The sequence below is a fragment of the Hypanus sabinus genome (assembly GCF_030144855.1).
Source record: "Hypanus sabinus isolate sHypSab1 chromosome X1 unlocalized genomic scaffold, sHypSab1.hap1 SUPER_X1_unloc_13, whole genome shotgun sequence".
In the NCBI taxonomy this organism is placed as follows: domain Eukaryota; kingdom Metazoa; phylum Chordata; class Chondrichthyes; order Myliobatiformes; family Dasyatidae; genus Hypanus; species Hypanus sabinus.
The window spans coordinates 91,660-163,748 of record NW_026778961.1 but is presented as its reverse complement, the minus strand read 5'-3'; the positions used below and the strand labels follow the sequence as shown (position 1 = coordinate 163,748).

The 72,089-nt window shown below is 49.5% G+C and overlaps 2 protein-coding genes across 2 annotated transcripts in view; one reads left to right on the top strand and one right to left on the bottom strand.

Moving 5' to 3' along the window:
* mrpl45 (mitochondrial ribosomal protein L45) overlaps positions 1-27,063 on the bottom strand; it is a 101,665-nt gene extending 74,602 nt beyond the window's left edge. The window contains exons 1-3 of the mRNA XM_059957772.1: positions 26,950-27,063; positions 25,225-25,417; positions 10,189-10,306 (exon numbers count right to left, since the gene is read on the bottom strand). Coding sequence (XP_059813755.1) covers positions 10,189-10,306; positions 25,225-25,417; positions 26,950-27,024 — 386 coding nt within the window. The 5' untranslated portion in view covers positions 27,025-27,063. The remainder of the gene's footprint in view (positions 1-10,188; positions 10,307-25,224; positions 25,418-26,949) is intronic.
* A 26,951-nt stretch (positions 27,064-54,014) lies between these two features.
* On the top strand, positions 54,015-59,802 carry LOC132385594 (G-protein coupled receptor 39-like). Its single transcript, XM_059957770.1, has 2 exons — positions 54,015-54,810; positions 59,501-59,802. Exons 1-2 carry the CDS (start codon positions 54,015-54,017, stop codon positions 59,800-59,802), a joined length of 1,098 nt encoding a protein of 365 aa, XP_059813753.1.
* Positions 59,803-72,089: the final 12,287 nt, after the last annotated feature.

Genomic DNA, 72,089 nt, shown 5'->3' with positions numbered 1-72,089 from the left:
ACATCCTCTCCACATCCACTCTATCTGTGCCCTCTGGTCCTAACCTCTCCCACTATAGGAAACATCCCCTCCACATTCACTCCATCTGTGTCCTTTGGTCCTAGACTCCCCCACTACAGGAAACATCCCCTCCACATCCACTCCATCTGTGCCCTCTGGTGCTAGACTCCCCCACTACAGGAAACATCCTCTCCACATCCACTCTGTGTCCTCTGGTCCTAGCCTCCCACACGAGAGGAAACATCCTCTACACATACACTCTATCTGTGCCCTCTGGTCCGAGATTCCCCCACTATAAGAAACATCCCCGCCACATCCACTCCATCTGTGTCCTCTGGTCCTAGACTCCCCCACTACAGGAAACATCCTCTTCACATCCACTCTATGTGTGCCCTCTGCTCCGAGACTCCCCCCACTATAGGAAACATCCTCTCCACATCCACTCTATCTGTGCCCTCTGGTCCGAGATTCCCCCACTATAGGAAACATCCTCTCCACATACAATCTATCTGTGTCCTCTGGTCCTAGACTCCCCCACCATAGGAAACATACTCTCCACATCCACTCTATCTGTGCCCTCTGCTCCAAGATTCCCCCACTATAAGAAACATCCTCTCCACATCCACTCTATCTGTGTCCTCTGCTCCTAGACTACTCCACTATAGGAAACATCCTCTTCACATCCACTCTATGTGTGACCTCTGCTCCTAGACTCCCCCCACTACACGAAACATCCACTCTATCTGTGTCCTCTGATCCAAGACTCCCCCACTATAGGAAACATCCTCTCCACATCCACTCTGTCTGTGTCCTCTGGTCCGATACACCCCACTATAGGAATCATCCTCTCCACATCCAGTCTATCTGTGTCCTCTGATCCTAGACTCCCCCGCTATAGGAAACATCCTCTCCACATCCAATCTATCTGTGTCCTCTGGTCCTAGACTCCCCCACTATAGGAAACAGCCTCTAGACATCCACTCTATCTGTGTCCTCTGGTCCAATACTACCCCAGTATAGGAAACATTCTCTCCTCATCCACTCTATCTGTGCCCTCTGGATCTGGACTCCCCCACTATAGGAAACATCCACTCTATCTGTGTCCTCTGATCCTAGACTCCCCCACTATAGGAAACATCCTCTCCACATCCACTCTGTCTGTGTCCTCTGGTCCTAGACTCCCCCACCATAGGAAACATCCTCTCCACATCCACTCTATCTGTGCCCTCTGGTCCTAGATTCCCCCACTATAGGAAACATCCTCTCCACATCCACTCTATCTGTGCCCTCTGCTCCTAGACTCCTCCAGTATAGGAAAAATCCTCTTCACATCCACTCTATGTGTGACCTCTGCTGCTAGACTCCCCCACTATAGGAAACATCCCCGCCACATCCACTCCATCTGTGTCCTCTGGTCCTAGACTCCCCCACTACAGGAAACATCCCCTCCACATCCACTCCATCTGTGCCCTCTGGACCTAGACTACCCCACTACAGGAAACATCCTCTTCACATCCACTCTATGTGTGCCCTCTGCTCCTAGACTCCCCCACTATAGGAAACATCCTCTCCACATCCATTCTATCAGTGTCCTCTGGTCCTAGACGCCCCCACTACAGCAAACATCCTCTCCACATACACTCTCCCTGTGCCAACTGATCCTGGACTCACCCACTACAGGAAACATCCTCTCCACATCCACTCTATGTGTGCCGTCTACTCCTAGACACTCACACTATGGGAAACATCCTCTCCACATACACTCTGACTGTGTCCTCTGATCCTAGACTCCCCCACTATAGGAAACATCCTCTCCACATCCATTCTATCAGTGTCCTCTGGTCCGAGATTCCCCCACTATAGGAAACATCCTCTCCACATCCACTCTATCTGTGCCCACTGATCCAGGACTCACCCACTACAGGAAACATCCTCTCCACATCCACTCTATGTGTGCCGTCTACTCCTAGACACTCACACTATGGGAAACATCCTCTCCACATACACTCTGACTGTGTCCTCTGGTCCTTGACTCCCCAACCATAGGAAACATCCTCTCCACATCCACACTATCTGTGCCCTCTGGTCCGAGACTCCCCCACTATAGGAAACATCCTCTCCATATCCACTCTATCGGTGTCCTCTGGTCTGAGATTCCCCCACTACAGGAAACATCCTCTCCTCATCCACTCTATCTGTGTCCTCTGGTCCTAGACTCCCCCACTACAGGAAACATCCTCTCCATATCCACTCTAACGGTGTCCTCTGGTCCGAGATTCCCCCACTACAGGAAACATCCTCTCCTCATCCACTCTATCTGTGTCCTCTGGTCCTAGACTCCCCCACTACAGGAAACATCCTCTCCACATCCACTCTATCTGTGTCCTCTGATCCTAGACTCCCCGACTATAGGAAACATCCTCTTCACATCCACTCTATCTGTGTCCTCTGGTCCGATACTCCCCCACTATAGGAATCATCCACTCCACATCCAGTCTATCTGTGTCCTCTGGTCCTAGACTCCCCCACTACAGGAAACAGCCTCTAGACATCCACTCTATCTGTGTCCTCTGGTCCAATACTACCCCACTATAGGAAACATTCTCTCCTCATCCACTCTATCTGTGTCCTCTGGATCTAGACTCCCCCACTATAGGAAACATCCACTCTATCTGTGTCCTCTGGATCTAGACTCCCCCACTATAGGAAACATCCTCTCCACATCCACTCTGTCTGTGTCCTCTGGTCCTAGACTCCCCCACCATAGGAAACATACTCTCCACATCCACTCTATCTGTGTCCTCTGGTCCTAGATTCCCCCACTATAGGAAACATCCTCTCCACATCCACTCTATATGTGACCTCTGCTCCTAGACTCCCCCACTATAGGAAACATCCCCGCCACATCCACTCCATCTGTGTCTTCTGGTCCTAGACTCCCCCACTACAGGAAACATCCCCTCAACATCCACTCCATCTGTGCCCTCTGGACCTAGACTACCCCACTACAGGAAACATCCTCTTCACATCCACTCTATGTGTGCCCTCTGCTCCTAGACTCCCCCCACTATAGGAAACATCCTCTCCACATCCACTCTGTCTGTATCCTCTGGTCGTAGACTCCCCAACTATAGGAAACATCCTCTCCACATCCACTCTATCTGTGCCCTCTGGTCCTAACCTCTCCCACTATAGGAAACATCCCCTCCACATTCACTCCATCTGTGTCCTTTGGTCCTAGACTCCCCCACTACAGGAAACATCCCCTCCACATCCACTCCATCTGTGCCCTCTGGTGCTAGACTCCCCCACTACAGGAAACATCCTCTCCACATCCACTCTGTGTCCTCTGGTCCTAGCCTCCCACACGAGAGGAAACATCCTCTACACATACACTCTATCTGTGCCCTCTGGTCCGAGATTCCCCCACTATAAGAAACATCCCCGCCACATCCACTCCATCTGTGTCCTCTGGTCCTAGACTCCCCCACTACAGGAAACATCCTCTTCACATCCACTCTATGTGTGCCCTCTGCTCCGAGACTCCCCCCACTATAGGAAACATCCTCTCCACATCCACTCTATCTGTGCCCTCTGGTCCGAGATTCCCCCACTATAGGAAACATCCTCTCCACATCCACTCTATCTGTGTCCTCTGCTCCTAGACTGCTCCACAATAGGAAACATCCTCTTCACATCCATTCTATCTGTGTCCTCTGGTCCTAGACTCCCCCACTACAGGATACATCCTCTCCACATACACTCTATCCGTGCCCTCTGGTTCGCGATTCCCCCACTATAGGAAACATCCTCTCCACATACACTCCATCTGTGTCCTCTGGTCCTAGACTCCCCCACTATAGGATACATCCTCTCCACATCCACTCTATCTGTGCCCACTGATCCTAGACTCCCCCACTATAGGAAACATCCTCTCCTCATCCACTCTGTCTGTGTCCTCAAGTCCTAGACTCCCCCACTATAGGAAACATCCTCTCCACATCCACTCTATGTGTCCCCTCTGCTCCTAGACACCCCCACTACAGGAAACATCCTCTCCAAATACACTCTATCTGTGTTCTCTGGTCCTAGACTCACCCACTATAGGAAACATCCTCTCCACATCCAGTCTATCTGTGTCCTCTGATCCTAGACTCCCCCGCTATAGGAAACATCCTCTCCACATCCACTCTATCTGTGTCCTCTGCTCCTAGACTCCCCCACTACAGGAAACATCCACTCTATCTGTGTCCTCTGATCCTAGACTCCCCCAATATAGGAAACATCCTCTCCACATCCACTCTGTCTGTGTTCTCAGGTCCTAGACTCCCTCACCATAGGAAACATCCTCTCCACATCCACACTATCTGTGTCCTCTGGTCCGATACTCCCCCACTATAGCAATCATCCTCTCCACATCCAGTCTATCTGTGTCCTCTGATCCTAGACTCCCCCACTATAGGAAACATCCACTCCACATCCACTCTATCTGTGTCCTCTAGTCCGAGACTCCCCCACTATAGGACACATCCTCTCCACATCCACTCTATCTGTGCCCACTGATCCTGGACTCACCCACTACAGGAAACATCCTCTCCACATCCACTCTATCTGTGTCCTCTGATCCTAGACTCCCCCACTGTAGGAAACATCCTCTCCTTTCTTTCTTTCTAAATCTTTTTATTAATATTAGTAATATGGACAGAATACAGATGATATATTGATATAGAAATTACCAACATACACATTCCATTACATATGAAAAAAAACATACATAATAGTTACAATATAAATAAGTTTACCAAGACATAAGCCATAAGATATATGTATGGACATAGTAAATCTAAATATTTCATAATGTATAATATAAAAAAAACAGAAAAAAGAAAGAAAAAAAAACAAAAAAAAATATTTTTTATAATGCAAAACTAACTAATCTAATCTAATAACTATAACTAATAAGTAATATAAAAGAAAAAAAAACAAACAAAAGAGAAGAAGAAAAAAAAAAGTGGGCTGTTTATAATATCTCACAAAAATAAGTATTCGTCAATGCCGTCACTTCCGGTCCTCTCAAAATACATAAGCTAAAAGCGGGAAATCAAATGTACTTGGCACAGGGTCATATTACATCATATGAAAATGTTGAATAAATGGTCTCCATAACTTTTCAAATTTAATAGAAGTCTCAAAAGTACCACTTCTAATTTTTTCTAAATTTAAACATAACATAGTTTGAGAGACCAATTAAATACAGTGGGAGGATCAATTTCTTTCCAATTCAACAATATAGATCTTCTAGCCATCAGAGTTAGAAATGCAATCATTCGACGGGCTGAAGAAGATTAATGCAGTGAGTCTAACATTGGTAAACCAAAAATTGCGGTAATAGGATGAGGTTCTAAATCAATATTCAAAACCGCAGAAATAATATCAAAAATATCTTTCCAATATTTCTCCAAAAATGAACACGACCAAAACTTGTGAGTTAAAGATGCAATTTCAGAATGACATCTATCACAAATAGGACTTATATGAGAGTAAAAATGAGCTAATTTATCCTTGGACATATGAGCCCTATGTACAACCTTAAATTGTATTAGTGAATGTTTGGCACATAACGATGATGTATTAACTAATTGAAGAATTCTATCCCATTTCTCACTAGAAATACTAAAACTAAGCTCTCTTTCCCAATCCTGTTTAGTCTTATAAAGGGGCTCTGAACGTATCTTCATAATTATATTATAAAGTTTTGAAATAAGCCCTTTTTGAAAAGGGTCTAATTCAAATAAACTCTCCAAAGTATCTGAGGGCACAAAATTTGGAAACGTAATTTGGAAACTATTCCCCCACTATAGGAAACATCCTCTCCTCATCCACTCTATCTGTGTCCTCTGGTCCTAGACTCCCCCACTATAGGAAACATCCTCTCCACATCCACTCTATCTGTGTCCTCTGGTCCGAGACTCACCCACTATAGGGAACATCCTCTCCACATCCACTCTGTCTGTGTCCTCTGGTCCTAGACTACCCCACTATAGGATACATCCTCTCCACATCCACTCTATCTGTGTCCTCTGGTCCAAGACTCACCCACTATAGGAAACATCCTCTCCACATCCACTCCATCTGTGTCCTCTGGTCCTAGACTCCCCCACTATAGGATACATCCTCTCCACATCCACTCTATCTGTGTCCTCTGGTCCAAGACTCACCCACTATAGGAAACATCCTCTCCACATCCACTCCATCTGTGTCCTCTGGTCCTAGACTCCCCCACTGCAGTAAACATCCTCTCCACATCCACTCTATCTGTGCCCTCTGGTCCGAGATTCCCCCACTATAGGAAACATCCTCTCCACATACACTCTATCTGTGTCCTCTAGTCCTAAACTCCCCCACTTTAGGAAACATCCTCTCCACATCCACTCTATGTGTCCCCTCTGCTCCTAGACAACCCCACTACAGGAAACATCCTCTCCAAATACACTCTATCTGTGTCCTCTGGTCCTAGACTCCCCCACTATAGGAAACATCCCCTCCACATCCACTCCATCTGTGTCCTCTGGTCCTAGACTCCCCCACTGCAGTAAACATCCTCTCCACATCCACTCTATCTGTGCCCTCTGGTCCGAGATTCCCCCACTATAGGAAACATCCTCTCCACATCCACTCTATCTGTGCCCTCTGCTCCTAGACTCCTCCAGTATAGGAAAAATCTTCTTCACATCCACTCTATGTGTGACCTCTGCTCCTAGACTCCCCCACTATACGAAACATGCCACATCCACTCCATCTGTGTCCTCTGGTCCTAGACTCCCCCACTACAGGAAACATCCCCTCCACATCCACTCCATCTGTGCCCTCTGGACCTAGACTACCCCACTACAGGAAACATCCTCTTCACATCCACTCTATGTGTGCCCTCTGCTCCTAGACTCCCCCACTACAGGAAACATCCCCTCCACATCCACTCCATCTGTGTCCTCTAGTCCTAAACTCCCCCACTTTAGGAAACATCCTCTCCACATCCACTCTATGTGTCCCCTCTGCTCCTAGACAACCCCACTACAGGAAACATCCTCTCCAAATACACTCTATCTGTGCCCTCTGGTCCGAGATTCCCCCACTACAGGAAACATCCTCTCCACATCCACTCTATCTGTGTCCTCTGGTCCTAGACTCCCCCACTATAGGAAACATCCCCTCCACATCCACTCCATCTGTGTCCTCTGGTCCTAGACTCCCCCACTGCAGTAAACATCCTCTCCACATCCACTCTATCTGTGCCCTCTGGTCCGAGATTCCCCCACTATAGGAAACATCCTCTCCACATCCACTCTATCTGTGCCCTCTGCTCCTAGACTCCTCCAGTATAGGAAAAATCTTCTTCACATCCACTCTATGTGTGACCTCTGCTCCTAGACTCCCCCACTATACGAAACATGCCACATCCACTCCATCTGTGTCCTCTGGTCCTAGACTCCCCCACTACAGGAAACATCCCCTCCACATCCACTCCATCTGTGCCCTCTGGACCTAGACTACCCCACTACAGGAAACATCCTCTTCACATCCACTCTATGTGTGCCCTCTGCTCCTAGACTCCCCCACTACAGGAAACATCCCCTCCACATCCACTCCATCTGTGTCCTCTAGTCCTAAACTCCCCCACTTTAGGAAACATCCTCTCCACATCCACTCTATGTGTCCCCTCTGCTCCTAGACAACCCCACTACAGGAAACATCCTCTCCAAATACACTCTATCTGTGCCCTCTGGTCCGAGATTCCCCCACTACAGGAAACATCCTCTCCACATCCACTCTATCTGTGTCCTCTGGTCCTAGACTCCCCCACTATAGGAAACATCCCCTCCACATCCACTCCATCTGTGTCCTCTGGTCCTAGACTCCCCCACTGCAGTAAACATCCTCTCCACATCCACTCTATCTGTGCCCTCTGGTCCGAGATTCCCCCACTATAGGAAACATCCTCTCCACATCCACTCTATCTGTGCCCTCTGCTCCTAGACTCCTCCAGTATAGGAAAAATCTTCTTCACATCCACTCTATGTGTGACCTCTGCTCCTAGACTCCCCCACTATACGAAACATGCCACATCCACTCCATCTGTGTCCTCTGGTCCTAGACTCCCCCACTACAGGAAACATCCCCTCCACATCCACTCCATCTGTGCCCTCTGGTCCTAGACTACCCCACTACAGGAAACATCCTCTTCACATCCACTCTATGTGTGCCCTCTGCTCCGAGACTCCCCCCACTATAGGAAACATCCTCTCCACATCCACTCTATCTGTGCCCTCTGGTCCTAAACTCCCCCACTTTAGGAAACATCCTCTACACATCCACTCTATCTGTGTCCTCTGCTCCTAGACTCCCCCACTACAGGATACATCCTCTCCACATACACTCTATCTGTGCCCTCTGGTCTGCGATTCCCGCATTATAGGAAACATCCTCTCCACATCCACTCTATCTGTGCCCACTGATCCTAGACTCCCCCACTATAGGAAACATCCTCTCCTCATCCACTCTGTCTGTGTCCTCAAGTCCTAGACTCCCCCACTATAGGAAACATCCTCTCCACATCCACTCTATGTGTCCCCTCTGCTCGTAGACACCCCCACTACAGGAAACATCCTCTCCAAATACACTCTATCTGTGTCCTCTGGTCCTAGACTCACCCACTATAGGAAACATCCTCTCCACATCCAGTCTATCTGTGTCCTCTGGTCCTAGACTCCCCAACTATAGGAAACATCGTCTCCACATCCACTCTATCTGTGTCCTCTGGTCCTAGACTCCCCCACTACAGGAAATATCCTCTCCTCATCCACTCTATCTGTGACCTCTGGATCTAGACTCCCCCACTATAGGAAACATCCACTCTGTCTGCGTCCTCTGGTCCTAGACTCCCCCAGCATAGGAAACATACTCTCCACATCCACTCTGTGTCCTCTGGTCCTAGAATCCCCCACTACAGGAAACATCCTCTCCACATCCACTCTAACTGTGCCCTCTGGTCCTAGACTTCCCCACTATAGGAAACATCCTCTCCACATCCACTCTATCTGTGCCCTCTGGTCCTAGACTCTCCCACTATAGGAAACATCCCCTCCACATCCACTCCATCTGTGTCCTCTGGTCCTAGACTCCCCCACTACAGGAAACATCCCCTCCACATCCACTCCATCTGTGCCCTCTGGTCCTAGACTCCCCCACTACAGGAAACATCCTCTCCACATCCACTCTATCTGTGTCCTCTGATCCTAGACTCCCCCACTATAGGAAACATCCTCTCCTCATCCACTCTATCTGTGTCCTCTGGTACTAGACTCCCCCACTATAGGAAACATCCTCTCCACATCCACTCTGTCTGTGTCCTCTGGTCCTAGACTCCCCCACTATAGGATACATCCTCTCCACATCCACTCTGTCTGTGTCCTCTGGTCCTAGACTCACCCACTACAGGAAACATCTTCTCCACATCCACTCCATCTAGCCCCTTCAACATTCGATAGGTTTCAATGAGATCCCCCCCTCATTCTTCTAAACCCCTGTGAGTACAGGCCCAGAGCCATCAAATGCTCCTTTCATTCCTCGGATCATTCTCAGAAACCTCCCCTAGACCCTCTCTGAAGCCAGCACATCCATTCTTCAATAAGGGGCCCAAAACTCCTCAGAGTTCTCCAAGTGTAGTCTGACTTATAAAACAGGGCATCCTTGCTTTTATATTCTAGTTCTCTGGAAACGAATGCTAACACTGAATTTACCAACTGAACCAGCAGGTTAACCTTTAGGGAATCCTGCACGAGGACTCCTAAGTCCCTTTGCACATGATCCCAGCAGTTAACTCAACATTCATTAGTTAGTACAATGATTTGAGTCAAATATGATGTTCTCCTAAGGGGTTATCTATTGGTGGGTCCTCAGGTGGCTGTCGAGGCCAAACCGGGACAACGGTATTCTGGGCGTTCAGTACATTATGTCTAAACTAGTAACTGGTGATGATGGGGAACTGAACCAGGTTCATGAATGAAAGTCAGGTCCCCACCCTTCACTCCTCCAGAGGTCTCAACCTCTACAATAAGTAGGAATCAAACACAAGAAAACAGACTCTCTGAGCAAGGAAAAGCCATGATGGGCAAGGTTTGAGCAACTTACGCGAGCTGGGAGGCGGCAGTTTGTTTGGCCTGCTCCATGCGTTGCTTCAGTCCTGCCTTTGTGAGCGTGGACATGCGGGCATCGCCCTCCGGCGGAACATACGGATCAAATATCCCAGCTGCAGGGAAAGACGGAGTCAGCAACATAGTTAGCAGGCTCTCCCGCTGAGGGAAGAGTGAACATCGATTTCTACCACCCAACCCACCCCCCAAAATGCGTCCTGAATTTCCCAGGAATTCTTTTGGCTTCCTGGGAAAAAATAAAACAGAAAAATACGTACCAAGAGGTGAAAATATTTCCTTCTAGCTCTGCAGCTGATCCAAACCAGTCCAGAAAGTCAAAGCCAAGTTTACTGTCATATACAGAAGTACATGTATGCACACCTGGAAACATTCTTGCAGCAGCTTCACAGACAACATCGCACAGTAAAGATCAACTTTTAAAGATAGCTTAGCTTCAGCTTTCTGTCAGCTAAGCAACCATCACCCACCCCCCACCACCACAGGACATACCCTCTCTTTGCTACCATCAGGGAGGAGGTACAGGAGCCTGAAGACACACACTCAACGATTCAGGAACAGCTTCTTTCCCTCTGCCATCAAGGAGGAGGTACAGGAGCCTGAAGACACACACTCAACGATTCAGGAACAGCTTCTTTCCCTCTGCCATCAAGGAGGAGGTACAGGAGCCTGAAGACACACACTCGACGATTCAGGAACAGCTTCTTCCCCTCTGCCATCAGGGAGGAGGTACAGGAGCCTGAAGACACACACTCAGCGATTCAGGAACAGCTTCTTCCCCTTTGCCATCAGGGAGGAGGTACAGGAGCCTGAAGGCACACACTCAACGATTCAGGAACAGCTTCTTCCCCTCTGCCATCAGGGAGGAGGTACAGGAGCCTGAAGGCACACACTCAACGATTCAGGAACAGCTTCTTCCCCTCTGCCATCAGGGAGGAGGTACAGGAGCCTGAAGGCACACACTCAACGATTCAGGAACAGCTTCTTCCCCTCTGCCATCAGGGAGGAGGTACAGGAGCCTGAAGACAAACACTCGACGATTCAGGAACAGCTTCTTCCCCTCTGCCATCAGGGAGGAGGTACAGGAGCCTGAAGGCACACACTCGACGATTCAGGAACAGCTTCTTTCCCTCTGCCATCAAGGAGGAGGTACAGGAGCCTGAAGACACACACTCGACGATTCAGGAACTGCTTCTTTCCCTCTGCCATCAAGGAGGAGGTACAGGAGCCTGAAGACACACACTCGACGATTCAGGAACAGCTTCTTCCCCTCTGCCATCAGGGAGGAGGTACAGGAGCCTGAAGACACACACTCAGCGATTCAGGAACAGCTTCTTCCCCTCTGCCATCAGGGAGGAGGTACAGGAGCCTGAAGGCACACACTCAACGATTCAGGAACAGCTTCTTCCCCTCTGCCATCAGGGAGGAGGTACAGGAGCCTGAAGGCACACACTCAACGATTCAGGAACAGCTTCTTCCCCTCTGCCATCAGGGAGGAGGTACAGGAGCCTGAAGACAAACACTCGACGATTCAGGAACAGCTTCTTCCCCTCTGCCATCAGGGAGGAGGTACAGGAGCCTGAAGGCACACACTCGACGATTCAGGAACAGCTTCTTTCCCTCTGCCATCAAGGAGGAGGTACTGGAGCCTGAAGAGACACACTCGACGATTCAGGAACAGCTTCTTCCCCTCTGCCATCAGGGAGGAGGTACAGGAGCCTGAAGACACACACTCAGCGATTCAGGAACAGCTTCTTCCCCTCTGCCATCAGGGAGGAGGTACAGGAGCCTGAAGACACACACTCAACGATTCAGGAACAGCTTCTTCCCCTCTGCCATCAGGGAGGAGGTACAGGAGCCTGAAGACAAACACTCGACGATTCAGGAACAGCTTCTTCCCCTCTGCCATCAGGGAGGAGGTACAGGAGCCTGAAGGCACACACTCGACGATTCAGGAACAGCTTCTTTCCCTCTGCCGTCAGGGAGGAGGTACAGGAGCCTGAAGACACACTCAATGATTCAGGAACAGCTTCTTCCCCTCTGCCATCAGGGAGGAGGTACAGGAGCCTGAAGACACACACTCAACGATTCATGAACGGCTTCTTCCCCTCTGCCATCCGATTTCTGAATGGACATTGAACTCATGAACACAACCTCACTACTTTTTTTTTGCACTGCTTATTAAATTTAATTTTTTAAATATATATAGTTCTTAATGTAATTTACAGTTTTAATTCTGTATTGCAATGTACTGCTACTGCATAACAACAAATTTCACGACATAAGCCAGTGATATTAAACCTGATTCTGAAGTTTGTCATTCAAGCCAAATGAGATCTGGGGCCACAGTGCAAAACGTTTACCAACAGCACATATACTAGAAAAAGATACAGTTAGAGCCCAAGTCCCTGAGGGTCACGGCCTGTGGCTTCATGGTGCATGGATGTTGTCCTGTCCCCACGTTTCCGCAAGAGCAAGCCCGCAGCAGTGCCTCATCTCACACAAGCGCAGCCACAGAGAACACCATCCAGTTTGCTTTGCATTGAGCGAGCACTGGAGGGCAGCACTGACAGGAGCCCCCAACCCAGCCTGGACTCCAGCAGTACACAGCATTTCCTTCACTCACCGGTGGCTGCAATAGGCAACCCCTCACATGTACAGTTGCAAGACAAAGTTTGTGAACCCTTTGCAATTGCCTGGTTTTCTGCATTAATTACTCATGAAATGTGATCTGATCTTCTTCTATGTCACAATAATAGACAAGCAAAATCTGCCTAAGCTAATAACACACATACAATTGTACTTCTTCTCGTCAATACTGAGTACACCATTTAAACAATCACAGTCTGGCTTTAAAAAACTATGTGAACTAAAAGCTATTTGGACTCGGGTGTTCCAATCAATGAGATGAGATTGGAGGTGTGGGTTGTAGAGGTGCCCTGCACTATGAAAAAGACACACAAAGTCAGGTCACTGACAGAGCCTGGACAACTCAAGAGAGATCTGTTTATGTGCACCATGCCTCGATCAAAACAACATTCAAAGGCCCTTAGAAGAAGAATTATAGACAGGCATGAAACTGGAAAAGGCTACAAAAGTATTTCTAAAGACCTGAGTGTTGATCAGTTTACAGAAAGAGAAATTATCTATAAATGGAGGGAATTCCGTACTGTTGCCACTCTCCCTAAGAGTGGGTGTCCTGCAATGATCACACCAAGGGCACAATGTGCAATGCTGAAGGAAGGGAAAAAGAAGCCAGGGGTGACAGCAAAAGACCTGCAGGAATCTCTAGGACTTGCTAAAGTTCTGGCCGTGTGTTCACTAAGAAAATCACTTAATAAGAACAGTGTTCGTGGAAGGACACCACGGAGGAAACCCACTGCTCTCCAAAAAAAAACATTGCTGCACATCTCAAGTTTGCGAAAGACCACCTGGAAGTTCCACAATGCTTCTGGGATAATGTTCTGTGGACAGATGAAACAAAAGTTGGAACTTCTTGGCAGAAATTCACACCGCTATGTTTGGAGGGAAAAGGGGCACTCCACACCAACACCCATAACCTCATCCTAACTGAAGCACGGTGGAAGGAGCACCATGGTTTGGGGCTGCTTTGCTGCCTCAGGCCCTGGGCAACTTGTAATCGTTGGGGGAACAATGAATTCAAAATTGTATCAAGACATTTTGCAGGAGAATGTCAGGGTAGCAGTCTGTTACCTGAAGCTTAAAAAAAGTTGGATGATGCAACAAGACAATGAACCAAAACACAAGAGTAAATCAACAACAGAATGGTTTAAAAAGAAGAAAATTTGTGTTTTGGAATGGCCAAGTCTTAACCCAATTGAGATGCTGTGGCATGACCTGAAGAGGACTGTTGATGCAGGGTATTCCAGAAATATTGATGATCGTTTTGTATGGAGGAATAGTCTAAAATTCCTCCTCATTGTTGTGCAGGTCTGATCAGTAGCTACAGGAAACCTTTGACGGAGGTTATTGCTGCTAAAGGAGTTTCTACCAGTTATTAAATACAATGGTTCACATACTTCTTCCAGCCTGGACTGTGAATGATTAAACAGTGTGTTCAATAAAGACAAGAAAAGTACAATGGTTTGTGTGTTTCTGGTTTAGGCAGATTGTGTTTGTCTATTATTGTGACTTGGAGGAAGATCAGAACTCATTTTATGAGTAATTAATGCAGAAAACCAGGTAATCGCAATGGGTTCACAAACGTTTTCTTGCAACTGTATTATCAAAACACTGAAACATACAGTGAAATATATCGTTAATGTAAGAACCAAGAGAGTCCAAGCTGCAATGAAAAACTCACTTGCAGCAGCATTGCAGGCATATAGCATCAAAGATACAATGTTCTCTACAGTCACTGGCAGAGCAGTTGCCACACCATGCATGATCCATCCAGGTAGGATGCACTCCTGGGGCATTGATAACAATCTGGTCAAGGTTAACAGGGACATGCCAAAGTTCTTTAACCTCCTGAGGCAGTGTTGAGTTTCCTTGGCCATGGCTAGATCAGTCCAGGCTATTTGGTGATGTTCACACCTCTCAACCCTCCAACATAAACTGAATGTCCTCCTTTGTGGTTGAACCAGTCTACAATATCAGCACTTGGCTGAAAGTTGTGCCCTTTGACCACTGGTTTCTGCAGCAGTCTGACCTTCACCTCGACCAAACGTGTGTTTCTGGCACTAACCACTAGATGGAGTAAGAGCCCTGCAGCAGATTTGAACTTCCGTCCATGAGCATGGACTCACTGCGGGCCTCATTGCCAAGGCTAGATTTCCAATCTGCCCAAACTTTCCCCAAAGTGAGCATTAACCTCTGGGACAATGAAACAGAAAACTGTTGAAAATACAGTAGTTTTCTCTGAACAGCTTTTAGCAATAAAAATGTGGGCAATTTTGTGTGATGAACTACATATACCTGTCTGATTACGCCCTCTGCTGACTGCTCTTGTGGCTCCTCCCTCAGACCCCTGTATAAAGGCGATCGAGGCCTGAGCCCAGCCTCTCAGTCTCCAGGATGTAGTATGGTGGTCACTCCCTGCTTGTCCCTTCCTCCAGTCAATAAAATCCGATATCTCGCCTTACGTCTCAGAGTGAGTTATTGATGGTGCATCAGGTGTGGGGCCTGAGGCTCCTGTACCTCCTTCCTGATGGTTGAGGGGTAATAGCTGATCCTGAACCTGGTGGTGTGGGGCCTGAGGCTCCTGTACTTCCATCCTGATGGTCGAGGGGTAATACCTGTTGCTGAACCTGCTGGTAATGTGGTGAACTACATATACCTGTCTGGACACGCCCTCTGCTGACTGCTCCTGTGGCTCCTCCCTCAGACCCCTGTATAAAGGCGATCAAGGCCTGAGCCCAGCCTCTCAGTCTCCAGGGTGTAGTATGGTGGTCACTCACTGCTTGTTCCTTCCTCCAGTCAATAAAAGCCGATATCTCGACTTACGTCTCAGAGTGAGTTGTTGATGGTGCATCAGGTGTGGGGCCTGAGGCTCCTGTACCTCATTCCTGATGTTTGAGGGGTAATAACTGTTCCTCAGCCTGGTGGTGTGGGACCTGAGGCTCCTGAACCTCCTTCCTGTTGGTTGAGGGGTAATAACTGTTCCTCAGCCTGGCGGTGTGGGACCTGAGGCTCCTGAACCTCCTTCCTGATGTTTGAGGGGTAATAACTGTTCCTCAGCCTGGTGGTGTGGGGCCTGAGGCTCCTGTACCTCCTTCCTGATGGTTGAGGGGTAATAACTGTTCCTGAACCTGGTGGTGTGGGGCCTGAGGCTCCTGTACCTACTTCCTGATGGTTGAGGGGTAATAACTGTTCCAGAACCTGGTGGCGTGGGACCTGAGGCTTCTGTACCTCCTTCCTGATGGTTGAGGGGTAATAACTGTTCCAGAACCTGCTGGTGTGGGACATGAGGCTTCTGTACCTCCTTCCTGATGGTTGAGGGGTAATAACTGTTCCTGAACCTGGTGGTGTGGGGCCTGAGGCTCCTGTACCTACTTCCTGATGGTTGAGGGGTAATAACTGTTCCAGAACCTGGTGGCGTGGGACCTGAGGCTTCTGTACCTCCTTCCTGATGGTTGAGGGGTAATAACTGTTCCAGAACCTGCTGGTGTGGGACATGAGGCTTCTGTACCTCCTTCCTGATGGTTGAGGGGTAATAACTGTTCCTGAACCTGGTGGTGTGGGGCCTGAGGCTCCTGTACCTACTTCCTGATGGTTGAGGGGTAATAACTGTTCCAGAACCTGGTGGCGTGGGACCTGAGGCTTCTGTACCTCCTTCCTGATGGTTGAGGGGTAATAACTGTTCCAGAACCTGCTGGTGTGGGACATGAGGCTTCTGTACCTCCTTCCTGATGGTTGAGGGGTAATAACTGTTCCTGAACTTGGTACAGTGGGGCCTGAGGCTCCTGTACCTCCTTCCTGATGATTGGGGGTTAGTAACTGTTTCTGATGGTTGCAGTGAGAAGAGTCAAATGTGTCATCTAGCACCTCTCCTTTTTAATTGGCTGCAAGAAGGGAGGGAGGAGAGTTTTTTAATAACCAGTAATGGTCGAGAAATGCATGTACATGAAGCACAGCTACAAGACAGCAACATCCATTATCAAGGACCCTCAGCATCCAGCCCATGCTCTTTTCTGCCATCAGGATGGAGGTACAGGAGCCTCAGGCCCCACACCACCAGGTTCAGGAACAGTTATTACCCCTCAACCATCAGGAAGGAGGTACAGGAGCCTCAGGCCCCACACCACCAGGTTCAGGAACAGTTATTACCCCTCAACCATCAGGAAGGAGGTACAGGAGCCTCAGGCCCCACACCACCAGGTTCAGGAACAGTCATTACCCCTCAACCATCAGGAAGGAGGTACAGGAGCCTCATGTCCCACACCACCGGGTTCAGGAACAGTTATTACCCCTCAACCATCAGGAAGGAGGTACAGGAGCCTCAGGCCCCACACCACCAGGTTCAGGAACAGTTATTACCCCTCAACCATCAGGAAGGAGGTACAGGAACCTCAGGCCCCATACCACCAGGTTCAGGAACAGTTATTACCCCTCAACCATCAGGAAGGAGGTACAGGAACCTCAGGCCCCATACCACCAGGTTCAGGAACAGTTATTACCCCTCAACCATCAGGAAGGAGGTACAGGAGCCTCAGGCCCCACACCACCAGGTTCAGGAACAGTTATTACCCCTCAACCATCAGGAAGGAGGTACAGGAACCTCAGGCCCCATACCACCAGGTTCAGGAACAGTTATTACCCCTCAACCATCAGGAAGGAGGTACAGGAGCCTCAGGCCCCACACCACCAGGTTCAGGAACAGTTATTACCCCTCAACCATCAGGAAGGAGGTACAGGAGCCTCAGGCCCCACACCACCAGGTTCAGGAACAGTTATTACCCCTCAACCATCAGGAAGGAGGTACAGGAGCCTCAGGCCCCACACCACCAGGTTCAGGAACAGTTATTACCCCTCAACCATCAGGAAGGAGGTACAGGAGCCTCAGGTCCCACACCACCAGGTTCAGGAACAGTTATTACCCCTCAACCATCAGGAAGGAGGTACAGGAGCCTCAGGTCCCACACCACCAGGTTCAGGAACTGTTATTACCCCTCAACCATCAGGAAGGAGGTACAGGAGCCTCAAGTCCCACACCACCAGGTTCAGGAACTGTTATTACCCCTCAACCATCAGGAAGGAGGTATAGGAGCCTCAGGCCCCACACCACCAGGTTCAGGAACAGTTATTACCCCTCAACCATCAGGAAGGAGGTACAGGAGCCTCAAGTCCCACACCACCAGGTTCAGGAACTGTTATTACCCCTCAACCATCAGGAAGTAGGTACAGGAGCCTCAGGCCCCACACCACCAGGTTCAGGAACAGTTATTACCCCTCAACCATCAGGAAGTAGGTACAGGAGCCTCAGGTCCCACACCACCAGGTTCAGGAACAGATATTACCCCTCAACCATCAGGAAGTAGGTACAGGAGCCTCAGGCCCCACACCACCAGGTTCAGGATCAGTTATTACCCCTCAACCATCAGGAAGGAGGTACAGGAGCCTCAGGTCCCACACCACCAGGTTCAGGAACTGTTATTACTCCTCAACCATCAGGAAGTAGGTACAGGAGCCTCAGGCCCCACACAACCAGGTTCAGGAACAGTTATTACCCCTCAACCATCAGGAAGTAGGTACAGGAGCCTCAGGCCCCACACCACCAGGTTCAGGAACAGATATCACCCCTCAACCATCAGGAAGGAGGTACAGGAGCCTCAGGCCCCACACCACCAGGTTCAGGAACAGATATCACCCCCTCAACCATCATGATGGAAGTACAGGAGCCTCAGGCCCCACACCACCAGGTTCAGGAACAGTTATTACCCCTCAACCATCAGGAAGGAGGTACAGGAGCCTCAGGCCCCAGACCACCAGTTCAGGAACAATAATGAAACCTCAACCATCAGGAAGGAGGTACAGGAGCCTCAGGCCCCACACCACCAGGTTCAGGAACAGATATCACCCCTCAACCATCAGGCTCCTGAACCAACGTGGAGTTTGTCATCTTTTGCACACTGGTTGCTTGCTTGTTGTCGTGTGCAGTTTGATTTTCTTGTATTTATTTGCATCTACTGTGAATACCTGCAAGAAAATGTATCTCAGGGCTGTATATGGTGATATATAGATACTTGATAATAAATTTTCTTTGTACTTTGATCTTTGAAACAGGAAACCAAAATGAACAGAAATGTTCAATAAAGATATTGGTCATAAAGGAGGTGAGAATTGTATTTAAGATTCAATATTATTTGTCATTTCCAGTACACAAATGTAATGGTGATGAAATAATTGTAACTCTGGATTTGATGCAGCATAAAAATACACAATAAGATAAAGAACACAATTTTAAAACACAATAAATATAAATACATATGATAGCTTAGATACTGTGTCCATTGTGTTTGACTGTATCCACGTATGGTTTGAATAATGAACATAGAATAGTACAGCACATTACAGGCCCCTTGGCCCACAATGTTGTGCCGACCCTCAAACACTGCCTCCCAAATAACACCCCCCACCTTAAATTCCTCCATATACCTGTCCAGTAGTCTCTTAAACTTCACTAGTGTATCTGCCTCCACCACTGACTCAGGCAGTGCATTCCATGCACCAACCACTCTCTGAGTGAAAAACCTTCCTCTTATATCCCCCTTGAACTTCCCTCCCCTTACCTTAAAGCCATGTCCTCTTGTACTGAGCAGTGGTGCCCTGGGGAAGAGGCGCTGGCTGTCCACTCTGTCTATTCCTCTTAATATCTTGTACACCTCTATCATGTCTCCTCTCATCCTCCTTCTCTCCAAAGAGTAAAGCCCTAGCTCCCTTAATCTCTGATCATAATCCATACTCTCTAAACCAGGCAGCATCCTGGTAAATCTCCTCTGTACCCTTTCCAATGCTTCCACATCCTTCCTATAATGAGGCGACCAGAACTGGACACAGTACTCCAAGTGTGGCCTAACTAGAGTTTTATAGAGCTGCATCATTACATCGCGACTCTTAAACTCTATCCCTCGACTTATGAAAGTTAACACCCCATAAGCTTTCTTAACTACCCTATCTACCTGTGAGACAACTTTCAGGGATCTGTGGACATGTACCCCCAGATCCCTCTGCTCCTCCACACTACCAAGTATCCTGCCATTTACTTTGTACTCTGCCTTGGAGTTTGTCCTTCCAAAGTGTACCACCTAACACTTCTCTGGGTTGAACTCCATCTGCCATTTCTCTGCCCACTCCTGCATCCTATCAATGTCTCTCTGCAATCTTTGACAATCCTCTACACTACCCACAACACCACCAACCTTTGTGTCGTCTGCAAACTTGCCAACCCACCCTTCTACCCCCACATCCAGGTCGTTAATAAAAATCTCGAGAAGTAGAGGTTCCAGAACCGATCCTTGTGGGACACCACTAGTCACAACCCTCCAATCTGAATGTACTCCCTCCACCACGACCCTCTGCCTTCTGCAGACAAGCCAATTCTGAATCCACCTGGCCAAACGTCCCTGGATCCCATGCCTTCTGACTTTCTGAATAAGCCTACCATGTGGAACCTTGTCAAATGCCTTACTAAAATCCATGTAGATCACATCCACTGCACTACCCTCATCTATATGCCTGGTCACCTCCTCAAAGAACTCTATCAGGCTTGTTAGGCATGATCTGCCCTTCACAAAGCCATGCTGACTGTCCCTGATCAGACCATGATTCTCTAAATGCCCATAGATCCTATCTCTAAGAATCTTTTCCAACAGCTTTCCCACCATAGACATAAGGCTCACTGGTCTATAATTACCTGGACTATCCCTACTACCTTTTTAGAACAAGGGGACAACATTCGCCTTCCTCCAATCCTCCGGTACCATTCCCATGGACAACGAGGACATAAAGATCCTAGCCAGAGGTTCAGCAATCTCTTCCCTCACCTCGTAGGGCAGCTTGGGGAATATTCTGTCAGGCCCCGGGGATTTATCTGTCCTAATGTATTTTAACAACTCCAACACCTCCTCTCCCTTAATATCAACATGCTCCAGAACATCAACCTCACTCATATTGTCCTCACCGTCATCAAGTTCCCTCTCATTAGTGAATACTGAAAAGAAGTATTCATTGAGGACCTCGCTCACTTCCACAGCCTCCAGGCACATCTTCCCACTTTTCTCTCTAAACGGTCCTACCTTCACTCCTGTCATCCTTTTGTTCTTCACATAATTGAAGAATGCCTTGGGGTTCTCCTTTACCCTACTCACCAAGGCCTCCTCATGCCCCCTTCTTGCTCTTCTCAGCCCCTTCTTAAGCTCCTTTCTTGCTACCCTATATTCCTCAATTGACCCATCTGATCCTTGCTTCCTAAACCTCATGTATGCTGCCTTCTTCCACCTGACTAAATTTTCCACTTCACTTGTCACCCATGGTTCCTTCACCCTACCATTCTTTATCTTGCTCACTGGGACAAATTTATCCCTAACATCCTGCAAGAGATCCTTAAACATCGACCACATGTCCATAGTACATTTCCCTGCAAAAACATCATCTCAATTCACATCCACAAGTTCTAGCCTTAAAGCCTCACAATTTGCCCTTCCCCAATTAAAAATTTTCCTGTCCTCTATTCTATCCTTTTCTATAATACTAAAAGCCAGGGAGCGGTGATCACTGTCCCCCAGATGCTCACCCACTGAGAGATCTGTGACCTGACCCGGTTCGTTACCTAATACTAGATCTAGTATGGCATTCCCCCTCGTCGGCCTGTCAACGTACTGTGACAGGAATCCACCCTGGACACACTTAATAAACTCTGCCCCATCTAAACGCTTGGAACTAATCAGGTGCCAATCAATATTAGGGAAGTTAAAGTCACCCATGATAACACCCCTGTTATTTTAGCACCTTTCCAAAATCTGCCTCCCAATCTGCTCCTTGGTATCTCTGCTGCTACCAGGGGACCTATAGATTACCCCCAGTAGAGTAACTACTCCCTTCCTGTTCCTGACTTCCACCCATACTGACTCAAAAGAGGATCCTGCTACATTACCCACCCTTTCTGTAGCTGTAATAGTATCCCTGACCAGTAATGCCACCCCTCCTCCCCTTCCCCCCCTCTCTATCCCTTTTAAAGCACTGAAATCCAGGAATATTGAGAATCCATTCCTGCCCTGGTGCCAGCCAAGTCTCCGTAATGGCCACTACATCATAATTCCATGTATGTATCCATGCTCTCTGTTCATCACCTTTGTTCCTGATGCTTCTTGCATTGAAGTACACACACTTTAGCCCTTCTACCTTACTACCTTTACACCCTTTATTCTGCTGCTCTTTCCTTAAAGCCTCTCTATATGTTAGATCTGGCTTTACTCCATGCACTTCTTCCACTGCTCTATCGCTCTGGGTCCCAACCCCCTTGCAAATTAGTTTAAACCCTCCCGAGCTTGCTTTGATTATATACATAGGCTGATTATGTGTCCATAAAGTGACGCTGGGCCAGGAGTGTCTATACATAAGGTGACTCTGACAGGAAATGATAAAGTAGTGGTGATTGGGGGTGTGTTCGTGGGTGGAGGTCTTGATCAGCCTTACTACTTGGGGAAAGTAACTGTGTTTGAGTCTGGTGGTGCTGGTGTGGCTGCTACATAGCCTCCTCCCCAATGGGAGTGGGACAAGCAGTCCGTGAGCAGGGTGGAATCTTTCATGATGTTATTGACCCTTTTTCTGGCACCTTTCTGCATCTATGTCCTTGGTGTGGGGGGCAGGCTGGTGGCAGTGATGCCACGGGCAGTTTGATTACCTATTGCAGTGCCTTCCTGTCTACCTGAGTCCAGTTTCTGTACCAAGCAGTGATACAGCGTGTTTGGATACCCTCTACTGCGCACCTGTAGAAGGGCGCAAGACTGGAGAAGCCGCTGTGTCTCTGCATGCGCACTGCCACACTGAGAGAAACACCACCTCAAAGTCAACAGAGTACTTTTCAAAATGGACTGTCTGCTGTAGAGTAAGAAAGGTGCTGTCAATTTGTGCACAACAAACTCCCACTATGACAATGACCAAACAAATTGTTTCTTTTTCTTGTTAGTGATGTTGGTTGATGGATAAATACTGGCCAGAGTACCAGAAAGAATAAACCGAGGGCCATGTGGGAGGGAAGAGTGAAATTGATCTGGGTCAGTACAACATTGTGGGCCAAAGGGCCTTACTGTAGCAACATGTACAAAATGCTGAAGGAACTCAGCAAGTCAGGAGACACGGAGAGGAATAATCAACGTTTCAGGCTGAGACCCTTTTAACAGGACTGGAAAGGAAGGAGGAAGAAGCCAGAATGAGATGGTGGGGACAAGGAAGGAGTACAAGGTGCCAGATGAGAGATAAGAGCAGATGATTGGGGGAGAGGGGTCATAGGATAGGTAGAAGAAATAAAGAACTGGAGGGGGAGGAATCTGAGAGAACAGTGGATGGAGGAGAGAGGTGATGGGCAGGTGAGAAGAGGAGGGGTAACAGGCGAGACAGAATGGAGAATGGAGAAAGACCTGGTTTCACCTATCACCTGCCAGCTTGTACTTAGACCCTTCATTGGGACTAGAATACAAAGGTTTGGGAAGGGTGTAGAAGGTGGCAGGTGAGAGGCAAGATGGGTGGGGGAGGGAGAGATGACCAGAGAAGCTGGGAGGTGGAGCTATACTGAGATGGTCAATGTTCCATGTAATCAGCCCATAAGAGAGAGGTACAGAATTAGGCCATTCGGCCCACTAAGTTTGCTGTGATGGACCAGAATGCAAGCAGGGAAAAAGAATCAACAGAAACTTCCAATAAAGATAGCGGCCATAAAGAAGTTGAGACTTGCTCCACCACGCCATCGTGGCAGATTTATTATTCCTCTCAACCCCAGTCTCCAAAAATCTATCAACTTTCACTTTAAAGATACCCAATGACTTGGTCTCCACAGCTGCCTGTGGCAGTGAATTCCACAGATTCACCACCCTCTGGCTAAAGAAATTTCTCATTTGTGTTCTAAAGGGATGCTCTTTTATTATGAGGCTGTGACGTCTGGTCCTAGACCCCCCCCCCCCCCCCCACTTTGAAACAGTGCTGAGAGTTTCTTACATTGATCCTACATCCATCATCGTTATGTGCTGTGTTGTATGACGTGGGCGATCATGACCCCAGCCATTATCAGAGGTTGTCTGTCTAGCATCAGTGGTCGCATAACCAGGATGTGTGATCTGCACCGGCTGCTCGTACGACCATCCACCGCCAGCTCACATGGCTTCACGTGTCCCTGATCGGGGGGGGTCTAAGCAGGTACACCACCTTGTCCGAGGGTGACCTGCAGGCTAACACACCTCCTCCTTCAGCAAAAACGTGCAGTATCTCCACCACACCATCCATCATCCTAAATTACCTTATTGGAATGACAACAGCTCCCTAGGTGCTGGAATGTCTGCACCCGCCCCGGCACTCCTTCTCTGCCACTTGTCCCACACCCCTCCACCCTTGCCATTCCCAACATCCTTTGCTCCTACCCTATTTACAAACTTCTCTCCTCTCTATGTACAAAGGGCTCGGGAGCTCTAGCAAAATACACTGGAGACTTTTGCACAGGAAAATGTGTGGTTTGCATCAATGACCACCACAGTGCAAGGATTGTACTGGGGACAGCTCGTAAGTGTTGCCATGCTTCCAGCACCAGCATAGCATGCCCACAACTCTCTAAGCCTATCTTATACACCTTTGAAACGTGGGAGGAAACTTGAACACCCAGCGGAAATCCATGTTGTCATGGAGAGAACATACAAACTCCTGACAGAGAGCAGAGGAAATTGAACCGCCATCTAACAGCTGGCACAGTAAAGCATTAGACTGACCACTGTGCTACTGTGGCATTGAGATACAGAAGAAAAATCAGGCTATCATTACAACATTCTGTGAATTTTCAGTTACGTTAACAACTTCGGGTGGAGAAGCAAAACCTTATATTCCAACTGGGTAGCCTCCAACCTGATGGCATGAATATCAATTTCTCCCTCCAGTTAAAAAAATTTCCCTCCCTCTCTTCCCCACTCTGGCCTCTTAGCTCTTCTCATCAGTCTATCACTTCGCCAGTGTCCCTTCTTCTTCCCCTTCTCCTTTGGTCCACTCTCCGGTCCGGTCAGATTCCTTCCTCTCTAGCCCTTTACCTTTCACACCACCTGGCTTCACCAATCAGCTTCTAACTATCCTCCTGCCCCCTCCCCCACCTTTTTATTCTGTCATCTTTCCCCCTTCCTGAAGAAGTTTCTCGGCCCAAAACGTCAACTGTTTATTCATTTCCATAGATGCTGTCTGACCAGTATCGTGTGTGTTGCTTTGGATTTCCAGCATCTACAGAATGCCTCATGTTTCTAACTTCGCTTGCTCAAGCACTGCAAGCCTGACACTTGTGTTGGCAGGGACTGACCATCCATACCTGTACAGGATATGTTGATGGGTCTCTCCATGTACTGCTGCCGAACCACCAGGCCTGCAGCTTGCGCTCGTTTCTTGTGATCGACCGAGTCGTCCTGTTTACGGGGCGGAACATAATGCCTCTTCTTTGTTCGCACCAAAATCAGAGTGGCAGAAGCACACAGCTTAACAGGACTCAGCAGCGTTTGGACAACCTGTCAGACAAAGAAAGTTGTTCTCTGCATTAAAGCTCACATTAATTCATCTCTGTGGACATGTATGAAACATCAACACAAGAGATCTGCACATGCTGGGAACCCAGCATGTCAGGCAGCATCTAAAATAAACCCTATTATTGGTCTTGATGAAGGGCCTCAGCCCAAAATGTCAACTGTTTATTCCCCTTCATAGTTCCTCCAGCATTTCATGTGTGCTGCTCAGACACCCCACTAATTTCTCAGTTCCTGAGTCTCTTAGCGTTTCCGGGAATCCCTCCCATCTGTTCAACAGTCTCTTTGCGCCCCTACCATCAGGCAGGAGTTACCATACCGTTGTTAGAATGGGAGAGAGCTTCTTCCCCCAGTCTGTAAGACAACTGAATTCCCTGCCACCACCCAGGTCTCCTCAGCAGTCATGTTATACTGTTTACTTTTTAACTTGTATCATAAGTGCACTTAATTATTTGTTAATTTATTTGCTGTAATATTACTTTATATGTTTGGTCCGAAGAAATGTTATGTTTTGTTCTATACGTGTGTATGGTTGAATGATGATAAACCTGAACTTGATCAAGTCCATTCTCTTTAGACCAATATTTGAAAGAGCCTAGTTAAGTCTTTACCCAAATAATTGGTATAAAAATGAAAATCACTCAATGCATTCAAAATGGAATGGTGTGAATGGGGGGGGGGGGGGGGCAGCAGGAATTATCCGTCAGTCTTTATAGAGTCATATCTCTAGGACAAGGACAGAAACTGTGCCAGTATCTGAGTGAGCAGTGTGTACAGCCTGAGATTGTGCATATGTGTAAATTGATCAGCCTGCCACTATTCTCTACGCGGTGATCCCCACTGCCTTTCCCAAACCACAAGGCATGTCCGTTCACTGTCCATGTCCTGTACTCACCCTGGGTCATACATCATCTCTTACCCCCACAGTCCTGCCACTCGTCCCCACACATACACGCACCCTCCTGGAACCAGCGACCTCTCCGAGTTCCACCCTTTTGGTACCTGCAGACTCACTCCAACTTGCTGATTTCCACATCTGGCTCCTTTCCCACAAGTTTTCTGTTCTAGACCCTCCCCTCCTGTTTCCCCAACATTGTTTAATACCATAGACACCTATCATTAAAAAGTGGTCCGTGGACTCCAGGTTGGGAACCCATACCCTGCAGCGTTCCCCCTTTCCCGGAACTACTGGTTCCCTGGTCCCACTCTTTCAAAACTTGTAGATCAAATCCACTGGCTCCCTTCTCCCCACAGACCGTCCCCTCCTAATACCACCCCAACCGACTCCCGCATCCCCTTCCCCACTACCTGCCAGTTCCTCGCGCACATCTGTCCGATCCACCATTCGTTTCCCCAAACCCGGACCTGAAGGTCACTCTCTACGAGCCATTATTTCCCCACCTCCGGTCCCTCATCCCAGACCTAGACCCCGGTCCCAACCGCGCCCCACAGATTCCTCCAACCCCAATCCCATATTCTTCTCAGCTCCCGGAACCCCGTTCCCCCACCCCCCAGACCTGGCAGCTGCCTCCTGCTCCTCGCCCCAGCGGGGTCTCCACTGCCAGCAGCAGCCGACCTACGGACGCCGCCATCTTTCCCGCCGAGCTGCCTGACGGGAAACAGGAGGTTCCCGACGCCAGCGGCGCAGAGCGCCCTCTCTGGTGAGAGCGCAGCATCACGTGGATCAGGCCGCTCGGCCCCTCGAAGCTGAAGATCTCGGATCTAAAGCAACACCAAGAAGGAATTCAGGCAACATCTGTAGAAGGAAGTCGACAGTGGAAACACGTCATCTGATGCTGTCCAGAAGAAGGAGCTCAAATGAAAACGTCTACTGTCCGTTTCCCCCTCCAAATACTGCCTTACTCACTGAGTTCCTCCAGCACTCTCTGTGCAACGTTCTGTGTTTTTTACCGTCCTGATGTAATTGTATAAGGTGTGATCTGCCTGCATGGCACACAAAACCATAAGACACAAGAAAAGATTCATTTCAGTCCATGTGGCAATATTAATACCAGTTTGGCCATGCTGACCAGGACATACCTGCTTGCCTGAATTTGGCCCATATCATATCCGAGTACCTGTCCAATTGTATTCTAAGCATTGTAATTGTCCCTGCCAATAACACCCCCCCCCCCCCACTGGCAGCCGTTCCCTTTAACCACCAAGGATCAGCACCTTGTTAGGATGGAGAGGCTTGTGACTTCCCAAGATCCCGAGAGTAACACCGGCTGGAGCTTAGCTCCTGGTAGGGTCACCCATGGCGGTAAGGTCAAGGGGGAGGTTCCAGGCAAAGAGCGATCCAACGGTGGAGATGGCAGGAGACGACCCACCATAAAGGCAGTGAAGTCAGAGGAAAGTTGCAGCCGTGAAGGGTCCGTAGTTGTTTTGCACTCCATGCCACTGGACCCTGTCCCTGATCTGTCAACCACCGTGTGGTGGCTGCCTGTGCATCAGCTTACCGATGTTAAACCAAGTCATACACAGGCATTCGCCATAAAGGAAATCCATCCCAACATCTCTGATAGGTGGATCCCGGATCCACCTGAGGACCCACCAATAGGCAATCCCTTTGGTCAGGGATTCCCAAACTGTAGTCCACAGATCCCTCGGTTAATGGTAGGGGTCCATGGCATAAAAAAGGTTGGGAACCCCTGTGAGGAGAACCTCATATTTGACTCAAGTAATTGCACCACCCTCAGGGTGAAAAGCTGCCACTCATATCCCTCTCATATCTTTTCCCTCTCACCCTAAACCTGTTCCCTGTAGCTCTCCCCGGGACTGTGGACATTCACCTTATTCAGACGCCTCCAACGTTACCCCTCACCCTCCACTGTTCCAGGGAAAACAGTGCCAGCCTATGCAGACTTTTGTTCCATCTCAAGCTAATCTTTAATCGGCAGGTAGGTTTTACAGGAGGGGAGGTCAGGGTATCTCAGGAGGAAATTCCAGAGTTTAAGGTCCGGGCACCCAAGGGTGCTGTTCCTCATGATGGATGGTAATTGGGCGTTTGTTGATGATGGGAAATGAAGGATCTCAGAGGATTGGATGAGGTCAGTGAGGAAACAGAAATCTTGAAAGCTATAAACTCTGGTTAGATTACATGAGATTAGCTTTATTTGTTGCATGTACATTGAAACATACAGGGTGGAGGAACACACCTTATATTCCATCTGGGTAGCCTCCAACCTGATGGCATGAACGTTGATTTCTCCTGGTTAAAAAAAAAAATCCTCCCCCTCTCCTCTTCCTCTGTTCTCCACTCTGACCTCTTACCTCTTCTCACCTCCTCCTGGTGCCCCTCCTCCTTCCCTTTCTCCTGTGGTCCACTCTCCTCTCCTATCCGATTCCTTCATCCTTCCCACTCACCTGGTTTCACCTACCACCTCCCAGCTCTCCTCCTTCTTATTCTGCCATCTTCCCCCTTGCTTTCCTGTCCTGAAGGAACGTCGACTGTTTATTCATTTCCACCTGCTGAGTTCCCCCAGCAGTTTGTGTGTGTTGACACATGTTGCCGCACTTCCTAACTTTGGAATGTGGGAGAGGACCGGAGCAATGAACTAAAGTAATATGGTAACAATAACACAGTACGTCACAGAAAGAAAGACACACTGGGGTCCTCGGTGCATTGGCCTTTCGAGTTTGCAGCTCCCTTCAGGTCCTGTTTTGTACGTGATAGGAAATATTTCCCATTGGTAACTTTATGACAAGTTAATGATCTTCAATCATGGTTTCCCAGCCTGGGGTCTCTGGACCGCAGTATTGGTCCGTGGCATAAAAAAGGCTGGGAGCCCCTGCTCTCAATGAACAGGAACTCCAGGGGTCACTCATCTCTCTTCGAGTCACCGCAAAGGCTACAAACTCAGTCAGCTCCCTCACGGGCACCAGCCTCCCCAGCAATGAAGACACCTTCAGAAGGTGATGCCTCAGAAAGGGGGCATCCATCATTAAGGGCTCCCATCACCTGGGTCATGTCCTCTTCTCATTATTACGTTCAGGGAGGAGGTACAGGAAGCTGAACACACACACTTAATACTTAGGAAAAGCTTCTTCCCCTCCACCATCAGATTTCTGAATGGACAATGAACCAACCCATGAATATTACCTCACTACTCCTGATCTTTTTTTAGTACTACTTATTTCATTTTTACATCTATTTCTTATTATAATTTATAGTATATTTTATGTATTGCACTGTGATGGCGGTTGTCCATCATGTCTGTGATGATGGGAAAACCTGTGCGGGAGAGTTTTTAAAGTGGAAAAGCCGTTGCACTGGGGCAGTTCCACTCTCTCAACCTCAGTCCTAGTCCAGTGGTATGAACAAGTGTCACTGTGGTGAACTACATATACCTGTCTGGACACGCCCTCTGCTGACTGCTCCTGTGGCTCCTCCCACAGATCCCGGTATAAAGGCGTTTGGGGCCCTGCTCCTCCCTCAGTCTCCGAGATGTCATGCTCCCTTTTTGCTGCTAATAAAAGCCTATCGTTCACTTCCAGTCTCCGAGAGGTATTGACAGTGCATCAGTCACAGACTGGGGTCTTCCTCGGTTACGGTGGATGACCGTGACGACTTCTGTGCCTTGTCATGTCCTTCGCTCTCCACGGAGTGTTGCAGAACCACCTTCCTGGCCGTTGGATATCACTGTCGTTCTCATCCGCCCAGTCCGCCGGAGCTGACGTCACATGCTAGGAGAAACGTGTCCCTATCTCACTGGGGTATGAGGCCCACCGGCTACCCTCACCCGGTTTAGCCTGTCTGTCGAAGCGGTGTACCGGGGTGACGTCACATGCTAGGACAAGCATGTCCCTATCTCACTGGGGTATGAGGCCCACCGGCTACCCTCACCCGGTTTAGCCTGTCTGTCGAAGCGGTGTACCGGGGTGACGTCACATGCTAGGACAAGCATGTCCCTATCTCACTGGGGTATGAGGCCCACCGGCTACCCTCACCCGGTTTAGTCTGTCTGTCGAAGCAGTGTACCGGGGTGACGTCACATGCTAGGACAGGCACGTCCCTATCTCACTGGGGTATGAGGCCCACCGGCTACCCTCACCCGGTTTAGCCTGTCTGTCGAAGCGGTGTACCGGGGTGACGTCACATGCTAGGACAAGCATGTCCCTATCTCACTGGGGTTTGAGGCCCACCGGCTACCCTCACCCGGTTTAGCCTGTCTGTCGAAGCGGTGTACCGGGGTGACGTCACATGCTAGGACAGGCACGTCCCTATCTCACTGGGGTATGAGGCCCACCGGCTACCCTCATCTGGTTTAGCCTGTCTGTCGAAGCGGTGTACCGGGGTGACGACACATGCTAGGAGAAACGTGTCCCTATCTCACTGGGGTTTGAGGCCCACCGGCTACCCTCACCCGGTTTAGCCTGTCTGTCGAAGCGGTGTACCGGGGTGACGTCACATGCTAGGACAGGCACGTCCCTATCTCACTGGGGTTTGAGGCCCACCGGCTACCCTCACCCGGTTTAGTCTGTCTGTCGAAGCGGTGTACCGGGGTGACGTCACATGCTAGGACAAGCATGTCCCTATCTCACTGGGGTATGAGGCCCACCGGCTACCCTCACCCGGTTTAGCCTGTCTGTTGAAGTTGTGTACCGGGGTGACATCACATGCTAGGACAAGCATGTCCCTATCTCACTGGGGTATGAGGCCCACCGGCTACCCTCACCCGGTTTAGCCTGTCTGTCGAAGCGGTGTACCGGGGTGACATCACATGCTAGGACAAGCATGTCCCTATCTCACTGGGGTATGAGGCCCACCGGCTACACTCACCCGGTTTAGCCTGTCTGTCGAAGCGGTGTACCGGGGTGACGTCACATGCTAGGACAGGCACGTCCCTATCTCACTGGGGTTTGAGGCCCACCGGCTACCCTCACCCGGTTTAGCCTCTGTCGAAGCGGTGTACCGGGGTGACGTCACATGCTAGGACAGGCACGTCCCTATCTCACTGGGGTATGAGGCCCACCGGCTACCCTCACCCGGTTTAGCCTGTCTGTCGAAGCGGTGTACCGGGGTGACGTCACATGCTAGGACAAGCATGTCCCTATCTCACTGGGGTATGAGGCCCACCGGCAACCCTCACCCGGTTTAGCCTGTCTGTCGAAGCGGTGTACTGGGGTGACGTCACATGCTAGGACAGGCATGTCCCTATCTCACTGGGGTATGAGGCCCACCGGCTACCCTCACCCGGTTTAGCCTCTGTCGAAGCGGTGTACCGGGGTGACGTCACATGCTAGGACAAGCATGTCCCTATCTCACCGGGGTATGAGGCCCACCGGCTACCCTCACCCGGTTTAGCCTCTGTCGAAGCAGTGTACCGGGATGACGTCACATGCTAGGACAAGCATGTCCCTGTCTCACTGGGGTATGAGGCCCACCGGCTACCCTCACCCGGTTTAGCCTGTCTGTCGAAGCGGTGTACCGGGGTGACGTCACATGCTAGGACAGGCACGTCCCTATCTCACTGGGGTATGAGGCCCACCGGCTACCCTCACCCGGTTTAGCCTGTCTGTCGAAGCGGTGTACCGGGGTGACGTCACATGCTAGGACAGGCATGTCCCTATCTCACTGGGGTATGAGGCCCACCGGCTACCCTCACCCGGTTTAGCCTGTCTGTCGAAACGGTGTACCGGGGTGACGTCACATGCTAGGACAGGCACGTCCCTATCTCACTGGGGTATGAGGCCCACCGGCTACCCTCACCCGGTTTAGCCTCTGTCGAAGCGGTGTACCGGGGTGATGTCACATGCTAGGACAAGCTTGTCCCTATCTCACTGGGGTATGAGGCCCACCGGCTACCCTCACCCGGTTTAGCCTGTCTGTCGAAGCGGTGTACCGGGGTGACGTCACATGCTAGGACAGGCACGTCCCTATCTCACTGGGGTATGAGGCCCACCGGCTACCCTCACCCGGTTTAGCCTCTGTCGAAGCGGTGTACCGGGGTGACGTCACATTCTAGGACAAGCATGTCCCTATCTCACTGGGGTATGAGGCCCACCGGCTACCCTCACCCGGTTTAGCCTCTGTCGAAGCGGTGTACCGGGGTGACGTCACATGCTAGGACAAGCGAGTCCCTATCTCACTGGGGTATGAGGCCCACCGGCTACCCTCACCCGGTTTAGCCTGTCTGTCGAAGCGGTGTACCGGGGTGACGTCACATGCTAGGACAAGCATGTCCCTATCTCACTGGGGTATGAGGCCCACCGGCTACCCTCACCCGGTTTACCCTCTGTCGAAGCGGTGTACCGGGGTGACGTCACATGCTAGGACAAGCATGTCCCTATCTCACTGGGGTATGAGGCCCACCAGCTACCCTCACCCGGTTTAGCCTGTCTGTCGAAGCGGTGTACCGGGGTGACGTCACATGCTAGGACAAGCATGTCCCTATCTCACTGGGGTATGAGGCCCACCGGCTACCCTCACCCGGTATAGCCTCTGTCGAAGCGGTGTACCGGGGTGACGTCACATGCTAGGACAGGCATGTCCCAATCTCACTGGGGTATGAGGCCCACCGGCTACCCTCACCCGGTTTAGTCTGTCTGTCGAAGCGGTGTACCGGGGTGACGTCACATGCTAGGACAAGCATGTCCCTATCTCACTGGGGTATGAGACCCACCGGCTACCCTCACCCGGTTTAGCCTGTCTGTCGAAGCGGTGTACCGGGGTGACGTCACATGCTAGGACAGGCATGTCCCTATCTCACTGGGGTATGAGGCCCACCGGCTACCCTCACCCGGTTTAGCCTGTCTGTCGAAGCGGTGTACCGGGGTGACGTCACATGCTAGGACAAGCATGTCCCTATCTCACTGGGGTTTGAGGCCCACCGGCTACCCTCACCCGGTTTAGCCTGTCTGTTGAAGCGGTGTACCGGGGTGACGTCACATGCTAGGACAAGCATGTCCCTATCTCACAGGGGTATGAGACCCACCGGCTACCCTCACCCGGTTTAGCCTGTCTGTCGAAGCGGTGTACCGGGGTGACGTCACATGCTAGGACAAGCATGTCCCTATCTCACTGGGGTTTGAGGCCCACCGGCTACCCTCACCCGGTTTAGCCTGTCTGTCGAAGCGGTGTACTGGGGTGACGTCACATGCTAGGACAGGCATGTCCCTATCTCACTGGGGTATGAGGCCCACCGGCTACCCTCACCCGGTTTAGCCTGTCTGTCGAAGCGGTGTACTGGGGTGACGTCACATGCTAGGACAAGCATGTCCCTATCTCACTGGGGTTTGAGGCCCACCGACAACCCTCACCCGGTTTAGCCTGTCTGTCGAAGCGGTGTACCGGGGTGACGTCACATGCTAGGACAGGCATGTCCCTATCTCACTGGGGTATGAGGCCCACCGGCTACCCTCACCCGGTTTAGCCTGTCTGTCGAAGCGGTGTACCGGGGTGACGTCACATGCTAGGACAGGCATGTCCCTATCTCACTGGGGTATGAGGCCCACCGGCTACCCTCACCCGGTTTAGCCTGTCTGTCGAAGCGGTGTACCGGGGTGACGTCACATGCTAGGACAAGCATGTCCCTATCTCACTGGGGTATGAGGCCCACCGGCTACCCTCACCCGGTTTAGCCTGTCTGTCGAAGCGGTGTACCGGGGTGACGTCACATGCTAGGACAGGCATGTCCCTATCTCACTGGGGTATGAGGCCCACCGGCTACCCTCACCCGGTTTACCCTCTGTCGAAGCGGTGTACCGGGGTGACGTCACATGCTAGGACAAGCATGTCCCTATCTCACTGGGGTTTGAGGCCCACCGGCAACCCTCACCCGGTTTAGCCTGTCTGTCGAAGCGGTGTACCGGGGTGACGTCACATGCTAGGACAGGCATGTCCCTATCTCACTGGGGTATGAGGCCCACCGGCTACCCTCACCCGGTTTAGCCTGTCTGTCGAAGCGGTGTACCGGGGTGACGTCACATGCTAGGACAGGCATGTCCCTATCTCACTGGGGTATGAGGCCCACCGGCTACCCTCACCCGGTTTAGCCTGTCTGTCGAAGCGGTGTACCGGGGTGACGTCACATGCTAGGACAAGCATGTCCCTATCTCACTGGGGTATGAGGCCCACCGGCTACCCTCACCCGGTTTAGCCTCTGTCGAAGCGGTGTACTGGGGTGACGTCACATGCTAGGACAAGCATGTCCCTATCTCACTGGGGTTTGAGGCCCACCGGCTACCCTCACCCGGTTTAGCCTGTCTGTCGAAGTGGTGTACCGGGGTGACGTCACATGCTAGGACAGGCACGTCCCTATCTCACTGGGGTATGAGGCCCACCGGCTACCCTCACCCGGTTTAGTCTGTCTGTCGAAGCGGTGTACCGGGGTGACGTCACATGCTAGGACAAGCATGTCCCTATCTCACTGGGGTATGAGGCCCACCGGCTACCCTCACCCGGTTTAGCCTGTCTGTCGAAGCGGTGTACCGGGGTGACGTCACATGCTAGGACAGGCACGTCCCTATCTCACTGGGGTATGAGGCCCACCGGCTACCCTCACCCGGTTTAGCCTGTCTGTCGAAGCGGTGTACCGGGGTGACGTCACATGCTAGGACAGGCACGTCCCTATCTCACTGGGGTATGAGGCCCACCGGCTACCCTCACCCGGTTTAGCCTCTGTCGAAGCGGTGTACCGGGGTGACGTCACATGCTAGGACAAGCACGTCCCTATCTCACTGGGGTTTGAGGCCCACCGGCTACCCTCACCCGGTTTAGCCTGTCTGTCGAAGCGGTGTACCGGGGTGACGTCACATGCTAGGACAGGCACGTCCCTATCTCACTGGGGTATGAGGCCCACCGGCTACCCTCACCCGGTTTAGCCTGTCTGTCGAAGCGGTGTACCGGGGTGACGTCACATGCTAGGACAAGCAGGTCCCTATCTCACCGGGGTATGAGGCCCACCGGCTACCCTCACCCGGTTTAGCCTGTCTGTCGAAGCGGTTTACCGGGGTGACGTCACATGCTAGGACAAGCACGTCCCTGTCTCACCGGGGTATGAGGCCCACCGGCTACCCTCACCCGGTTTAGCCTGTCTGTCGAAGCGGTGTACCGGGGTGACGTCACATGCTAGGACAAGCATGTCCCTATCTCACTGGGGTTTGAGGCCCACCGGCTACCCTCACCCGGTTTAGCCTCTGTCGAAGTGGTGTACCGGGGTGACGTCACATGCTAGGACAGGCACGTCCCTATCTCACTGGGGTTTGAGGCCCACCGGCTACCCTCACCCGGTTTAGCCTGTCTGTCGAAGCGGTGTACCGGGGTGACGTCACATGCTAGGACAGGCACGTCCCTATCTCACTGGGGTATGAGGCCCACCGGCTACCCTCACCCGGTTTAGCCTGTCTGTCGAAGCGGTGTACCGGGGTGACGTCACATGCTAGGACAAGCATGTCCCTATCTCACTGGGGTATGAGGCCCACCGGCTACCCTCACCCGGTTTAGCCTGTCTGTCGAAGCGGTGTACCGGGGTGACGTCACATGCTAGGACAAGCATGTCCCTATCTCACTGGGGTATGAGGCCCACCGGCTACCCTCACCCGGTTTAGCCTGTCTGTCGAAGCGGTGTACCGGGGTGACGTCACATGCTAGGACAAGCATGTCCCTATCTCACCGGGGTATGAGGCCCACCGGCTACCCTCACCCGGTTTAGCCTGTCTGTCGAAGCGGTGTACCGGGGTGACGTCACATGCTAGGACAGGCACGTCCCTATCTCACTGGGGTATGAGGCCCACCGGCTACCCTCACCCGGTTTAGCCTCTGTCGAAGCGGTGTACCGGGGTGACGTCACATGCTAGGACAGGCACGTCCCTATCTCACTGGGGTATGAGGCCCACCGGCTACCCTCACCCGGTTTAGTCTGTCTGTCGAAGCGGTGTACCGGGGTGACGTCACATGCTAGGACAAGCATGTCCCTATCTCACTGGGGTATGAGGCCCACCGGCTACCCTCACCCGGTTTAGCCTGTCTGTCGAAGCGGTGTACCGGGGTGACGTCACATGCTAGGACAAGCATGTCCCTATCTCACTGGGGTATGAGGCCCACCGGCTACCCTCACCCGGTTTAGCCTCTGTCGAAGTGGTGTACCGGGGTGACGTCACATGCTCGGACAGGCATGTCCCTATCTCACTGGGGTATGAGGCCCACCGGCTACCCTCACCCGGTTTAGCCTCTGTCGAAGCGGTGTACCGGGGTGACGTCACATGCTAGGACAAGCATGTCCCTATCTCACTGGGGTATGAGGCCCACCGGCTACCCTCACCCGGTTTAGCCTGTCTGTCGAAGCGGTGTACCGGGGTGACGTCACATGCTAGGACAAGCATGTCCCTATCTCACTGGGGTATGAGGCCCACCGGCTACCCTCACCCGGTTTAGTCTGTCTGTCGAAGCGGTGTACCGGGGTGACGTCACATGCTAGGACAAGCATGTCCCTATCTCACTGGGGTATGAGGCCCACCGGCTACCCTCACCCGGTTTAGCCTGTCTGTCGAAGCGGTGTACCGGGGTGGCGTCACATGCTAGGACAAGCATGTCCCTATCTCACTGGGGTTTGAGGCCCACCGGCTACCCTCACCCGGTTTAGTCTGTCTGTCGAAGCGGTGTACCGGGGTGACGTCACATGCTAGGACAGGCATGTCCCTATCTCACTGGGGTATGAGGCCCACCGGCTACCCTCACCCGGTTTAGCCTGTCTGTCGAAGCGGTGTACCGGGTTGACGTCACATGCGCGGACAAGCATGTCCCTATCTCACTGGGGTATGAGGCCCACCGGCTACCCTCACCCGGTTTAGCCTGTCTGTCGAAGCGGTGTACCGGGTTGACGTCACATGCTAGGAGAGGCATGTCCCTATCTCACTGGGGTATGAGGCCCACCGGCTACCCTCACCCGGTTTAGTCTGTCTGTCGAAGCGGTGTACCGGGGTGACGTCACATGCTAGGACAGGCATGTCCCTATCTCACTGGGGTATGAGGCCCACCGGCTACCCTCACCCGGTTTAGTCTGTCTGTCGAAGCGGTGTACCGGGGTGACGTCACATGCTAGGACAAGCATGTCCCTATCTCACTGGGGTATGAGGCCCACCGGCTACCCTCACCCGGTTTAGCCTGTCTGTCGAAGCGGTGTACCGGGGTGACGTCACATGCTAGGACAGGCATGTCCCTATCTCACTGGGGTATGAGGCCCACCGGCTACCCTCACCCGGTTTAGCCTCTGTCGAAGCGGTGTACCGGGGTGACGTCACATGCTAGGACAAGCATGTCCCTATCTCACTGGGGTTTGAGGCCCACCAGCTACCCTCACCCGGTTTAGCCTGTCTGTCGAAGCGGTGTACCGGGGTGACGTCACATGCTCGGACAAGCATGTCCCTATCTCACTGGGGTATGAGGCCCACCGGCTACCCTCACCCGGTTTAGCCTGTCTGTCGAAGCGGTGTACCGGGGTGACGTCACATGCTAGGACAGGCACGTCCCTATCTCACTGGGGTATGAGGCCCACCGGCTACCCTCACCCGGTTTAGCCTCTGTCGAAGTGGTGTACCGGGGTGACGTCACATGCTAGGACAGGCACGTCCCTATCTCACTGGGGTATGAGGCCCACCGGCTACCCTCACCCGGTTTAGCCTCTGTCGAAGCGGTGTACCGGGGTGACGTCACATGCTAGGACAGGCATGTCCCTATCTCACTGGGGTATGAGGCCCACCGGCTACCCTCACCCGGTTTAGTCTGTCTGTCGAAGCGGTGTACCGGGGTGACGTCACATGCTAGGACAAGCATGTCCCTATCTCACTGGGGTTTGAGGCCCACCGGCTACCCTCACCCGGTTTAGCCTGTCTGTCGAAGCGGTGTACCGGGGTGACGTCACATGCTAGGACAAGCATGTCCCTATCTCACTGGGGTTTGAGGCCCACCGGCTACCCTCACCCGGTTTAGCCTCTGTCGAAGTGGTGTACCGGGGTGTGGCTGCTGTGGTGTGCAGACAGATACTCGGAGCCACGGGTGAGAGCTGAGTGTCCGGTGGGGACCAAAGGTGAATGAGCTGCCCCGGAATGGACACGACAAACCCCTTCACCAGAGGTGCTACCCCTCCCTGGACACCTCGTACACCCCTTGCACTGTACTGCTGCTGCAAAACACAAATTTCATGACATACGTCAATGATAATAAACCTGATTCTGATGTTTTCACCTCATGCTGAGCTAAGGTAACAGACATTGCTTAAAGTTATATGTCGTCCTGAGAAAATGAGATGGGCCCAACTTCCAAAAATATATTGTCAGTGTTGATGGGAACAGCTTGTTCATTTTAACTGAAACTTTTACAACTCCAATCCTATTGAATGGACTGAAAGTGTTACTTCATTGGCAATAAATCAGACCAAGGCTGCAAAAACTAATTCCTAAATCGAGTTTACAGTTTCAACATATAAATAGTAATTACACGGGAATATAAAGATTTTGTTTCCTGAATGCTTTTGACTGTATCATATGGATTTTGGGCTGATCATAAAGATCACTATGAAATTTCCCTATCACGTACCTTTTTTTAAAAAAAATCATCTTTATTTGATATTTTAAATCATAATTCAAGTAATTTAAAATGTTGCCAACAATATAAGCTGAAAAGTTTCCTATCTTGCCCAGGCAAAGCAGTTGTGTGGCAGGACAGGTTTTAGAAAAACAGGACATGAGTTCTAGAGGAGACAAGCAAAGATGCTGTGATGCACAAGCCAGGAATGGAAAAGGACAGATTTGAACCCTTTCTATTGAGTGAGCCTCATCTAACAACTCAATCTGGGTTAAGTGACCTGGTCAGAGAGTGGGGTTTGTCAAAGACAAAAACAGAATTACTGCAAGGATGGAATCTGCTGTCATCGGGCACAAAATTTTCAATATTGGAGGCCGATGTTTCCCAGAATAACTGATGCCAAAATTAAGGAAGGCATTTTTATTGGTCCATAAATCAAACAGGTCATCAGTGACAGGCAGTTCGAAGAACTTCTAGTTGGAACAGAGAAAACCCCATGGAAGGCAGTCAAGGATGTTGTTGAAAATTTTCTTGGCAATGACAGAACAGCAAATTACGTGCAGTTGGCTGATAACATGCTTCAAGCATACTAAACCATGAAGTGCAACATGTCACTATAGGTCCAATTTCTGCATTCCCATTTAGACTTCTTCCCTGTAAATCAGTGACGAGTACGGTGAAAGGCTTCACCGGGACATTACAGTCAGGGAGAAACAGTATCAGGGCAACTGGAATCCATTAGTCCTAGCTGATTATCATTGGACACTTAAAGGAGAAGCCTCAGACACTGAGAACAAATGAAAATCGTCAACAGAACATTTTTAGCTTGGTTGAACTATTTCAAATGGCCAGCACCACTATGCAATTAAATGCATTGTATTCAATAAAAGTTAATTTCTTATTTCTCCAAATTCCTACGTGATACAAGTAGTCTGAAATTATATTTGTGCCCAGTTTCAAGTGGTCTGTCATAAACAAACAGAAAATCCCCAAGAAGAAAAGTGTTGCCCAGCGTTATCAGAATCACAAGCATACATCATGAAATTTTGCGGCAGCAGTACAGTGCATTACATAAAAAATTATAAATTACAATATGAAATATATATAGAGTCATAGAAAAGCACAGCACAGAAACAGGCCCTTCAGTCCATCTAGTCCATGCCAAACCATTGAAACTGCCAACTCCCATCGACCTGCAACGGAACACAGCCCTCCCATCCAAACTTCTCTTAGACACTGAAATCAGGCTCACACGCTTCAGTGGAATCTCGGTTCCAGTTCAGTTAGTCAGTTCAAAATTACATCCTTTAGAGGCTGCAGACTGCAGCAATCACAGCTCAGAAGAAGATGTATATCCACTAGAGTAGCTAGTCATTTTGTGAGCTGTTGCAAAATGCCACCATTGCTCACCAGCCCGATCTTGCAATCTGCTTAGATTGAAGGCAGGATATATAAGAAGTCCTTCAGCCATCGGGCTCTTGAACCAGAGGGAATATTTTCACTCACCCCATCACTGAACTGATTCCATAACCTACGCACTCACCTTCAAGGACTCTACAATCATATTCTCTATTTAATGTTTATTAATTAATTATTATCATCAAGTTTTTTTTCTTTTTGCATTTGCACAATTTGTATTCTTTTGCACATTGGTTGTTTATCAGTCTTTGTGTGTCATTTTTCATTCTTCCTGAATGTATTTTGCTTGTTTGTTCTGCTGTGAATGCCTGCAAGAAAATGAATCTCAGGGTAGTATGTGGTGATGTATACATACTTCGATAATAAATGTACTTTGAATTTGACGTTGGATTTGTCCAACAGGATTGTGGATTTAGAATTAAAGGAAACAATTTCTTTTCATGAGTTTCTGCTTGGATTGAAGGTGAGATCGACTGTATAAGGAGCTCCAACCAATATTAATTACACAGAAAATATTGCCTAAAACCAAATTACCTCAGCCTCAGGTCAGACTTAGATTTTGAAAGTGTCTTTCATGACCCTTTGAGATCTCTTGTGCAGCTGGATCCTGGACTTCCTGTCAGATCGCCAGTAGGTGGTAAGAGTGGGCTTCCTCACCTCTGACCCTCAACACAGGAGTCCCTCTGGGCTGTGTACTGTCCCCTCCTTTACTCCCTGTAAACCCATAATGTGTCGCCACCCACAGCTCTAACCTGCTAATTAAATTTGCCAACAACATTGATTGACCTTATCTCAAACAATAACGAGATGGCCTGGCCTACAAGGAAGAAGTCATCTCTCTGACACAGTGGTGTCAGGAAAATATCCTCTCCCTCAACGCCGCAAAGACAAAGGAGCTGGTTGTGGATTACAGGAGGAATGGAGACTGGCTAACCCCTATTGACATCAATGGATCTCGGGGTTGAGAGGGTAAACAGCTTCAAGTTCCTTGGTACACACATCACTGAGGATCTCATGTGGATTTTACATAAGGCACGACAGCGCCTCTTTCACATCAGATGGTTGAGGAAGTTTGACAAGAACTTTCTACAGGGGCACAATTGAGAGCATCCTGACTGGCTGCATCACTGCCTGGTATGGGAACTGTACCTCCCTCAATCGCAGGACTCTGCAGAGAGTGGTATGGACAGCCCAGCACATCTGTAGATGGGAACTTCCCACTATTCAGGACATTTACAGAGACAGGTGTGTAAAAAGGGCCCGAAGGATCATTGGGGACCCGAGCCACCCCAACCACAAACTGTTCCAGCTGTTACCATCCAGGAAACGGTACCGCAGCATAAAAACCAGGACCAACAGGCTCCGGGACAGCTTCTTCCACCAGGCCATCAGACTGATTAATTCACGCTGATTTGAGTGTACTCTATATTACATTGACTGTTCTGTTTATTATAAACTACTATGATTGCACTTTTAGATGGAAATGTAACAAAGTTTTTTCCTCCTCATGTATGTGAAGGATGTAAGAAATAAAATCAATTCATTCATTCAACCACAATAACACTCAACGGCCACTTTATTGGGTACACCTGGACATTGATGCAAATATCTAATCAGCCAATCATGTGGCAGCAACTCAGTGCATAACAGCATGCAGACATGGTCGATCGGTTCTGACCAAACATCAGAATGGGGGGGGGGGGGAAATGAGATCTTGCTGATTTTGGCTGCAGAATGACTGTTGGTGCCGGGGGTGGGGGGAGGTTTGAGTATCTCAGAAACTGCTGATCTCCTGGGATTTTCATGCACAACAGTCTCTGGAGTTTACAGAAAGTGGTGTGAAAAACAAAAAAACATCCAGTGAGCGACAGTTCTGTGGGTGAAAACACCTCGTTAACGAGGGAGGTCAGAGGAGAATGGCCAGACTGGTTCAAGCTGACAGGAAGGTGATAGTAACTCAAATAACCACACGTTACAACAGTGGTGTGCAGACGAGCGTCTCTGAACGCACAACACATCAAGTTTAATTTATTGTCATTCAACAGTACACCAAATGAAACAATGTTCCTCCACACCAAGTTGCACAACACAGTACATATAACTCAAACACAACACAGAAAGTAATATTACCACCAGTAAATTGACAAGTAATAAGGCACATCTACGATATCATTTAAAAAGTAGACAGTATAAAGCTACTATTGCTTCATAAGTGATGAGACCTGGGTGGTGGCAGGGAGTTCAGTAGGCTCACAGCCTGGGGAAGAAGCTGTCGTACCAGTTCTTACCCTAATGCCATGGTACCAGCTGCCTGATGGGGGAGGGGGGGTCCAAAGGGATTGTGGGATCACTGACAATGCTAAGGGCCCTGCACAAGCAGCACTCCTGATAAGTAGCTAATGGGTGGAAGAGAGACCCCAATGATCCTCTCAGCAGCCCTCGTAGGGACTTGTGGTCAAATGCCTTGAAATTCCATACCAGATGGTGATATGACCATCAGGACGCTCTTGATGGTACTCCTGTAAAAATTGGTTTGAAGGTGGGGGGGCCTCACTCTCCTCAGGAAGGGGAGATGCTGTTGTGCTCCTCTCGTCAAAGAGGTGCTTTTGAGGGACCAGGTGAGATTGCCTGTTACGTGCACTCCCAGAAACTTGGTGCTCCTAGCTCCCTCCACAGAGGGTGCACATTGAAGTGGATATACAGGACCTCTGAGTGCATAGAATGGAGAAAGGAATCAGCTCAGATGGCAGCTGCCAAGATGCATGACAGAATAGGTGTCATTTCAAGCACTTCTCCAAGTCTCACTGGAATGTGGCAGAGGAATTCTAAAGGGAAATCATCCTCCCGCAACATTCTTCTTCACTGAAGTTCAACTTCTTGCAATTCTGCTTCTTGAAGATTACACATCTTCTTGCCTTACCAAGATACCGCCTCACCGTCAGGGTGCTGGAGCAGGGATCCAATCACAGGCCCAGTACTGTGCACACACGGATATTAATTGAGTAACTAATCCCGAGGTGCAAACCAAGTCAGCATCAAAGTTCAGGCAGAGATCAAAACATGCAGAGAAATCCAAAAACCAGAATCGGGAAACAGTCAGAGTCGCTATTCAGACCCACGGAGTACAGATACGAATGCTGGAAAGGCTCAGGAAAATTCACTGGCACAATCTGACAACAAACAGGTGAAAACACAGGACTGAAATACACTGAGCAATAAACAGAGAGGCAGATGATAGGTGGAGCACAATGAGACTCGGGTGGCAGCAACACAGGTAATAATGAGAAACAGATGAGAGACGGAGTACTCAGTGATACAGGGGCCGGAGTGGAGCAGGAGTGGGGACAGATGCACACGGCAATACAAAACCACAGACTGACAGCGGGGGGAAACACACAGAAAGACAGAGTTCAACTGGAGGTATTGACAGTACCCCCCCCCCCCATCTCTACAGATGCCTCCTGGTGACACAGCAGGTAGATCTGGGTGCGGGCGATGAAAGTCCCTGATGAGAGAGGGGTCCAGGATGTTACGGGTGGGGACCCAGCGCCTCTCCTCAGGACCGTAGCCACAGTCCCAGCGATGAACATCCAGCAGCTGAAGGTCTCTGACCCATCGATGAGCCGGGGGGGGGGGGGGGGGGACAGGACACAGGGGAAGGCTCGATGCGGGACACATGGAAGGTGGGATGAATGCAGTGGAGCTTGAGACGGACGGCAGCAGGGCTGATGACTGTAGCAAGGGGAAAGGGGCTGATGAAGCGGGGGGGTGAGTTTGTCCAGGTCTCGGGTTGAAAGCCACACACGCCGTCCCTGGCGGTAACGTAGGGCCTTGGAGCGATGGTGGTCAGCTTGACGTTTGATCCTCGCAGAGGCACAGAGAAGGGCAGAGCAAGTGTGCCTCCACGTCCGCTGACAACGGCGGATGAATGTCTCGGCAGATGGAATGCCGACCTCCTCCTCCTGGGCTGGAGACAGTGGAGGTTGGTAGCCAAGGCAGCACTCGAAGGGGGACAGACCAGTGGATGAGGACGGATCAGAGTTTATGGTGGACTCGGCCCAGGGTAGCTGCTGACTCCATGTGGAGGGGTTCTGGGAGACCAGACACCGCAATACCGTCTCTATCTGTTGGTTGGTGGTGTTATCATCTGATGGGGGAAGACCGGTGACAAAATCCAGGGCAATGTGGGACCAGGGTCTCTTGGGGATAGACAGGGGTTGTAACAGGCCAGCAGGTGACCGGTTAGAGTTCTTGCCTTGAGCACAGACGGAGCAGGCTGAGACAAAGTTGCGGATGTCATCTCCCCTGGAGGGCCACCAGAACCGCTGACTGATGAAGTCCCGAGTACTCTTGGTTCCAGGGTGACAGGATAACCGGGAAGAATGACCCACTGCAATACCCGTCAGCGGACAGAGCTGGGAACATAAACACGGTTAGTGGGGCATTGGCTAGGGGCTGCCTCGCTCTGTTGGGCAGCTTGCACCATGGCCTCAATGCCCCGTTGTGCTGCACCCACGACGACACAGTGAGCAGGGAGGGTACCGAGGGGTCTCAGAGGAGGGAAATCTTCCGGAGAGGGCATCAGGTTTTCCACTCTTGGAACCGGAGTGGAAGGACAGAGTAACATTGAATCTTGAGAAAAACGGACCAACGATCTTGACGGGAGTTGAGATGCTTGGCCGTACTGATACATTCCAGATTCTTGTGATCAGTCTAGACTAAGAATGGCACCTTTGCTCCCTCCAGCCGATGCCTCCACTCCCACAGAGTTAGCTTCAGAGCCAGCAGCTCCCGGTTTCCCACATCGTAATTCCGCTCCGTGGGAGTGAGGCGGTGAGAGAAGGCACAGGGGTACACCTTCTCATCCTTGGCCGAGCGCTGAGAGAGAACAGCTCCTGCACCAATGTGAGACACATCCTCCTCCACAATGAACCGCCGGTCGGTGTGGGTTGAATCAGGATGGGGGCAGAGGTGAAACGTTCCTTCAGGTCAGAGAATGCTTTTTCAGCAGCAGGGGACCAGGACAATCTGACAGCTGATGAGGTGAGAGCAGTGAGTGGTGCAGCCAGTGTACTGTAATTTCTGATGAAGCGGTGACAGAACTTAGCAAAGCCCAGGAAGCGTTGCGATTCCCGACGAGTCGAAGGTTGGGGCCACTTGACCACCGCCTTGACCTTCTGTTGGTCTGTCTGAATGGAACCGGCTGAAATTACAAACCACAGGAAGGAGATGGTATTGCGATGAAACTCACATTTCTCAGCCTTCACGAAGACCTGGTCCTCCAGAAGGTGCTGGAGGACTCTGCAGACGTGACCTGTGTGTTCAGCAAGGGACTCAGAAAAAAATCAAAGTGTCGTTGAGATACACAGAAACAAATTGGTTCAGCACGTCCCCGAGAACGTCGTTTCCCAGGGCTTGGTGAGACGGAATGGCATGGCCAGATACTCGAGATGGCCCGAGGTGGTGTTGGAGGCCACTTGACCACCACCTTGACCTTCTGTTGGTCCGTCTGAACGTCGTTTCCCAGGGCTTGGTGAGACCGAATGGCTTGGCCAGATACTCGAAATGGCCCGAGGTGGTGTTGGAGGCCACTTGACCACCACCTTGACCTTCTGTTGGTCCGTCTGAACGTTGTTTCCCAGGGCTTGGTGAGACCGAATGGCTTGGCCAGATACTCGAAATGGCCCGAGGTGGTGTTGGAGGCCACTTGACCACCACCTTGACCTTCTGTTGGTCCGTCTGAACGTCGTTTCCCAGGGCTTGGTGAGACGGAATGGCTTGGCCAGATACTCGAGATGGCCCGAGGTGGTGTTGGAGGCCACTTGACCACCACCTTGACCTTCTGTTGGTCCGTCTGAACGTCGTTTCCCAGGGCTTGGTGAGACCGAATGGCTTGGCCAGATACTCGAAATGGCCCGAGGTGGTGTTGGAGGCCACTTGACCACCACCTTGACCTTCTGTTGGTCCGTCTGAATGTCGTTTCCCAGGGCTTGGTGAGACCGAATGGCTTGGCCAGATACTCGAAATGGCCCGAGGTGGTGTTGGAGGCCACTTGACCACCACCTTGACCTTCTGTTGGTCCGTCTGAACGTCGTTTCCCAGGGCTTGGTGAGACCGAATGGCTTGGCCAGATACTCGAAATGGCCCGAGGTGGTGTTGGAGGCCACTTGACCACCACCTTGACCTTCTGTTGGTCCGTCTGAACGTCGTTTCCCAGGGCTTGGTGAGACCGAATGGCTTGGCCAGATACTCGAAATGGCCCGAGGTGGTGTTGGAGGCCACTTGACCACCACCTTGACCTTCTGTTGGTCCGTCTGAACGTCGTTTCCCAGGGCTTGGTGAGACCGAATGGCTTGGCCAGATACTCGAAATGGCCCGAGGTGGTGTTGGAGGCCGTCTTCCACTCGTCCCCTTCACGGACACGGACAAGATGGTGAGCATTACGGAGATCAAGCTTGGTGAAAACTGAGGCTCCTTGTAGCAGTTCAAATGCCGATATCGTAAGTGGAAGAGGGTAGCGATTCTCAACAGTGACTTCATTCAGTCCCCGGTAATCAATGCATGTCCGCAAGGAGCCGACCTTCTTTTCAAAGAAAAATCCGACTCCAGCAGGGAAGGAAGACGGCCGGACGATGCCTGCAGCCAGAGACTCTTGAATGTACTTACTCATGGCTTCTGTTTCAGGTGCGGAAGGGGAATACAGGCGGCCCCTTGGGGGAGATGTGCCAGGCAAGAGATCAATGACACAACCATATGGATGATGAGGTGGTAGGGAAGTGGCCCGGGACTTGCTGAACACAGCCTCGAGGTCCGTGTATTCAGGAGGGATGGCACTAAGGTCCGGAAATTCCTCAGGGGGATCTGAACTTGGCAGAGGTAGAGGGAGTGACAGGATAGGCCCCAGGATCTGAACTTGGCAGAGGTAGAGGGAGTGACAGGATAGGCCCCAGGATCTGAACTTGGCAGAGGTAGAGGGAGTGACAGGATAGGCCCCAGGATCTGAACTTGGCAGAGGTAGAGGGAGTGACAGGATAGGCCCCAGGATCTGAACTTGGCAGAGGTAGAGGGAGTGACAGGATAGGCCCCAGGATCTGAACTTGGCAGAGGTAGAGGGAGTGACAGGATAGGCCCCAGGATCTGAACTTGGCAGAGGTAGAGGGAGTGACAGGATAGGCCCCAGGATCTGAACTTGGCAGAGGTAGAGGGAGTGACAGGATAGGCCCCAGGATCTGAACTTGGCAGAGGTAGAGGGAGTGACAGGATAGGCCCCAGGATCTGAACTTGGCAGAGGTAGAGGGAGTGACAGGATAGGCCCCAGGATCTGAACTTGGCAGAGGTAGAGGGAGCCTACAATCTCGTGACTGAGCCAGTCAATGTGGGGGGGGGGGTTGTTTTTAACTAACCAGGGATGGCCCAGGACAATGGGAGCTTGAGGAGAGTTAATAACATGAAGGGTTCATGATGGTTGCCGGATAAACTGAGACTCACCGGGGCCGTGACATGGGTGACGTTAGTCAGTTTCTGACTGTTCACGGTGTTGGCTACCAATGGTGACTGAGAGCAGACGTGGGTAATCCCCACTGGGCAGCCAAGCCGGAATTGATAAAACACCCCTCTACACCAGAATTGACCAAGACAGAGACTGCTCGCTGTGGACGCACCTCTCCAGAGAAGCAGGTATGAGAGTGCGTGGCGTTGAGGAGGGCCGGACAGGGGTGACACTCACCAGTACTCCTCACCTACTGGGGAGCGCTTGGCTTTCACTGGGCAGGTGGAGATGAAGTGGTCTGGTTGGCCACGGTACAGACAGGAACGGGTTCTGATCCTCCTTTGTCTTTCAGCCTGTGTCAGGCGGGTAGGTCAACATGCATAACCTCGGGCTCGGGAGCGGGAATTGTAGATGGGGGCAAACAGCAGGGCGATGTAGACTGACGAGGAGCTTGGAACTCACCCAGTGCCCCCAGGGACCCTGTGGAACCCCTCCCTCTGCGGCACTGCTGAAGGCAGACATCAATATGGATGGTCAAATCCACCAGGGCTTCAAAGGTGGCAGGAAGGCCCTGGGTGACCAGCTCACCTTTGTCCTCGGAGAGGCCGTTCAGGAAGGTGTCGTACTGTGCCTCCGAGTTCCAGCCGCTGGAGGTGGCGAGGGTCCAAAACTCTATGGTGTAATCTGACACAGATCTGCACCCCGGTGCTTGTGCAGCATTTCACGGGCAGCCTCTCTGCCATGTTTGGAGCAATCAAACACTTCTCTCATCTCCTCAGAAAATACCTGAAAACTGATGCAGAAAGAGGAGCCTGCCTCCCAGACGGCTGTTCCCCACCCGACCGGACCGTTGGGTGATGATGTCGGCTACCTTGGCTCGATCAGTCGGAAAGATTGTTGGTCGTAAATCAAAAATGAGGGTGAACTGGGAAAGAAAAGAGCGGCAGGTACCGGGCTCACCCGAGTACTTTTCTGGAGGAGGGAGACAGGGCTCTTGGACGGGAGGAGTAAGCGAGACCTCCGAGGGCAGGGCAGAAGATGCAGTCGCAGATTGTTGACGGGCGCTCTGAGACGGCTGGAGTGACTGAGTCTGGGCCACAAGATCGGCTACATCGGCAGAAAGTGACTCGACTGCCCTGAGTCCAGCTGGGTCTGGTGTCTCCCCAGCATCACTCCCTGTTGTTCCAGGGCAGCTCTCAGACAATCAGGGTCTGCTGGATCCCTTCTGGCCAGATTGTACTGTCAGGGTGCTGGAGCAGGGATCCAATCGCAGGCCCAGTACTGTGCACACCGTGATATTAAGTGAGTAACAAATCCCAAGGTGCAAACCAAGTCAGCGTCAAAGTTCAGGCAGAGATCAAAACATGCAGAGAAATCCAAAAACCAGAATCGGGAAACAGTCAGAGTCGCTATTCAGACCCACAGATACGAATGCTGGAAAGGCTCAGGAAAATTCACTGGCACAATCTGGCAACAAACAGGTGAAAACACAGGACTGAAATACACTGAGCAATAACCAGAGAGGCAGATGATAGGTGGAGCACAATGAGACACGGGTGGCAGCAATACAGGTAATAATGAGAAACAGGTGAGAGACAGAGTACTCAGTGATACAGGGGCCGGAGTGGAGCAGGAGTGGGGACAGGAGCACACGGCAATACAAAACCACAGACTGACAGCAGGGGGAAACACACAAAAAGACAGAGTTCAACTGGAGATATTGACACTCACTGAGATTCTGTCTCACTGTGATTCCACTTCACTGAGATTCTGTCTCACTGTGATTCCACTTCACTGAGATTCCGTCTCACTGTGATTCCACTTCACTGAGATCCCGTCTCACTGTGATTCCACTTCACTGAGATCCCGTCTCACTGTGATTCCACTTCACTGAGATCCCGTCTCACTGTGATTCCACTTCACTGAGATTCCGTCTCACTGTGATTCCACTTCACTGAGATCCCGTCTCACTGTGATTCCACTTCACTAAGATCCCGTCTCACTGTGATTCCACTTCACTGAGATCCCGTCTCACTGTGATTCCACTTCACTGAGATCCCGTCTCACTGTGATTCTATTTCACTGAGATTCTGTCTCACTGAGATTCCACTTCACTGAGATCCCATCTCACTGTGATTCCACTTCACTGAGATCCCATCTCACTGTGATTCTATTTCACTGAGATTCTGTCTCACTGAGATTCTCCTAACTGACTTTAAGATCAAACTAACCCTTCCCTCCTACATAGCCTCCATAGCCTATCTGAGAGTTTCCTAAATGTCTCCCCCACCATCCCTGGCGGTGCTTTCCATGATCCACAACTCAGTGTCAAAAACCTACCTCGGAAATTCCCCCATACTTTCCTCCAATCACCTTCAAGTTATGCCCACTGTTTGTTAGCCATTTCCACCCTGGGAAAAAGTCACTGATTGTCCACTTCATCTATGCTTCTTATCACCTTTGTACACCCCTATCAAGTCACCTCTCATCTTCCTTTGCTCCAAAGAGAAAAGCCCTCGTTCAGCTAACCTACCTTTATCGGACATGCTCTCTAAAGCAGACAGTAACTCTCCTCTGCACCCTCTCTAAAGCTTCCACATCCTTCCTATAAAGAGGCAACCAGAACTGAACACACCATAAACAACCCTATCAACTTGTGCGGCAACTTTGAGGGAGTTTATTCATTAGATGGAGAGGGTGCAAGAGAGGTTAGCCTGGATTTTGACTCCACGTGCCTTTGGACAAACTTGGGTTGTTTTCCCTGGAGCAGTGGAGGCTGAAAGAAGACCTGATAGTGTTTTATAAGATTATGAGGGGCAGCTGCGTATCTTTTTCCCCGGGGTCGGAATGTTTAACACCAGGAGGCATACATTTAAGGTGAGAGGGGGTATGTTCAAAGGAGATGTGAAGGGCAAGTTATTTCACACAGAGGGTGGGTACCTGGAATGCACAGCCTGTGGTGGTGTTAGAGGCAGATACAATAGACAATAGGTGCAGAAGTAGACCATTCGGCCCTTCGAGCCTGCACCGCCATTTTGAGATCATGGCTGATCATCTACTATCAATACCCGGTTCCTGCCTTGTCCCCATAAACCCTGATTCCCCTATCCATAAGATACCCATCTAACTCCTTCTTGAAAGCATCCAGAGAATGGGCCTCCACTACCTTCTGAGGCAGAGCATTCCAGACCCCCACAACTCTCTGGGAGAAGAAGTTTTTCCTTAACTCTGTCCTAAATGACCTACCCCTTATTCTCAAACCATGCCCTCTGGTACTGGACTCTCCCAGCATCTGGAACATATTTCCTGCCTCTATCTTGTCCAATCCCTTAATAATCTTATATGTTTCAATCAGATCCCCTCTCAATCTCCTTAATTCCAGCGTGTACAAGCCCAGTCTCTCTAACCTCTCTGCGTAAGATAGTCCAGACATCCCAGGAATTAACCTCGTGAATCTACGCTGCACCTCCTCTACAGCCAGAATGTCCTTCCTTAACCCTGGAGACCAAAACTGTACACAATACTCCAGGTGTGGTCTCACCAGGGCTCTATACAAATGCAAGAGGATTTCCTTGCTCTTGTACTCAATTCCCTTTGTAATAAAGGCCAACATTCCATTAGCCTTCTTCACTGCCTGCTGCACTTGCTCATTCACCTTCAGTGACTGATGAACAAGGACTCCTAGATCTCTTTGTATTTCTCCATTACCTAACTCTACACCGTTCAGATAATAATCTGCCTTCCTGTTCTTACTCCCAAAGTGGATAACCTCACACTTATTCACATTAAACGTCATCTGCCAAGTATCTGCCCACTCACCCAGCCTATCCAAGTCACCCTGAATTCTCCTAACATCCTCATCACATGTCACACTGCCACCCAGCTTAGTATCATCAGCAAACTTGCTGATGTTATTCTCAATGCCTTCATCCAAATCGTTGACGTAAATTGTAAACAGCTGTGGTCCCAATACTGAACCCTTTGGCACCCCACTAGTCACCACCTGCCATTCCGAGAAACACCCATTCACCGCTACCCTTTGCTTTCTATCTGCCAACCAGTTTTCTAACCATGTCAATATCTTCCCCCTAATGCCATGAGCTCTGATTTTACCCACCAATCTCCTATGTGGGACCTTATCAAATGCTTTCTGAAAATCGAGGTACACTACATCCACTGGATCTCCCTTGTCTAACTTCCTGGTTACATCCTCGAAAAACTCCAATAGATTAGTCAAGCATGATTTGCCCTTAGTAAGTCCATGCTGGCTCGGCCCAATCCTATCACTGCTATCTAGATATGCCACTATTCCATCTTTAATAATGGACTCTAGCATCTTCCCCACCACCGATGTTAGGCTGACAGGTCGATAGTTCTCTGTTTTCTCCCTCCCTCCTTTCTTAAAAAGTGGGATAACATTAGCCATTCTCCAATCCTCAGGAACTGATCCTGAATCTAAGGAACAATGGAAAATGATTACCAATGCATCCGCAATTTCCAGGGCCACCTCCTTTAGTACCCTAGGATGCAGACCATCTGGACCTGGGGATTTGTCAGCCTTCAGTCCCATCAGTCTACTCATCACCGTTTCCTTCCTAATGTCAATCTGTTTCATTTCCTCTGTTACCCTATGTCCTTGGCCCATCCATACATCTGGGAGATTGCTTGTGTCTTCCCTAGTGAAGACAGATCTAAAGTACTCATTAAATTCTTCTGCCATTTCTCTGTTTCCCATAACAATTTCACCCAATTCATTCTTCAAGGGCCCAACATTGTTCTTAACTATCTTCTTTCTCTTCACATACCTAAAAAAGCTTTTGCTATCTTCCTTTATATTCCTGGCTAGCTTGCGTTTGTACCTCATTTTTTTCTCCCCATATTGTCTTTTTAGTTAAGTTCTGTTGTTCCTTAAATACTTCCCAATCATCTGTCCTCCCACTCACCTTAGCTCTGTCATACTTCCTTTTTTTAATGTTATGCAATCTCTGACTTCCTTTGTCAACCACTGTGGCCCCTTTCCCCCCTTTGAATCCTTCCTTCTCTGGGGGATGAACTGATTTTGCACCTTGTGCATTAATCCCAAGAATACCTTATGTATCTGATGTATCTAATATACCTAATGTATCCCAAGATACATTAGAGACTTTTAAGATACTTTTAGATATGAGGGAAATAAGGATATGGTTATTTTGTGGGCAGAAGGGATTAGTTAAGTTGGCTATTTGATTATTATTTTAACTGGTTCGGCACAACATTGTGGGCTCGCTTCTGTTCGATGTTCTGTCTTCATTCTCGTGACCTTTGCGCCTTTACTGATCGAAAACCAATGGACACGGGGTAACTGACGTTACCTCTTCGGCTTTCCAAAAATTCAAAGAGCTCATAAATTCCTTCGAATTGTTCCAGCTGTTTTGTGTGTATCGCATGTTTCATAGAGTTCAGGTTAACGATATTGCCGGGTCCGCTTTCTCCCGGTACACAGCGCAGGCTGGCTGGGCTGGAGAAGCGAGCGGGCGCCGGCACCAGTCCACTTACCGGATGCCAGAGACAATGATTTAAAAGATAGGCAGGTGGAGGGGGCAGACTCCTCGTGATCTCCGGGGAGGGAGATCGACCGCACAGCGAGGGGGAGAAGGTGGGCGGAGATGGAAAGGGGGTGGGTTCTGAACAACTCCAGTCAAAAGTGACCGAGACGAGACACCCGCTGAATTCGGCGGGGGAATCGGGACTCTTCACTTCACCGAGTGTGGAACTTTAACGTGGGATCCGCCTGACACTGTGTGTTAGTGTGTGTGTGACTGACACTGTGTTAGTGAGTGTGTCTGACACTGTGTGTTAGTGTGTGTGTGTCTGACACTGTGTTAGTGAGTGTGTCTGACACTGTGTGTTAGTGTGTGTGTGACTGACACTGTGTTAGTGAGTGTGTCTGACACTGTGTGTTAGTGTGAGTGTGTCTGACACTGTGTGTTAGTGAGTGTGTCTGACACTGTGTGTTAGTGTGAGTGTGTCTGACACTGTGTGTTAGTGTGAGTGTGTCTGACACTGTGTGTTAGTGTGAGTGTGTCTGACACTGTGTGTTAGTGTGAGTACGAGTGTAAGCTGTGTCTGTGTGACAGTGTGTGTGAGTGTGCGCAGGTACTGGCCGAGCTATGAACATCTCGGAGGACGCACAGTGGGGAGACCCAGCCAACGGGACCGGAGGTATCGTCGAGCTGACTGAGACAGCTAAGATCGCCACCTCTGTGGTCTACGGGATCATCTTCATCTGCGGGGCGGCTGGGAACGTCCTGGTCATCCTGGTCATTTGGATGTTGAGAAGCAAGACCCTCGTGCAGAGGAGCCTGAGCTGGCACATGATGAGCATGGCGTGTTCCGACCTGCTCATCCTCACCGTAGGACTACCCATCGAGCTGTACGGCATCATCTGGAACCCGCACCCCTGGCCAATCGGAAACGCTGGATGCAAAGGATTCTACCTGCTCTGGGAAGTGTGCAGCTACGCATCGATATTCAACGTCCTGACCTTGAGCTTGGAACGCTACATAGCCATCTGTCACCCGCTGCAGATCAAGTTAATGGCCACATCGAGGACCAGCAGCCTGATTGGCTTGGTGTGGGCCCTGGCGTCCATCACAGGGTTGCCTGCTGCTTTTGCAATCGGTGTAGAAGACGCTTGGAAGCCCTTTAGGCCCCGAGGGGATGGAAGGCCACCCCTCAACATTTGTACCAATATTTCCGGAAGGATGTCTCTCTTCCGGCTGGTCATCTACCTCTCTTTCTCCCTTTACGTTCTGGTGCTCCTGTTGGTGGGTTTTACCTGTAGGGAGATGATGAAAACCCTCCTCAGAAGTCGGCAGGCGTCTAGCACGCTCCAGAAGTCCAACCCCACAGGCAAGGTTACGCCAAGGTTTAAAGAGATAAGACGGCAAAATATTGTGATGCTGGGTGAGTATAATTCAAATGTAACATTTAAGAGTGTAAAGGAAAATGAAATAATTCTTACTCCAGTCCAATGTAGCACAAAAAAAACACAATCAGAATCAGGTTTAAAATCACCAGCATATGTTCTGAAATTTGTTGTTTTGTCACAGCAGTACAATGCAATTAAAATCATAAACTACAATAGGAAATATAATTTAATTAAAAATTAAATAAGTAGTGCAAAAAAAGACATGAGTTAGTGTTCATGGGTTCGATGTCCATTCAGAAATCAGATGGCAGAGGGGAAGAAGCTGTTCCTGAATCGTTGAGTGTGTGTCTTCAGGCTCCTGTACCTCCTCCCTGATGGCAGAGGGGAAGAAGCTGTTCCTGAATCGCTGAGTGTGTGTCTTCAGGCTCCTGTACCTCCTCCCTGATGACAGAGGGGAAGAAGCTGTTCCTGAATCGCTGAGTGTGTGTCTTCAGGCTCCTGTACCTCCTCCCTGATGACAGAGGGGAAGAAGCTGTTCCTGAATCGCTGAGTGTGTGTCTTCAGGCTCCTGTACCTCCTCCCTGATGGCAGAGGGGAAGAAGCTGTTCCTGAATCGCTGAGTGTGTGTCTTCAGGCTCCTGTACCTCCTCCCTGATGGCAGAGGGGAAGAAGCTGTTCCTGAATCGTCGAGTGTGTGTCTTCAGGCTCCTGTACCTCCTCCCTGATGGCAGAGGGGAAGAAGCTGTTCCTGAATTGTTGAGTGTGTGTCTTCAGGCTCCTGTACCCCCTCCCTGATGGCAGAGGGGAAGAAGCTGTTCCTGAATCATTGAGTGTGTGTCTTCAGGCTCCTGTACCTCCTCCCTGAAGGGAGCAATGAGAAGAGAGTATGTCCTGGGTGATGGGGGTCCTTAATGATAGATGCCACCTTTTTGAGGTATCGCTCATTGAAGATATCCTTGATTTTGGGGAGGCTAGCACCCAGAATGGAGCTGACTGAGTTTACAACTCTCTGCAGCTTATTTGGTCCTGTGCAGTGCCCCCTTCCCCCACCTATACCAGACAGTGATGCAGCCAGTTAGAATGCATTCCATGATACACCTGTAGAAATTTATGAGTGTCTTTGCTCGACACAATGTTGTTCTCCTCAAACTCCAAGTGAAATATAGCTGATGTTGTGCCTTCCTTGTAGCTGCATCAATATGTCAGGCCCAGGATAAATCCTCAGAGATGTTGACAGCCAGGAACTTGAAATTGCTCAGTCTGCCCATGACTAATCCCTCAATAAGAACTGGTTTGTGACTGCCTTGTCCTACTCTTTCTGAACACAATAAGTGCACAAGGACAATTGTATACACAGATTGATTGTGTGACCATAAAGTGTCGCTGGGCACAGGTGTGTCTGGACACAAGGTGACTCTGACATGAAATGATGAAGAGGTGTGTGGAGGGGTGGGTTAGTGGGTGGAGTTATTGATCAGCCTCACTGCTTGGGGAATGTAACTATTTTTGAGTCCGGTGGTCCTGGTGTGGATGCTACGTAGCCTCCTCCCCGATGGGAGAGGGACAGACAGCCCGTGAGCAGGGTGGGTGGGATCCTTCATGATGTTCCTGGCCTTTTTCCCGTAGTTTTCTGTGTATATGTCCTTGACGGTGGGTGGGCTGGAGCCGGTGACGTGTTGTGGGGCTTTGACTACCCGTTGTCGAGCCCTCCTGTCTGCCACAATGCACTGAAGAACATGCTTGGGATTAAGACAAGGGAAGGGGGTTGTAAAGGTAAACTGTTGTCCCATGTACCGAAGAAAAATGAAAAACTGCTCTTGTGTACTGATGAATGCATTACAACAGGCAGCACAAGGCAAAGCAATTCAGAGTGCAGAATAGAGTGTACCAGTTCCAGAGAGAGTGCATTACAGACAGACAGACAGACTTTATTGATCCCGAGGAGAATTGGGTTTCGTTACAGTCACACCAACCAAGAATAGTGAAGAAATAAAGCAATATAAAACCATAAATAATTAAATAAGTAAATTATGCCAAGTGGAAATAAGTCCAGGACCAGCCTATTGGCTCAGGGTGTCTGACACTCCAAGGGAGGAGTTGTAAAGTTTGATGGCCACGGGCAGGAATGACTTCCTGTGACGCTCAGAGTCGCATCTCGGTGGAATGAGTCTCTGGCTGAATGTACTCCTGTGCCTAACTAGTACATTATGGAGTGGATGGGAGTCATTGTCCAAGATGGCATGCAACTTGGACAGCATCCTCTTTTCAGACACCGCCGTCAGAGAGTCCAGTTCCACCCCCACAACATCACTGGCCTTACGAATGAGTTTGTTGATTCTGTTGGTGTCTGCTACCCTCAGCCTGCTGCCCCAGCACACAACAGCAAACATGATAGCACTGGCCACCACAGCCTCGTAGAACATCCTCAGCATCGTCCGGCAGATGTTAAAGGACCTCAGTCTCCTCAGGATGTAGAGACGGCTCTGACCCTTCTTGTAGACAGCCTCATTGTTCTTTGACCAGTCCAGTTTATTGTCAATTCATATCCCCAGGTATTTGTAATCTTCCACCATGTCCACACTGAGCCCTTGGATGGAAACAGGGGTCACAATAAGGTGCAAGTCATAATGAGGTAGGCTGTGAGGTCAAGAGTTTATCTTGTCGTACCAAGAGGACTGTTCAATAACAAGATAGAAGCAATCCTTCATCCTGGTGATACCTACTTCTCTGTACTATAGGAAACATCCTCTGTACATCTATTGTATCAAGACCAGGATTTCCCAACCTGGGGTCCATGGACCCCTCAGTTAATGGTAGGGACCCTTGGCATAAAAAAGGTTGGGAAACCTTGATCTAGGCCTTTGGGAGGTGCTGTTGCAAGAAATTCTTTAACAAATTCCCACTGCAGCAATGGTGCCCTGGTGGATGGGGTACACGCACTGAGCTGTTCCAGTTTCTTATCATATTGTTTCACTAACCTTGCATTTTAAAGAGCAAAAGATGTAAAAACAGAGGTTAAAATAAGGAAGACCATATGGCCATACAATTTAGGCCATTCAGTCCATCAAGTTTGCACCATCATTTGATCATAGCTGAATTATCTTTTTTCCTCTCAACCCTACTTTCCTGCCTTCTCCCCAAAACCTTTGACACCTTATCTTGACGCAATTACAGCATCAGCGATCAGGGTTCATTTCCTGCTACACATGGGTTTCCTCCAGATGCTCCGGTTTTCTCTCACATTCCAAAATGACATATGTCTTAGGTGAGCGTGATTTGGTGGTGTGGGCCATTGAGCCAGAAGGGGCTGTATCTCTAAAATAAAACTATAAATGGATGCAAAACTGGGCTGGGAAGTGGCAGATGGAGTTCAACCCAAAAAAGTGCGAAATGGTTCATTTTGGTAGGTCAAATATGATGGCAGAATGTAGTATTAATGGTAAGACTCTTGGCAGTTTGGAGGATCAGAGGGATCTTGGGGTCAGAGTCCATAGGACGCTCAAAGCAGCTGCGCAGGTTGACTCTGTGGTTAAGAAGGCGTATAGTGTATTGGTCTTCATCAATCGTGGGATTGAGTTTAAGAGCCGAGAGGTAATGTGACAGCTATATAGGACCCTGCTCAGACCCCACTTGGAGTACTGTGCTCAGTTCTGGTCGCCTCACTACAGGAAGGATGTGGAAGCCATAGAAAGGGTGCAGAGGAGATTTACAAGGATGTTGTCTGAATTGGGGAGCGTGCCTTATGAGAATAGGTTGAGTGAACTTGGCCTTTTCTCCTCGGAGCGACGGAGGATGAGAGGTGACCTGATAGAGGTGTGAAAGGTGTTGAGAGGCATTGATCATGTGGATAGTCAGAGGCTTTTACCCAGGGCTGAAATGGTTCCCACAAGAGGACACAGGTTTAAGGTGCTGGGGAGTAGGTACAGATGAGATGTCAGGGGTAAGTTTTTTACACAGAGAGTGGTGAATGCGTGGAATGGGCTGCTGGCAATGGTGGTGGAGGCAGATATGATAGGGTCTTTTAAGAGACTCCTGGACAGGTACATGGAGCTTAGAAAAATAGAGGGCTATGGGTAACCCCAAGTAATTTCTAAGGTAAGGACATGTTTGGTACAACCTCGTGGGCCGAAGGGCCTGTATTGTGCTGAAGGTTTCCTATGTTTCTATAAACAACCTCTGCACTAAATCTTCCAAAGCTCAGTACAACATAGCATGTCTACAACTTACTAGCCCTAGCCTGTATGTGTTTGGGACGTGGGAGGAAGCTGGAGCAGCAGAGTAACTATAGAGCTGGACCCGGAGTTCCAAACTCTTAGAACAGAGACGAGGAGGAACCTCTTCAGCCAGAGGGTGGTGAATCTGTGGGATTCATTGCCACAGACAGCTGTGAAGGCCAAATCATTGGGTATATTTAAAGCAGGGGCTGTTTTTAAGCCTGCACTGTTCAATTAAACCCACATGGCAATTCAACTACTAACCTGTACATCTTTGGAATATGGGAGGAAGCCAGATCTCCCAGAGGAAACTCAGGCAGTCATGGGAAGTAAATACAAACTCCTTAGTGATCAGGATTCAATTCACTAGAATTAAACCCTGATAGGTGATCACTGGCCTTGTAAAGAGATTGCGCTAACCACCGCACTACAACATGAACTAAAGGACTATTTCCTGAGCTGTAATGTTCAATGTCCTAACACTCTTCTGACGTGTTGTTTATCCATGCAGGATGTATTGTTGCAACACTGGCTGTTTGTTGGTTTCCGTTCCAAGCGAGGCGTCTAATGGCAGCTATTCAGTCCAAAAGCCAGTGGACGGAGCATTACTACAGTTCTTACCTTGCAATGCAGCCCATTACCAACTCTCTCTATTACATCTGCTCAGCCATCAATCCTTTCCTTTACAACGTGACCTCCAAACAGTTCCGCAAGATGTTCAGACAAGTTCTGAGAGGCTGCTGTTGGTCTGGCCCCATCCCATCGGTGTATGAGAGAAACGCACATTCAGACGTGAAGCAAGAGCCCAATTGATGGAACAGGAAATTGTCCTTCACCAGAAATAACAAAATGAAGGAGTGTCTTCAGCTGCGAGATGAAGATGTATTTTAAATATTTTTCAAGAAGACTCTCCTGGTGTGGCAAATATGTTTCAAAACTTGTTCCTTGTTCTTTTCTGATTCAGTAGCAGTTGACCTTTGTTATCAAGTGATAGACTCAGTGGGCATTTTATTAGGTACAGGACTGAATCACGGTGTAGTCTCCTGCAACAGTGAAGTGGACAGTGCATCCCAATAACAGATTGTGCGTTTACCCACGAGGCCAGCAGAGTAACCATGAGGGTTAACAGAACAGTGTCCTCAGAGGTGTGAAGAGCTTTTCAAGAGCTACTTTCAATTACGGTATTTTGAAGGTTGAGTTCTCCCTCTTGTTACCTTCTGTACTCAAGAAATAAATTAACTACTGAGGATGTATACTCAATGGCTAGTTTATTAGGGACCTCCTGTACCTAGTAAAGTGGCCATTGAGTGTATGTTCATGATCTTCTGCTGCTGTAGCCTATCCACTTCAAGGTTCAATGTATTGTGTGTTCAGAGATGGTCTTCTGCACACCACTATTGTAACACATGATCATTTGAGTTACTGTTGCCTTCCTGTCAGCTTGAACCAATTTGGCCAATCTCCTCTGATCTCTCTCATTAACAAGGCATTTTCAGCCACATACTTTCCAATCACTGGATATTTTATTGTTTTTTGCACCACTCTCTGTAAACTTTAGAGATTGTTGTACATGAAAACCCCAGGAGATCTGCAGTTTCTGTGATACTCAAACCACCCCATCTGGCACCAACAACCATTCCACTGTCAAAGTCACTTAGATCACATTTCCTCCCCATTCTGACGTTCGGTCTGAACAACATCTGAACCTCTTGACCATGTCTGCATGCTTTTATGCATTGAGTTGCTGCCACGTGATTGGCTGATTAGATATTTGCATTAACAAGCAGGTGTACAGGTGTATCTAATAAAATGGCCACTGATATATTTTATTTTTTGAAAAAGTATTTCCTGGTGTAATGAAAATATTTTAAAATTCATTCCTTATTCTTTTATGATTCAGCAGCAAGAGGTATTATATGTTAAAGGTTATAATAGATTACTTTATTAGAGTTATATAAAGAATAAATCACAGAAAGAAAGAAAATTGGTTAATCAAAGTTCAAAGTAAATTTATTATCAACGTACATATATATATATATAAAATATATATCACCATATACAACCCTGAGATTCATTTTCTTGCAGGCATTCTCAATAAATCTATAGAATAATAACCATAACAGAATCAATGAAAGATGTTCATCCAGAGTGTAAAAGACAACAATTTGTGTAAATACAAAAAGAAAGAAATAATAATAAATAAATAAGCAATAAATATGGAGAACATGAGATGAAGAGTCCTTGAAAGTGAGTCTATTTGCTGTGGAACATTTCAATAATGGGGCGAGTGAAGTTACCCCCTTTGGTTGAAGAGCCTGATGGCTGAGGATCCTGTACCTTCTTCCTGATTGCAGGAGCAAGAAGAGTGTATGGTCTGGGTGGTGGGGTCCCTGATGATGGATGCTGCTTTCCTGTTTTACGTAGATGGGCTCAGTGACGGGAAAGGCTTTACCCATGATGGGCTGGACCGTATCTACTACGTTTTGTAGGATTTTCCATTAAACTACTATTGGCTGAGACAAAACTACACTTAACCAATACTTATCACTAAGTCATGCCACACGATGCACTGCCAGAGGGAACTGCATGTTCAACAGCTTGGCCAGTCTCCCCATCAATGTCCTTGCCACTGTCTCCAGCTCTCAGCAAGAGTCATGAGCCAGCCCAAAAGAAGATCCCCCTTTTTTATACCTGTCAAAATCACTTCAGAAGTTTAACATAGCGTAGCAGTTAGTGTGACACTATTACAGCTCAAGGCGTCAGAGTTCAATCCTAGCCTCCTCTGAAAGGAGTCCCTGTGGAATGGGTGGGATTTCTCCAGGTGCTCCAGTTTCCTCCCACAGTCCAAAGACTTATAGGGTAGGTTCATTGGTCATTGTAAAGTGTCCTGTGATTAGGTTAGCGTTCAGACGGGGTTGTCAGGTGTTGCTGGGGCGGTGAGACGCAAAGGGCCAGAAGGGCCTATTCTGCAGTGTATCACCAAATAAAATAAAAATATTACCCCAGTACTTTTCCATCCCTTAGTGATACCAGCTTGTATCTTATCTCTTGTGACCTTTGGCTAGGCACATAGAGTCATAGAGCGCTACATCATAAAAACAGGCCCTTTGGCCCATCTGGTGTGTGCCGTACAGTTATTCTGTCTAGTCCCATCGATCTGCACCCCAGACCGTAGCCCTCTATACCCTCCCGTCCATGTACTTTTCCAAAATTCTCCTGAATGTTGAAATCGATCCCACAGCTGCCACTTGTGCTGGCAGCTCGTTCCACACTCTCACCACCCTCTGAGTGAAGATGTTTCCCCTGCAGAGAGTTCAGCAGTCTCATGGCCTGGGAGAAAAAACTGTTTCTCATCCTAACAGTCCCTGTCCTAATGCTACGGTACCTCCTGCTTAATGGTATGGGGTCAAAGAGATTGTGGGATGGGTCGGAGGGATCCTTGACAATGCTGAGGGGCCTGCTCCTGATAATTATCTCAAATGGGTGGAAGAGAGACCCAAGGAAGGCCAAGGTACTAAAAGCTCTCTTTACGACCCTCTGCCTAACATACAACTTAGAACCAGGTCAATAAGCATGGAAACAGGTCTGTAAAGATGAAAATATTCCTCACCGATATCTGTTTTCAAGGATGTACGTCCATTCCAAGCTGACATCATTTTTTCTTACAGATTTCTATTTTGTGTAACACATTTCAGCATATTTCAACACATCACTGGCACCAGCCAACCCGTCATCAAGACAGATATACAGAAAGGTGCCGGAAAAGGGCCAGTAACATCATGAAGGATCCCTCACACCCTGCTCACGGACTGTTTGTCCCACTAACATCAGGGAAGAGGCTACAAAGCATCCACAGCAGGACCACCAGATAAAACAATTATCTTCCCCAAGCAGTGAGGCTGATCAACAACTCCAGCTACTAACCCACCCCTCCACACCCCCGACCACCACTACTTCATCATTTCCCATCAGAGTCACCTTACGTACAGACACTCCTGTGCCCAGCATCACTGTATGGACACACAATCAATCTGTGTGTGTAAGCTATCTTGTCTATTTATATTTATTGTGTTTTTATTACTATTGTGTTATTTGTCTTATTGCGATTTTTGTGCTGTATTGGATGAGGAGCTGTATTTCGTTCTCCTTTACACTTGTGAACTGGAAATGACATTAAACAATGTTAAATCTTAAACACCCTTGATCTTGAATCTTAAGGAATCAAATGTTACTCTTTCCTTACACCTCAGAATTAAACAGACCATGCCAGGTCAAGAGTTTTATTCTGCTATCTTAACTTAATCACGTTAATGCTAATACTTAAACCTTTACTCTGATTAAGATACCTCAATGGAATCTTGCCTCACAGTAAACAAAATTCCAAATATTATCACAGGAACTCGTTGGAATTTAGGAGAATGAGGGGAGAATCTCATTGAAGCCTGTTGAATATTGAAAGCCCTAGATAGAGTGGACGTGGAGAGGACGATTTCCATAGTGGCGGAGTCTAGGACTAGAGAGCACAGTCTCGGGATACAAGGACAGAGATGAGGAGAAACTTTTTTAGCTAGATGGTAGTGAATCTATAGAATTCATCACCACAGATGGCCATGGAGACCAAGTCAATGGGTGTATTTAAAGCAGAGATTGATAGGTTCTTGATTAGTCAGGACATCAAAGGTTGAAGGGAGAAGGCAAAAGAATGGGTTTGGAGGGATAATAAATCAGCCATGATCAAATGGTGGAACTTGATGGACAAAATGTCCTAATTCTGCTCCTATGTCTTATGGTCCAATTAAAAATAAAGTCCATTTTTTTCTGATTGATGGATAATCAAAAAAGGTGCTGGGTTACAGAGTGAATGGGTGCTGGAAATCCAGAGCAGCATCTGTGTAGGGGAAATGGACATGCAACATTTTGGGCCGAGATCCTTCATCAGGATTGGAAAGAAGAGGAGAGATGGCCAGGAAGGAAAGGGTGGTGCAGAAGCTGACAGTTGATAGGTAGATCTAGGTGATGGGTGTTAGGGCATATTCTGGAGAAATGCTAATTTCAACAGCAACCAGTCTTCAGATCTGAATATGGATTATAAATCAAATTTAACGTTCAGCTCGGAACAATGGTCTTCTTGGAGCTGCATTTTAGAGTAAATTGCAGACCAGGAAAAATCCAATTGATCTGAGATGTCTGCATATGCATGAATGCAATCAACATCCCATTGCATGAAAATGGCTTGGAGACCACAGTAATTAACAAACATTCTGGGTGTGCTGGTGGAAAGATCCAGGAATTTGAAAAATTCTGCGTAACTCAAAGGAAGCATTATGAGAGCATAGTAACTATAGAAATTGTCCTGTTACCTTTGTTCTTTAATGTACAAAAACGTGCTGTAATGTTGGGCCAGGGAGTCTCTTTCTCTCTTGAGTGACTCCAAAGGATGTCAGCTTGTGTGTGTCCTGAATAAATTACTTTATGTCTACCAGCTGTGTCTTTCTGGTGTCTTCACTCAGTCAGGACAAGCGGCCGCAGCAGGGGTAGAAGATACAATAAATACCACAGATGAATTATGTCACAGTTTGCACAGACCTGGATCAAAGTCTCACCATTGTCAGGCAGATGTTCAATCTGTGGAATGAGAATCAGAATCAGGTTTAGTATTGAATTGAATTGAATTGAAATGACTTTATTGCTTACATCCCCCACGTACATCAAGAGTAAAAATCTTTATGTTACGTCTCTGTCTAAATGTGCAGTTTATAGTAATTTATAATAAATAGTATGTACAACAAGACCATCAACATAACATAGAAATACAATTGTATCAGAGTGAGTTAATCAGTCTGATGGCCTGGTGGAAGAAGCTGTCCTGGAGCCTGTTGGTCCTGGCTTTTATGATGCGGTACCGTTTCCTGGATGGTAGCAGCTGGAACAGTTGGTGGTTGGGGTGACTCGGGTCCCCAGTGATCCTTCGGGCCCTTTTTACACACCTGTCTCTGTAAATGTGCTGAATCGTGGGAAGTTCCCATCTACAGGTGCACTGGGCAGTCCACACCACTCTCTGCAGAGTCCTGTGATTGAGGGAAGTACAGTTCCCGTACCAGACAGTGATGCAGCCAGTCAATTGTCCCCCTGTAGAAAGTTCTTAGGGTTTGGGGGCCCATACCAAACTTCTTCAACCATCTGATGTGAAAGAGGCGCTGTTGTGCCTTATGTAAAAACCACATGAGATCCTCAGTGATGTGTGTACCAAGGAACTTGAAGCTGTTTACCCTTTCAACCCCGAGATCCATTGATGTCAACAGGGGTTAGCCAGTCTCCATTCCTCCTGTAATCTACAACCAGCTGCTTTGTCTTTGCAACGTTGAGGGAGAGGTTGTTTTCCTGACACCACTGTGTCAGGGTGATGACTGCCACTGTTATGGTCCAGTCCAGAGCCTGCATTCCGGGTCTTGATCCAGTCCGTGGACTCCAGACTCTGGGTCTTGTGGCCATCCCTCCTTTCACCCTTGAGCCCAGATAGGATCATCTTGGCTTAAGGAGGTGCACCTGATGCCTATTGGCTGGCAGGTGTATATATGGGGCTCTGGGACTGAGTGGGGGGGTTGTTGTTTGAAGTACTCACTGTTAATCAACTAGTTCTGTGAGTCAGTCTCAGAGTCACCCTGGACTGAGCTCCCTTCCTATCCCTTGCCTCTGTCGGGTAAGCAGGCTGGACTGCTGTTTCCTGGTGGGGGACTCTGCACTTTCCTACCCCTTGCTTCTGATGGGTTGTACCCTGCAACCTGCCCAGGCCCCTGTGTTCCTGCCTGGGAGGCCGGGCCCTGCCCAAGAGTTATGTGGCCCACCCAGGGGGGCTATCCTCCCAGCATTCCTTGTTCCATAAACCTATCCTCTAGCCTAGCCAAGATCTGGCCTTGCCCTGAACTCCAGGATCCTGCCTTGCCTGAACTATCTATGAACCCCAGGATCACCTTGAATGCCACATCCCTCATGCATGCCATGGTCTCCCCATATTGTTCTATCCTTTAGTTGTTCCTGTCCTGCCCCTAGTACTTTGGTGCCTGCATCCTGCATTTGGGTCCAGCCTCCTGTCCCCTTACGACAGAATGACACCCCCAGCATGGACCCAGCAACACAGGCACTGGAGTCACATCCCATCACCCTGGGGTCCCCTATTGTCTGAACATTCCCCCCCACCCACCTGTTGCCTGGAGGCTCCCTTTCATGGGGGGTGGGGGTACTGTTATGGTCTGATCCGGAGCCCCCATTCCGGGTCTTGATCCAGTCTGCGGATTCCAGACTCCGGGTCTTGTAGCCGTCTGTCCTTTCACCCTTGAGCCCAGATAGGATCACCTTGGCTTAAGGAGGTGCACCTGACGCCTATTGGCTGGCCGGTGTGTATAAGGGGCTCTGGGACTGAGTCGAGATGGGGGTTGTCCTGTTCATCTTGTATGCACTGTTCTGTCTGGTTCGTGCTGTTCGCCTGTCTATCCCATTTTGACCTGGTCATCCTGTTTGCGCGGGTCGCCCTATTTACCCTGTTCTGACCTGTTCATCATGTTTGCCCAGTTTCGTTCTGTTTGTCCTGTTGGCCCCAGCTTGGAGTACCCACCGCTAATCAACTAGTTCTGTGAGTCAGTCTCAGAGTCACCCTGGACTGAGCTCCCTTCCTATCCCTTGCCTCTGTCGGGTAAGCAGGCTGGACTGCTGTTTCCTGGTGGGGGACTCTGCCCTTTCCTACCCCTCGCTTCTGACCAGTTGTGCCTCGCGACCTGCTCAGGCCCCTGTGTTCCTGCCTGGGAGGCCGGGCCCTGCCCAGGAGTTATGTGGCCCACCCAGGGGGCTATCCTCCCAGCATTCCTTGTTCCATAAACCCATCCTCTAGCCTAGCCAAGATCTGGCCTTGCCCTGAACTCCAGGATCCTGCCTTGCCTGAACTATCTTTGAACCCCAGGATCACCTTGAATGCCACATCCCTCATGCATGCCATGGTATCCCCATCTTGTTCTATCCTTTAGTTGTTCCTGTCCTGCCCCTAGTACTTTGGTGCCTGCATCCTGCATTTGGGTCCAGCCTCCTGTTCCCTTGTGAAATCCTCTCTGTAAGCTGCCTCATTATTATTTGAGATAAGGCCAATTAATGTAGTGTTGTCTGCAAATTTAATTGGCAGATTGGAGCTGTGGGTGGTGACACAGTGATGGGTTTACAGGGAGTAAAGGAGGGGACTCAGTACACAGCCCAGAGGGACTCCTATGTTGAGGGTCAGAGGTGAGGGAGCCCACTCTTACCACCTGCTGGCAATCTGACAGGAATTCCAGGATCCGGCTGCACAAGGCAGGGTGAAGGCCGAGGTCTCTGAGATTCTTGTCGAGCCTGGAGGGAACGATGGTGTTGAATGCTGAACTGTCGTCCAAGAACAGCATTCTCACATAAGCATCCTTCTCCAGATGTGTAAGGACGGTGTGTAGAGCTGTGGCTATTGTGTCATCTGTTGCGTCGGGAGGCGAATTGTAGGGGTCCAGTGTGGGAGGTAGTGTGTTGCCTCTCAAAGCATTTATCTACGATTGAGGTGAGTGTGACAGGACGCCAGTTGTTACCTTGGTCTTTTTATTGCCGGTATATGCCATGAAATTTGTTAACTTTGCAGTAGCAGTACAATGCAATACATGATAACATAGAAAAAATCAATCAATTACAGTAAGTATATGTGTATATTAAATAAGCTAAATTGTAAAGAGTAATGCAATAACAGAAATAATACAAGAACAAACAGTGAGGTAGTGTTCATTGGGTTCAATGTCCATTCAGAAATCTGATGGCAGAGGGGAAGAAGCTGTTCCTGAATCACTGAGTGTGTGTCTTCAGGCTCCTGTACCTCCTCCCTGATGGCAGAGGGGAAGAAGCTGTTCCTGAATCACTGAGTGTGTGTCTTCAGGCTCCTGTACCCCCTCCCTGATGGCAGAGGGGAAGAAGCTGTTCCTGAATCGTTGAGTGTGTGTCTTCAGGCTCCTGTACCTCCTCCCTGATGGTAACAGTGAGAAAAGGGCATGCCCTGGGTGCTGGGGGTCCTTAATAATGGACGCTGCCTTTCTGAGACACCGCTCCCTGAAGATGCCCTGAGTACAGTACCCAAGATGGAGCTGACTGGATTTACAACCCTCTGCAGCTTCTTTCAGTCCTGTTCAGTAACCCACCCCACCCCCCCATACCAGACAGTGATGCAGCCTGTCAGAATGCTCTCCATGGTACATCTGTAGAAGTTTTTGAGTGTTTCAAGTGACGCAGCAAACCTCCTCAAACTCCTGATGAAATATAGCTACTGTCTTGGCTTCTTTGCAGCTGCATTGATAAGCCTGGACCAGAGATCTTGACACCCAGGAACTTGAAACTGCTCACACTCTCCACTTCTGATCCCTCTGAGGATTGGTTCATTTCCCTGTCTTACCCTTTCTGAAGTCCACAATTAGTCATTTGGCCTTACTGACATTGAGTGCAAAGTTGTTGCTGTGACACCACTCAACTAGCTGGTATTTCTCGCTCCTGTACACCTTCTCATCTCCATCTGAGATCACTTCATGAGGAGGCTAGAGGAAAGGATATGGAAGGCAGTCTACTCCTGGACATACCTTCAACATTCAAAACTTCAAACTAAATTTGTCACCATAGACTTCCTTGAAATTAATTATTTACAGGCATTCACAGCAGAACAAAGAAACACAATACATTCAATGAAAGACTACACACAATCAAAGACTGACAAACAACCAATGTGCAAAAGAAGACAATCTGTGCAATACAAATAAGCAAATGATAATAAATGGACAAATACATACATACAAATTGAGAACAAGAGTTGTAGAGTCCTTGAAAGTGAGTCTGTAGCTTGTGGAATCAGCTCAGTGTTGAGGTGAGTGAAGTTATCCACGCTGGTTCAGGAGCCTGATGGTTGAGGGGTAATAACTGTTCTGAACCAGGTGGTGTGGGTCCTGAGGCTCCTGTACCTCCTTCCTGATGGTTGAGGGATGATAACTGTTCTGAACCAGGTGGTGTGGGTCCTGCGGCTCCTGTACCTCCTTCCTGATGGTTGAGGGATGATAACTGTTCTGAACCAGGTGGTGTGAGTCCTGAGGCTCCTGTACCTCCTTCCTGATGGTTGAGGGGTAATACCGGTTCCTGAACCTGGTGGTGTGGGGCCTGAGGCTCCTGTGCCTCCTTCCTGATGTTTGAGGGGTAATAACTGTTCCTGAACCTGGTGGTGTGGGACCTGAGGCTCCTCTACCTCCTCCCTGATGGTAGCAGTGAGAAGGGAGCAAGGTCTGGATGGTGGGGAGAGCTTTGGCATGTCCTGGCTCTGATGAGGTGTATAATTAGATCATGGTCCTGTCAGAGGATGGTTTTCTTCCAGGAACCTGGGAAATTTTTCATTATTCAATAAACAAACAAATTTTCACTTTGCTGTTTCTTGGAGCTTCTGGGCCTAAACTGGCTGGTGTGTTCCTTAGATTTAAAAACAGTGGCAATAGTTCACACAGCAAAGTGTGGACCTTCAGCTCACAATGCTGTACTGACTGGTGCTTTTGTGATCTCCTAGGAGATTCAGTGAACTAGACTCTCGAGAGCGGGGGCAGCCATTGCCAGGGGGTAGATGTTGCATTGAGGGACAATGAACCGGTGATTGTCTCCATTACTCCGTGCTGCTTAAAGTGTCGAGCAAGATTAAAATTGTCAAGGATGAGAGTGGGAAATGAACAGCTGTTCAGCGCCATCCGCCTCTCTTCTTGCGACTACTGTCAGGGCCCCACGCAACCAGGGTCGGGAGTAGTTGCTTCCCTGCAGCCATCGGCTCCATAATGGGCTTCACTCGCCTCAGCGCTGAACAGGTTCTGTATCTGTGGACTGATTCGTGGGGACTCGGCAGTCCGTGTTCCATGTGCTTTTGTGTATTTTTACAATTTGCACGATTTGTCCTCTTTTGCACGTTGGATATGTGGCAGTCTGTGTTGTGTATGTGGATTTGATTGTGTTTCTTTGTTTTGTGAGTGCCTGCAAGGAGATGAATCTCAAGGTTGTGTGTGGTGGATGGGATAATGAGGAGGAGGGAGATAGTCCCTCGGTTGCGGGAGGCAGGTAACTGGTGACTGTCAGGAGAAGGAAGGGAACTGGGCAGCCAGTGCAGAGTACCCCTGTGCCAGTTCCCCTCAATAATAAGTTATTCCACTTTGGATACCTTTGAGGCAGAAGACTTTCTGTTGGGGGGGGGGGGGGCGGGTAGAGAATGAGCCACAGTGACCAGGTCTCTGGCGATATGGCTCAGAAGGGAAGGGGGGAGAAGAGGACTGTAGTAGTGATAGGGGATTCAATACTTAAAGGAGTAGACACAAGATTCTGTGTTCATGACGGACGCAGCTGGATGGTGTGTTGCCTCCCAGGTACCAGGGTCGCGGATGTTTTGGGCCCGTACCTTTAAGGGTGAGCAGCCAGAAGCTGGGAATCAGAATCAGGTTTATTATCACCGGCATGTGTCATGAAATTTGTTAACTTAGCAGCAGCAGTTCAATGAAATACATAATATAGAAGAAGAAAAAAATAATAATATATCAATAAATTACAGTATATGCATATTGAATAGATTAAAATTGTGCAAAAATAGAAATAATATATAATTAAAAAGTGAGGTAGTGTTCACAGGTTTAATGGCCATTTAGGCAGAGGGGAAGAAGCTGTTCCTGAATCGTTGAGTGTGTGTCTTCAGGCTCCTGTACCCCCTCCCTGATGGCAGAGGGGAAGAAACTGTTCCTGAATCGCTGAGTGTGTGTCTTCAGGCTCCTGTACCTCCTCCCTGATGGCAGAGGGGAAGAAGCTGTTCCTGAATCGTTGAGTGTGTGCCTTCAGGCTCCTGTACCTCCTCCCTGATGGCAGAGGGGAAGAAACTGTTCCTGAATCACTGAGTGTGTGTCTTCAGGCTCCTGTACCTCCTCCCTGATGGCAGAGGGGAATAAGCTGTTCCTGAATCGTTGAGTGTGTGTCTTCAGGCTCCTGTACCTCCTCCCCGATGGCAGAGGGGAAGAAGCTGTTCCTGAATCGCTGAGTGTGTGTCTTCAGGCTCCTGTACCTCCTCCCCGATGGCAGAGGGGAAGAAGCTGTTCCTGAATCACTGAGTGTGTGTCTTCAGGCTCCTGTACCTCCTCCCTGATGACAGAGGGGAAGAAGCTGTTCCTGAATCGCTGAGTGTGTGTCTTCAGGCTCCTGTACCCCCTCCCTGATGGCAGAGGGGAAGAAACTGTTCCTGAATCGCTGAGTGTGTGTCTTCAGGCTCCTGTACCTCCTCCCTGATGGCAGAGGGGAAGAAGCTGTTCCTGAATCGTTGAGTGTGTGTCTTCAGGCTCCTGTACCTCCTCCCTGATGGCAGAGGGGAAGAAGCTGTTCCTGAATCGTTGAGTGTGTGCCTTCAGGCTCCTGTACCTCCTCCCTGATGGCAGAGGGGAAGAAACTGTTCCTGAATCGCTGAGTGTGTGTCTTCAGGCTCCTGTACCTCCTCCCTGATGGCAGAGGGGAAGAAGCTGTTCCTGAATCGTTGAGTGTGTGTCTTCAGGCTCCTGTACCCCCTCCCTGATGGCAGAGGGGAAGAAACTGTTCCTGAATCGCTGAGTGTGTGTCTTCAGGCTCCTGTACCTCCTCCCTGATGGCAGAGGGGAAGAAGCTGTTCCTGAATCGTTGAGTGTGTGCCTTCAGGCTCCTGTACCTCCTCCCTGATGGCAGAGGGGAAGAAACTGTTCCTGAATCACTGAGTGTGTGTCTTCAGGCTCCTGTACCTCCTCCCTGATGGCAGAGGGGAATAAGCTGTTCCTGAATCGTTGAGTGTGTGTCTTCAGGCTCCTGTACCTCCTCCCCGATGGCAGAGGGGAAGAAGCTGTTCCTGAATCACTGAGTGTGTGTCTTCAGGCTCCTGTACCTCCTCCCTGATGACAGAGGGGAAGAAGCTGTTCCTGAATCGCTGAGTGTGTGTCTTCAGGCTCCTGTACCTCCTCCCTGATGGCAGAGGGGAAGAAGCTGTTCCTGAATCATTGAGTGTGTGTTGTCAGGCTCCTGTACCTCCTCCC

What these genes read in the sequence shown, in the direction of transcription:
- LOC132385594 (XM_059957770.1), top strand. Translation starts at nt 54,015, where the DNA reads ATGAACATCTCGGAGGACGCACAGTGGGGAGACCCAGCCAACGGGACC. An exon ending in GCAAAATATTGTGATGCTGG is followed by an intron (nt 54,811 to 59,500) that starts GTGAGTATAATT and finishes TTATCCATGCAG; the next exon opens with GATGTATTGTTGCAACACTG.